The sequence below is a fragment of the Paramisgurnus dabryanus genome, chromosome 6 (genome assembly GCF_030506205.2).
Source record: "Paramisgurnus dabryanus chromosome 6, PD_genome_1.1, whole genome shotgun sequence".
In the NCBI taxonomy this organism is placed as follows: domain Eukaryota; kingdom Metazoa; phylum Chordata; class Actinopteri; order Cypriniformes; family Cobitidae; genus Paramisgurnus; species Paramisgurnus dabryanus.
Genome location: NC_133342.1, coordinates 41,590,119 through 41,662,207, shown reverse-complemented (window position 1 = coordinate 41,662,207; position 72,089 = coordinate 41,590,119). Strand labels below are relative to the sequence as shown.

The 72,089-nt window shown below is 38.6% G+C and overlaps 1 protein-coding gene across 1 annotated transcript; it reads right to left on the bottom strand.

The window, feature by feature from the left end:
- Positions 1-11,560: 11,560 nt before the first annotated feature.
- Positions 11,561-25,060, bottom strand: LOC135767320 (macrophage mannose receptor 1-like). Its single transcript, XM_065276961.1, has 4 exons — positions 24,737-25,060; positions 24,324-24,653; positions 17,698-17,786; positions 11,561-11,692 (listed from the first exon to the last, which is right to left on the bottom strand). The coding sequence occupies exons 1-4, from the start codon at positions 25,047-25,049 to the stop codon at positions 11,561-11,563; spliced, it is 864 nt and encodes a 287-aa protein (XP_065133033.1). The 5' UTR covers positions 25,050-25,060.
- Between the last annotated feature and the right edge of the window lie 47,029 nt (positions 25,061-72,089).

Below are 72,089 nucleotides of genomic sequence, written 5' to 3'. Positions count from 1 at the left end.
TTGAGTAAGTTTTGGCCCCGAGTTAGATGTTAATTAACACTAAACCAGTCTAAAAATCAGTCCAGTTTCCCCAGCTGTAAACCCATTGGCTGTTAAACTCTTTTTTTTCTTATAATAAATTGACATGTTGATAACACATTCAGTTTATGTGTTTATGAGTACACTTTCAGAATGCTCTGTTACATGAAGATCCATACTGTATGCATCTGAGAGTGTGAGTGGTGCGTTGCGCTGGGACGAGTGTCATAAGGGTGAGAGGGAAAAATCACAGTATACTCACTACAAAAATCTAGACTACACCACTGACCTTACTTAATGTGCAACTTTGTTTTTTTTATAAATGTTTATAATTTCTTTTTGTTATTAGAGTTTTATTTGTTACAACGAGACTTGAGACTTGACTTGGACTCGAGCCCAGAGACTTCAGACTTGACTTGGACTCAAGCTCAAAGACTTCAGACTTGACTTGGACTCGAGGTCAAAGACTTCAGACTTGACTCGGACTCGAGCTCAGAGACTTGTGAACATCTCTGGACCACAATAAAGCTGGTCATCTCCAAAAGCTTGAACTGTAGAGGGAAACATTAAGCCACTGCAAACGTAAGCTTGAAGAAACCTTCCTCACTGCTAGTGTTTTGTATAAATGTACAAAGTTATGTAGTTTTCTGGCACATTCCTTAAAATATGAATGTTTACTCTCAAATCTAAGGGTCCACAAACGGATGAGGGGGCCAAAGTGAAGAATGAGGTCAGTGTAGTAAAGAAAATAGTGATGTTTGGGCTTCAGTGAATGGTTAGGGAATAGGCTGTCTTAAATGCACATATTCTTCAGTGATTGTCTACAGGTAAGCAACCTGATTGTGGTGTATTTTGATAGCATAAATAAGTTTAACCATCTCCTTTACTTGTAGACACAGCTGCCAAACTTTGCTATCCATAGATCTCTTTATCCTACTGCCAACTACCAATGTCAAGAGTCGCAACATACACCAGTTCTGTGCTGCAGAGCTAAAAAGCCTTTTGCTAGAAAGCCTTTTGCCATCAGTCTTGACCTCACAAGGTTTGTTGAGGCCATCACTTCTTAAGTATTTAAAATGTGTAATTGATCAATTTAGTTGATCAAATGTTAAGTGTTTTTCTTGTTTCACTAGATGATTAATATACAATGCCAAGTCATAAGAAACAACTCCTTCAAATAGATCGTGGCCCAAACATGGAGGCAGCCCGGTACAAAAATGAAAATGTTTCAATGAATTGAAAGGCGAGTCAAACTTGACTCCCTGTGCGATGTCTTGGCCAGTGGTGCACAGCTGTTTTACATTTTCCTTGTGATCTTCGACCGCTCTTTTTGTGCCTAACTTTAGTGGTGTCTCCTGAAAATCATGTCTATTAATCAAGCAGTATCTGCAAAAATGGTTACTGCAACTGAAGTTTTCAGTAAAACCACCAATGCAGTGAGATGCAAGGTTATTGCCATAAATGGAAATTAAAGACGCCCTTTTGATGCCATAATCTGTATCAATCCCTGCATGTTCCAAATCTTTAAGGTCTGTGATAATACTTGAAAACACCTTCTCAAGTACAAACATCTTAAAGGATTAGTCCATTTTCTTAAAAGAAAATTCTAGATAATTTACTCACCACCATGTCATCCAAAATGTTGATGTCTTTCTTTGTTCAGTCGAGAAGAAATTATGTTTTTTGAGGAAAACATTGCAGGATTTTTCTAATTTTAATGAACTTTAATAGAGCACAACATTTAATCCTTAACTCAACACTTAACAGTTTTTATCAACGGAGTTTCAAAGGACTCTAAATGATCCCAAACGAGGCATAAGGGTCTTATCTAGCGAAGCGATTGTTATTTTTGACAATAAAAATAACAAATATACACTTTTAAAGCACAACTTCTCGTCATGTAGATCCGGTCGTGATGCGCCAGCTGACCCCACGCAATACGTCATGACATCAAGAGGTCACAGAGGACGAACGCGAAACTCCGCCCCAGTGTATACAAGTGGTTGAAAGAGGACTGTTCCTATGTTGTTGTATGTCGAATGATACTAATTAATGTCTTTGTGTCAGTTTGTTGTTTAAAATGGTTCGCAAATGTGCGTTTTATATATGTAACACGTGACCCCCTACGTCACTACGCATTTACGTTAGGTCGCGCTGGACCGGACCTTGACGAAAAGTTGTGGTTTAAAAGTACATATTTTTTATTTTTCTTGTCAAAAATGACAATCGTTTTGCTAGATAAGACCCTTATGCCTCGTTTGGGATCGTTTAGAGTACTTTGAAACTCCGTTGAAAAAAACTGTAAAGTGTTGAGTTAACCCTCAGAAACCAAAGCAATCGTCGACGATTGAAAACGGCACCTCTGATTCATATTTAAATAATTTAATAACCGTAAAACGTAGCTTCGTACCGTTTTTTCTGCTAATAGCCGAGGAGTTAGCCATCACGGGGATATATTTGGTGTCTTTCTAGCTTTTACAGAAGGTTTTCTATCCAGCCTGAAACTTGTCCCTCTTTTCGGAGTTGTTCAGCAATGCATCCAAACTCTTACATCCTAGATTTATCCACTTGATGTCCATAATTTATCAATTTTTCTGTCGGGTTTGCCGCTAGCTCAATGCTACAGTGTGCACTGATGCTTTCTGTTTGTGTGCGTCATCACGCATGTGTGCGTCATCACGCAATGTGTGCGTCATCACGCATGTGGCTTGAGGCTTGGCATCAATAAATGTCATGAAAACGCCTGGACTTTTTTTGTAAAAATGTAAATAGTTTTTGATCTGTATAATTTATAATGTTCATTTCTGTGCTCCAGGACTCCAAAGACATGAGACAACTGTTTTACAGAGGAAAAATGTTTAGCTTTTATTCTTTTGTGTGTGATTACAATAAATATATAAGTGATTCAATTTCCGTTTTATTTTTTTATTTGTCTTTATGGTCCCATAACTTATTTTACATTCATGTGACATCAATACAACACAAACATTCTGACAGTCCAACTTGTCCTGAAAAAAAAGATGTTTGTAGATTGTCTGTGCACAACAGGGTTGATGTTTTACAAGCTTTTTAAAAAAATAAAACCAGACGGACAATACATTGTGAAAATGACCTTAGGGCTCTTAGGGTTAAGTATTAAATGTTGGGCTCTATTAAAGTCCATTAAAATTAGAAAAATCCTGCAATGTTTTCCTCAAAAAAAATAATTTATTCTCGACTGAACAAAGAAAGACATCAACATTTTGGATGACATGGTGGTGAGTAAATTATCTAGATTTTTTTTAAGAAAATGGACTAATCCTTTAAAGATATTTTCTCTGAACAGAAGGACTAACTGTGTGGGATTTACTAGGGATCGGTTTTGTGGTTGTATTTCACCGAGACTCATGTATACTGCTAAGTTCTCCTGAGCCAAGTGGATTTGAAACTGCAAATGCATCCTGGTAAAGAATGTCCGACAATGAAAGAGTGCTTTATAAGAAGGAATTGTCTTTGACATTTTTTCCATCCATCACATCCTCCAAAACCTTATTGTCAGAGTTATGACATGTTGCTTGGTTACACTGCAATTTAACACTGGATTGTCTGAGGAGGGTTCGCAATGTCTCCTTGATATTAACATACCTACAAAAGCATTACTTGCCAAGCATCGTTTGCAGCGATTTTTGTGTGAGCATATCAGTGAACACCCCTGACCACTCGGTGAGTTTCACGTTTTTGTAAACGAAAGTTTAATGCATTTTAGAAAGGCTTGTTCCAGTGCACCTATGCAGCCATTGTAGAGGTGGGGGGTGATACAACAAACACCCGAAAATTCTCGGGCCAGCATTATATGCCCAAATTTCAATCAAAACCGTTATATTTCATCATAAACAATCTGAAAACAGGGCTTTAAGTGTAAAATACCGAACTTGTCCTTTAAGTTTTAAATTTAAAAAAGCTTTTCATTATTATGAGATACTTAGTTTCTTTTTGTTGTGAGAAATAGTGATGCAAAGTCCGGTTCAAAAAGCCAATTAACCGGTTCCTGACGTCATCAAGAAATGACATCACTACGCATTTATTGTATCAATGAAACATTAAAATAAAGTCGTTTGTGTCAACAAATTAAAACATTTAGGCCTAAATAAAAAGTTGTTTTTGTGAAGGCATAGCTGATTTATTGCCTTTCAAGTTAGTAATGTTTGTGGTCACAGTTTCAATCACGGATCGTAAATGCCAGATTCAACTGACCAGTTTTGACTAGCCTACAACTTGGATAAGATTCCCAAAATACACTGATGCACATTTGCAGATGTGTTCTACATATCCTAAGTATAAAGAATAAATAAACTTGTCTTTTAAACTCATTGGTTTTTCATAAACAACTAAAATATGATTTGCATGCACAATAAATTGTACTAAAACTAAAGCTTTTTATTAAAACAAGCATATCAAGAAACTAATAAAACAACAAGAAACTTCCCGAATCAGGCTCGTTCAAATCCTCGGTGAGACACACGGAGTGTCAGCAACTCATCCAGCAGAATTGTCGGCAATCCTTGCCTCGGCAATCATCGACAGACTTCGTTCGGTTCTTTTTGAGTCCGAAGTGCTATTTCGGCTATCCCAAATGTAACTTATTTACCATGACAGATGTCACAGGTCGGGGCGGACCACAGACACCCTTTATCCTGCCCCTAGCTCATGTACCACCTCGAAGAGTCCCGAGAGTACCCAAAGACCAGACAAACAAGTGAGTAAAAGTTCAAAACTCGTCTTTATTTAATTTAAAAGTAGTTTTCCTAGCTAAAATCCTTCTCGTCTGCCTCTCCTTCATCCAGGCAGATAAGGATAGGTGGGCGGCAGGCCCGGATTAAGAGGATTTTGGGCCCTGGGGCTATAGCAAACACCAAAGGCCCCCCTTCATCTGATTGCCAAGCCAGTCTTCTACCGCAATAGCCTACATATTTTTTATTGTTATTAATCAATGTATTTAATTAGTGTTTTTCTTTAACATTATTTATTATTAATTTTGCACACTAAAGAGTTCAGGCTATTTAACACAGTAACCCTCAACTGCACAGATTTTGGAAACATTTTATTGATAAAACATTTGTACTCTATGTAGTGCATTTACTCCAGATATGAACTCAAAAACATAAAGGTTGCCAAAAATCAGCAAAAACATTACTCCTACTTCAGTCATACTTCCTCAATAAGTACTTAACCATGAATAATTTAGGGATAGTTCAAAAACATCACCCTCATGTTGATAGCTTGAGGGTTATTAATAGCCTATATTTACACTGCATTTACAATTACATAAATGCTATGATTGTTATTTTAGAAGAGTTTTTTGAAGAGCTGATATACAAAGTGATTTTGGCTACACTACCTCTCAAGCATTGCAGAGCTTTAGGCTACTGATGCTCTTCTCATCTTGTTGTGTTTATGAGCGCTTTTAATTTTAAATGCTAGTGATAGTTGGATTGTAGATCGCGTATGGCGAAGACAATTCAGCGCAAATTCAAAAATATGAGAGAATACACTGTTACACAGAACTACAGAACACGCGCGCATAACGCACCGCACCATAGGGAAGGAGAGAGCTCGCACACAGAGAACCGATGTGTGTGTGGGAAAACACTACTAACCTTTCGTTAAGTTATGATAAAGTCTGTCAGCCGTCTTCTCTGTCAGTAACATCTGTTGACGTTTACGTGAAAATACAAGTACATTGAAAAATGACATGAAAACACCGCCAACTTTTAATTCTTTCACTCAGTGTCATGTGAGAGATGTACTGTCGAGGTGCCGCACACAGCATGAGACAGAGAGAGCGCGTGCGCACGAGAGAGGCGCCGCTGAGCCCTAGCAATAGTGAATGAAGCCGTTTTAAATATTAAAATAAAAATGTAAATGGTAATCATGAAAAATCTATTCGTGGCGCCCAGTGGTGATTCTGTGGCGGCGCGCCACAAATAATGTATGGGAAACACTGCGATTATCATCCAAATAGTGCTTAACTCATTAACTTCAGCTGCTTGCTTACCCTTTTCGACATATAAAACACGCGGATCGGGGACGAGGCAGGGGGGTGAAGCTTGTTTTCCCTTTTTTTGTGAACCACTATCACTTTTTTCATCATTTTTGAACTCCAGCGGAGATGGGTCTGTCTGCAAGAGAGGGGCGTAACTATTGCTCCAGCGAGCGTTTTATAGCGCTACAATGTTCATGAAAGCATAACGAAAAGAGGCGTTTCCCAACGTCATGGCGCAAATTGTGGAGTTAATTTGATTCTGCGGTGAATTATATCATTCAAGTCACATTTTCCAATAACGTCTTGTTATTTTATTATACACAAATCAACCACCTATGATTTGACAATCTCATTTCCTCCAGCCAATCACGGGCCCCCAAATCCCGCGGGCCCTGGGGCTTCAGCCCCACCTAGCCCTTATGTTAATCCGGCCCTGGTGGGCGGGTATGTCTCTCTTTTCCAATGGATCGACTCCAAACCAAGCAAAGGTAAGTATGTAGTGGGCCTTCCAGTCTGTTCCAACAGAGGTAAGTACGTGGCTCTTCCCAAAAGAGAGATCAACAAGAGAGGAACAACTCACATTCTCAAGGTAAGTATGTAGAAGGCCGTCCAGTCAGTTTCAACAGAGGTGAGTATGAGGCTCTTTCCCAACAGAGAGATCAATTCAATTCAATTTTATTTATATAGCGCTTTTCACAATTGTTAATTGTTTCAAAGCAGCTTTACATGAATAGATGTAGGGGAAAACACAGAATAATTTATAGATAATATAAGAATAAACCGTACAAGCGAGCGTAGTAATAACGTAATTTATACAGTAAAGTGCTAAGTTAACCCTCTGGGGTCTGACTATTTTAGGACACTGGCAGAGGTTCTGACATGCTCTTACATTTGGTCTTTTTTCAGTTGCTTTAAAACATAATAATGGGAAGTGTCTCATAACACTGCGTTAAGCACAATCTGTACTACAATATTATATGAGCTACATGTATGTACATGTTTGTATTTTTAAGAGAAAAATGTTTATGCGTGGTTTTTGAAAAAGCAAAATTTTTAAGTCACTGATATAAGGCTTGACAAACACACTTTGGGCAAGTTCTGTAATACTGTATGTGTACAGTATGCCCAGGGGAAAAAGTAGACTTCCATAATATAATTAAAGTGCTCTGCTCAAATACCAATTTTGTACTTACTAAAATTTATTTTTACAACTTTTTAGGATAATGTTAAGATGTAATCTCACTCCAAACTATTGGTAAAATTAAGGGCTCTGGGCGACCCCTCCACAACTTTAAAGGGCGTGTCCATGTTAATGTAATAATGGTTACTCCCCCAGTGGCAGGGGCGTCATTAAGCCATTTTTAGCCCCCAAATTCTTCTTAGTACCCCTAAAGCTTTTGCCATGTTAGCCCCATTAACTGTAAAGGAATTTGTGATCGCTTCAGTCCCCTTTAAATTTTATTTGAAAAAGGCAGCAGACTTCAGCTCTTTCACCTCTGTGACTTTCATCACGTTCAGCACATCTATGCAATACAGTGAAACACTCCAATAAGGTGGCTGAGCTAGAGGGGTGTCCAAATTGAATGCGCTACTTTCACTCCTCAAATAATTATTTTAAATAATTAATAATTAAATAATTACCTTATTAAAGCAGTGTATGATTAAAATAAAATTCAAAATCAAGGGATTCCTCCCTGTTTTAAAATATACAGCTGCAGAACATGCAAGCTGGTTGGACAGCTAATGTAATACTGATTCAGACGATATATCATTCCATATCCTACCGGGATAATATACTGATATACAGTGAGGAAATATTTGAACACCTGTAAGTGTTTTGTCTTGTGGTTTGTACTTTTATTTTCACACCCTGTTCTGTTCCGGCTTTTATTTTGAAATTCATCATGCCATGCTTCACTTCCCACTTCCTGTTTGTTGTGTATAAAGCCGCTTCAGATCTGTTCCATGACGGCTGATTATTACTTTGTATGTTTAGCCTGTTTGTTTGCCTACCTGTATACTTGTAACCTCTATCCTGTCCTCTATCTGCCTGTTTTTGACCCGTGCCTTTTATTTGGATATCGATTGTTTTTCTGCCTGCCCTGACATATTGCCAGTTATTGGATTACCTTTTGGATTGCCCCTTTTGGATGTGTTTGCTTGCCCTTTTGGGATTTACTTAATAAACCTCTTTGCACATGGATTCAACTCTCCTTCGCTTTCTTCAAGCATGTTACAACACCCTGCTATTTTGCAAGTTCTCCCACTTAGAAATCATTGAGGGGTCTGAAATTGTCACCGTAGGTGCATGTCCACTGTGAGAGACACAATCTAAAAAAATCCAGAAATCACAATGTTTGATTTTTTTTCAACTATTTATTTGTATGGTACAGCTGCAAATAAGTATTTGAACACCTGAGAAAGTCAGCATTAATATTTGGTACAGTAGCCTTTGTTTGCAATTACAGAGGTCAAACATTTCCTGTAGTTTTTCACCAGGTTTGCACACACTGCAGGAGGGATTTTGGCCCACTCCTCCACACCGATCTTCTCTAGATCAGTCAGGTTTTTGGCCTGTCGCTGAGAAACACGGAGTTTGAGCTCCCTCCAAAGATTCTCTATTGGGTTTAGGTCTGGAGACTTGCTAGGCCATGCCAGAACCTTGAAATGCTTCTTACAGAGCCACTCCTTGGTTATCCTGGCTGTGTGCTTCGGGTCATTGTCATGTAAGACGACCCAGCCTCGACCCATCTTCAATGCTCTAACTTAGGGAAGGAGGTTGTTCCCCAAAATCTCGCAATACATGGCCCAGTCATCCTCTCCTTAATACAGTGCAGTTGCCCTGTCCCATGTGCAGAAAAACACCCCCAAAGCATGATGCTACCACCCCATGCTTCACAGTAGGGATGGTGTTCTTGGGATGGTACTTATATCAGTTAGTAGTTGGACAGTCAGTACTAATTTTATGGGGTGGACACAGGGCTTGAAATTGCGACTGTTTTGGTCGCATATGCAACCGATATTGAATCTGTGCAACCTTAAAATATATTTGGGAGCATTTTTGCGACTGCCTATTGTGTTGTGGTGCGACTTGATTTAGATTGTGTATGCTGTGTGCTGTTCCAGGATCAGTGTTCTCTCCAACATTACATAACCAATCAAATTTCACCATTAAGTTCTTGGTTTTAAGAAAGAGCGCAGATTGGCTAAAATAAATGTCAATCATTCCTTGTTGCCGTGCTACGTTGGTACGCAAAGCGCGAAAAATGTGAAGAAAAAAACGAACCGCGAGCATGAAGAGAACGAGCCGACTACAGCCAATGTTACTACTGTAATGCAACTTAACCACCGGAAAATAAGGCTCGGAGAGAGTGGCTTAAAGATTACGAGTGGCCCCGCTATGAAAATGGCTCGATGTTACTGTGTTTACTGTAAATCCTGTGAAACGGAGGTTGCAGGTAAAACGGCGTTGGTGGCGGAATCCACACATTTTAAGCGCGAGACCTTGCTTAAACATGGCGAAAGTGCCAAAAACAAAAGAAGTGTCGTGACAAATAGGTTCATTATTGATGGAGACACCGACCTGTCTATCAAATAGTGTTTGATGATGTATGTGCGCATCCTGCTTGAGGGACATCCGACAAACATCCTTGTATTCCATGTTGAGGTAAAACACGACAATGCTTATGGTATGTTTTTAAAAACGTTGCCTATTTACTAGTAATAGCATCCTGGTAATGCAGTTATCTATACCAATATATATATAGTGTTTTACGTGTTTGCTAGATTTTCTATTGTAATCATAATCATGTTACCTGTATTGTTAAATTATTATTGCTGCTATATTATTTAAACAGCATTTGGGTATTATTTTAGGAATCTATGCAGCAAAAAAGACCACATTTCAAATCCTGGCCATAGGATGTGTAAAGCCCAGTTGTGGTGTTTAATTTTTAATAAAATAAATCTATTAACATATACATTGTAGTTGTGGTGCTTCATAATTTTTGGATGAGTGCGCCTACATTTTTGCTGGTGCTCCTAACTCTTTAAAGTTGGGAGCACCAAAGCTACCAAATAAAAAAGTAAATTTTTAGCCCTGTGGACATGTGTCTTTATGCAGCTAACGACCTCAAACAGGTGCATCTAATTAAGGCTAATAAATGGAGTGGAGGTGAACATTTTAAAGGCAGACTAACAGGTCTTTGAGGGTCAGAATTCTAGCTGATAGACAGGTGTTCAAATACTTATTTGCAGCTGTGTCATACAAATAAATAGTTACAAAATCATTTATTGTGATTTTTGGATATTTTTTTTTAGATTATGTCTCTCGCACTGGACATGCACCTACGATGACAATTTCAGACCCCTCTATGATTTCTAAGTGGGAGAACTTGCAAAATAGCAGGGTGTTCAAATACTTATTTCCTCACTGTATTACCAAAACTGAATATACCACCCAGGCCTATTTGGAATAACTTGACAGTATTCAAGCATATGTGTGAATCAGATATATTTATATGTGGCATAACAAGAGGATTCGTTGCCGCACATTGAATTGAATCCACAGTGAGGACAATTTATCATAAACATATTTTTTATGTCTTATGTATAGTGCAAAAGGGGCAAGCCTCTAAAAATACGATCAATGTGAGTAAACTTTTCAGCACATTAATTTCTTTAGTGTTCACATCAGACTAACCATTTACCTGTTTTATACCAATAATGAGAGACAGACAGCTGACAGACTCTTTTAGTAAACAGCCAACATTTATTTTCATTAGTTTTTTTTTGAAAAGAGAGAGAGAGAGACAGCAAGTACATTTAACTTGTTTTCATTGAACAAATAACTTTTGTCAAATTGCAACTCTAAATATAATAGTATACAATGGCTACTTTCATGCTATATATTTTACAAGGAGAAATAAAATGTAACTAATATTTTCCTTATTTTGCAATGCAAATTTTATTTTATTCTAACATATAAATCTACATTATGTTTATTTTTAAATTAATCCTCAAAATAAAAAAAATCATTTTAAGTGCCATAAAGCACCTATGTATTACCTGTGTAGCACCTGTGTAGAACCATATGTGGTGCTATATCGTCCTCGGATGGTTCTTCATAGGTGCCTTATAGGTTCTATATAGCACTAAAAATGATTCCCATATGATTAAGAGCTTTTAGTGCTATTTGGCACCAATTATTTTTAGTGTATATTACACACAGTACTGCACAGATATCTAAAATTCACCTGAAAATGGGAATAGCATTAACATTGTTCCTGCCGATTAAATAATGTAACAATTATAATGATAAACTTTAACTTATAGCTCCATTTAAAAGTCATCTTAAAACAATTCATATAAGAGAATATATGAACTCATGGTCACATATAACTCATGGTCACATCAATCTTTACAAAAAATCTAGGTATTAAAAACACAGTTTAAATATGAAATATTTGTGTTTTGTATTCTCTTGAGACTGTTCTAAAGTTTTACATTAAAAACCTCAGTTCAGGGTTGTATATCACATGGAGTACTTGAATTAACTCTCTGTTCATTCAGATGAAACACCTCTCCATCTTCATCCTTTCTCCAGTTTATCTGTGCGTTCTCCAGTCCAAGGCTCTTCAGCTTTATATTTATCTGAAGACCAGCAAGAAAAAAAGAAAAACTTGAATAATCATGACACAATAGGCTACACATCACATTTGAATAATAATAATGATAATGGATTTACGTGATTCAATAGTGTACATTGGTTCAACGTGATTGAAACAATTTCTCTTAAAATAAAAATAACATGTAAACTCTACTTATTTACTTATACTTTACACAGATGAATTCTAACAGAATCAGATCAGTTTAACAAGATTAATACATGTTAAATCAACTTGACTGATTCATTTATGGCTAATTGCTATCTACACAGACAAAAAAGATTTTTCACTTTATTTAAACCATTAATTTTGACTTAACACCATTGTAGCAGGTTTCTCACACAATCTCTAAAATAGTGTGTTAAAGTTACAATTAAACAATATATTTTTGACCAACAATTAAACCGTCATCAACTGAATCATCGCTATTTCTTAAGCTTAAATTGTGCTACACTTATTTGAAGAATCATCAACAGTAGAACTGATGTACACTTCATGAAAAGTGGGATTTTCGTCCCCGTAAGCCCCTGTAGGCTCCCGAAAATCTCCCTAATTTTCGGCAGCTTTCCTCAATTTACACGCAGCGAGCGTCGCGTTTGTCTGTGTCACAAATTGTCATAAACAAACCATGACGTAGGTGGAGAGCCCCGCGCGGGTGTGATGCCTCTAATTAGCATATGAATAGCAGCTAAACCTCTGCCGGCCAGGTAGAGCGTCTCTGGCCTAATTAGCATGTGAATAGCAGCAAAACTAGAGTAATGGCCCACTTGAATGTAATCACTCAGTATTGGCTGAAGCCACAACTTTTAAACAAGTTAAATCCCCGTGAATGGTTTGCAGATCACTTCAAGCCAATCACAAGGGATTTTTCTTGTTTAAAAGTAGTGGCTTCAGCCAATACTGAGTGAGTAAATGCAAGTCGGGCCGTTACTCTAAAGAGGGGGGTTATAGGGCACCCTGGCTCATTATAAATGTAAACCCCAATAATAATAATAATAATAAATAATTTATGTTATAATCATTTTTTTATATATTAATGTCATTGTGCTATGTACTACATTATTCACAACATCAAGGAATATAAGAGAAAACAAAGAGGTTTATTTATAAACACACAGCTGTTTATTCAAAGAAAGAGCTTTATTTATAAACACACAACTATGTACAAAGCAGCATAATGTCTCTAATATTGTCCTCCAAACACGTCAAAAAGTGCCTAAGACGTTCGGGAAAGATCCCTAAAAATCTTTTTCAAAGTGATCAAAGTGTTAAAAAAAACCTCAAAAACGTTGTAAAAAACTTTTTCACGCGTATATGGTGAGTTGCCCTGTACTTTGGTATCGCCTCTAATCTGGATTGCAGCGTGGCACAGAGCTCGGAGAGTTCCAGGCTGCGAGAGGGCGGTGGCCGCACAATCCATCCAGACACCCCGCCAACAATGCCGTCTTCCTCATCAGACATGAGATCTATGGTGGCGCACTTCCAAATGTCCATCTCATCCTCAGCCAGCACACTTCGTCTCGCTTCCAGCAACTGTAATACAATCAATAAAGACAATAAATGACCTGAAAAATACTCACATTGCCAAAAAACTGATCTAATATAATAAATCTTACCCTTTTTCTTCTGGATCGACTCTGAGCTAAACTTTTCGCATTTTCCGCCTGCGATGCGAGTTCAGGTTGTTTGTATCTGAAACTCCGGCGTACCGACTCATAATACGTCTTACAGGCAGCTGGAAAACAATTAAATGAGACTGGTATTAATAAAAAGAGTCACGGTACAATTAAACAAGAAATGAGGAAAAACATTAGAAGTTATACTTACAAACAATGTCGTCAGTCTCAGCAGTAAATCTGGACTTGCTGAAATAGCCCCAAGCAAATCGGAGGTCACGGCTTTGTTATGAGGCGACGTTAGTCTGTGAAAACAAAATGTGCGGGTTTAAGCTAGGATCTATTAACGTATCTATTTCCTTATACAAGAATAAAAACATATTCTTTAAATCATAACGTTACCTTTGCTCTGGTTCATAGCGCCTGCAGTGTGCCTCAGAGAAGCCTCCTAAAAATTACAAGACAAAAAACACCTCTTAGTTACAAAACACACAGATTGGGCTACTTAAAAAAATATGCTTATACATAAAATTATTCTTACCGCAATCTTGGGATTGTGCACCCGTCTTCTCTTCTTGGAGAGTTACAAACACCAAACCAAACGTCTGTTACGCTCGTCGACACTGCTGTGAGCCGTGGCCATGACCTCGCACGTGATTGGACGAAGGCGAGAAGCCTGTCGGGCTCCTCCAATCACATGCGAGGTTATTGATATAAGGAAAATCTTGTGAGACGTGCGCGCATGCGTATGATATAAACAACAAACGCGATGTGCCGGAAGCTCTGTGTGATATCAACACAGTGTGCTGTCAGTTGAAAGATGGAAGTCCCAAGACTGAAGAAACGACCTCGGCGCTTCTGTAAACATTGCAACACTGAACTGTGTCATACACAGTATTTTGACCACAGAAAGCGCTATTTCAAAAATGGAGTTTGGGAGAAAAAAATCCATAAGGGCTACGTCAGATAACGTACAGAGCCTGCTGCTATCCAGTCATGTACCCGCTGTGAGTGATGTCCCGTCATGTGTAAAGACCCGGAGGATAACTTTACTGGAGTTAGATAGATTGGTGAAAGTGAAATGCCCCCGAGGACCCAGAAAAATAAGTGATTGAAGAATTTGAAGAAACGCACCCAGCGAATTGCAGTTCAGACAACGGTGAGCATAATTACATATTTTTTATATAAGCTTGGCTTGCTTTACGTATGTTATCATTTTAAACAATACTAAAACATATCTCCTGTTGTGTGGTAAGCATGAAATTACATTTGGATATACTAGTATAAAGTTCAATACATGCTAATCCAGAGCTGAAATGGGAAAACCTAACAATTTTCACCCACATGATTGTTTTCCACTCTTAAATTTCTGTTAGTTAACTAATGAAAGCAACTAAAGTATAAACACACTTTATAAAGTATTAAAAAATCCTAAAATGAAGTTGAAGTGGATGAATTTCCCACAAAGTACTAAACTGGTTCATTGCACTTAAGCTAGCTGTTTGAGATGCACATGATCTTTTTCAGCTACAGTTTTCAAATCTTTTCATACTCAAATGGCCATATTGATGAGAAATGAGCATATTAATTATGTTCTTTTTAAATCTCAAATGACCATATTAACAATGGGCTTTTCAATCTCAAATGGCCACATTCATGATGGACTTTTCAATCTCAAATGGCCATATTAACGATGGGCTTTTCAATCTCTAATTGTCCAATTGTGGTGCTGGGTATGTGCATTGCATGTGTTTTAAATATGTCCTTTAAATTTTCATAGGATGACTATGTGGATGACGAGGGGGAAATCCTTGCTGAGGAGCAGAGTGAAGCCTATCCTCACATACAAGATGGGGAGGAGCATGGAAGTGATCAGGCCAGAAGTGAAAAACCAGAACACTTGTTGATGAAACTTTTGGCCATGATGAAATGGACTGGTATTCTCCGTGACGACTTCTTACAGTATGTGGTTTGTCCAAAATGTATGACAGTGTACATGCTTACTGAAACCTATGAGCTCAGACGGGATGGTACAAAGGTTTGCAGGACTTGTGATCACATCCCATTCTACAATCACCCACAGCAGAGGTCTGCATTAAGGAAGAAATGTGGCTCTGCCTTGCTAACCAAGACTACATATTTGAGCAGTGAAGAGTATGTCCATCCAATACGTTCTTACTGATACAAGAGTGTTGTGCAGTCTCTGGGAGGACTTGTTAAAAGACTTGGATTTGAAGAGAAATTAGATGAAAGGCGAAAGCGGGAAATGCCAAAGGGTGTGTAAGGAGATGTATATGATGGACAAGTATGGCAGGATTACCAGTATGTGAATTCAATAACTGTAGTCATGCCACTATGCACAGTATTTGAGCTGTGATGTAATTGCACAAGTTTCCTTGCTTCATTCCCTTCCAGACAGACATTTTGTTGTTTGACATGTTGTTTGATGTTGTTTGCATAGAATGCACAAATTGAGCCTGATTAAAACTCTGTTAAAACAATTAAAATTGTTGAAATAAATTGTTTTGTGTATCTTTTTTTTTTACCTAACATTGGTTATTGCTAATGACATACAGAGATATTAATATATACTGTTAGCCTGGACAAACTGAATCTACTTAAAGGGATAGTTTAAAAAAATTAGGGAAAAATATTTTGAAAGTATTGTGATAAATGATGAAGAAAATATTTTGATAAATGATTGTCATTAAACTTAAAGATGATTTTGAATTACTCTGTCCAACATCTCCGCTTAGTTAACTGAGTTGAAAGATTTGCTATTTTTAATTCATTTATACTTATAATTCTCTTAGTGTTATAAATGGTATTATTACACAAAACTCATGACTAAGTCAGTCATTGAATAAACTTGATTCTCCACTGAAACACACACAAAACTGCGAAAAATACAATACAATGTTCTGTTTATGTCAATAAACACTGATCACCTGAACGGTGACTTTCATTAACAAAAATGGTAATTTATCATTTAAAACTAAACAACATGAATAATATTAGAGCATAAACCTCTATGACATTTTAACAAATATTTAAGTAGTTAAAGTTCTTATTAGTTCTTAAAACTGTAAAAAAGCTTAAATAATCATAATATTCAGGGACAAAGGATTATGGGTATAATATATATGTCCAAAACTCAAAATATTAAGTAATGTTTACATCATTAAGACAATATCTGGGTTAACAGTGTAGCATACTTTGAAAATAAATCAATTTAAGCTACAATTTAAGAGTTTGTAATTTGGCTATACTGATACCAGAGATTTTATTAAAATCAAAGTTTAAAACCTCTCAGAATGTCACCTGAGTAAAACTCCCCCAGCTGCTACCCTGATTTGCATTTGTATAGCTCACAGCATGTTCATTTACATGTTAAAGCCTCCCCTAGAATTAGGGGAAGGGGGGACAACTTCAGAGCAAGACCCACGTCAACTTCTGACAACTTACGGCAGTTTTCGGTGTTGGCTGCAAATTGTCATGCGCAGTCGTATACTTGGAGTTTCACAACAATCTACAGTGCCACATTCTGACGAAAATTCCACTTTTCATGCAGTGTTAATACAACTTAAATTATTCCAGTTAGGACTACGTGTCAGGAAATGGGGTAACACAAAACACGAACCCAGATGCGGACGTAACAACAAAAGGAATTTATTAAATACACGGGGAAAAACAGGAAAAAACAAAACCCACGAGGGGGCAAAACAAGACACGGGAAACACAGCACTAAACTGACACTAAACGTAACAAACTAACAATCAACTCTTCAAAACATAAACAGATCAAGACTAGATATAATACAAAAACTCACAGGAACCGACAGGGCATGAGACAAGACGAACGTGCACAGAACAGCAAACACAAGGACAATAAATAGGGACAAAGTAAATTACATACACCTGGAAAATAATCACGAGTAAGGGATCGGGGAAAAAGTGACGAGACCGGGAAATGCGTGGTCAGAATAAACCAATACTACAACCACACATTTCCCACATAGAACATATGTACTGTCAGAACCCTGCCATGCTAAACTAGATCTAAATACCAACAGGATCCGGCAGGATTCTGACACTACGTGCATAATTTATGCTACTGTAGTTAGTTAGTAGATTTAACATGATAAAAAGTAAATCATGTAAGATTAACATGTCTCAATTAAGTAATGGAGTTAAACGTTTATTTGAGGCACTTGACTGAAGCAGTGACTTTCCACAATGATTCGGTCTTAATTAGATATAATATGAAATTATTGAGTGCTTTCCCTACGGTTTCATGAATGGCAGTAACTTTAAATGATGCTTTGGATGGGCATCCAACACATTAACATGAATCTGATGACAAGATGGAGACAAACCTCATAAAGAATGGAATCCTGTACCGAAGGATCTTTCAAATTTTGTTTCCCATCACTGGAGAAGTTCAGTCTGACAATCTGTCTATTAGCTACAGAAATACAAAGGAAAGTTAATATATAAGTGTATGTATGTATAAGCTTATGTTCACTCAACTAAATTTTTTGAAATTCATGTTAAAAACTCAATTTGTGTTGAGCCAATTAACTTTACTTGCTTTTGTTGGACAGTTAAAAAAAAAAAAAAATTTAACATATGTAACGAATAGTGCTGACAGGACACACCAATGAGTTTACTGCATGACTATTTGCACATGATTACTTAAAGGCACAAAAGAGGATGTTTTTCGCCGACCGAGAATCCAAAAACGGTTACTGAGTTTTTTAAATGAGCGCATGCGTAAGAACAGCCTCCCGCCTTCACAGCTCATTTCTAGGGAACGCCTTCCTAAACTCGTGCACGAACGAGTGTTTGTTTGCCACAGGCATATGCTGTGTCGCGTCAGTGAATTCATTGTGTGAAATGATATGATAATAAACACATAAGACGTTAAAACGTTAGATCAGTCGACGCTAACTTACTCCCATTTCAACTAGCATGTAGCAGACTGGTCACTGCCTTACAACTACAGTACAATAACAACGTCAATATACCTGAATAACAGTACAACAATAATTACATCCACAAAGAAAGAATAATCACTGTTACCTGTTGAGAAGATTTTTTGCGAACTGCGCGTCTGTCTTGACACCTCTCTGTTCATTCATTGCTCTCCAGCGTTTAAATGTTTCTCCATTAACGACTCTGGTTACATTAAGTTACGTTCTTCTGACAATTTTCTCCTAATCCCAGCGGCTTTAAAAAAGTCTTTCTTTTGCGTCCTACTTCGGGTTTTTTCTCTTCCATGGTGCAAATTCGAGGAGGAAAGCAGGATCGACAATGAAAACAAACCGAAACTTAAGACGGAGTTTCATGCGCTATGCGCATACGTCGCCTGTGTAAAGTTATTGGAGCGCGCACGTATCTCACAAGGATCATAATGGCAGTGATTGACAAGCCAGAGGGCCAATGATGATTGCGATGACCGCAAGAGCAATTGGCTGATGTTTTTAAGGCCTTATCTTGTGCACAGATGACGTATATTAATATTATTACTTTCAGTGCACCTAATAAATAGTCTTTTATCATTTAGTAAAGACAGTTTCAAGTAATATTGCAAAAATGTATAAAACAAACATCCTCTTTTCCACCTTTAATGAGTAAAGCTGCATACATACCAGAATGGTATGAACATGCTCATCCTGAACCTAAGTGAAACACTCACACTTCACAGCTATGGTAATCCACAAAAATGTATACATAACAAAAAATTCTGAATTTTAACAGTAAAGAACAACAAACAATAACATCCTAGTCAACACGTGAGATCACGCAATGATCACAGTGACATCACATTATTCTTATACGGTGATAATCAAACTGTGAGCTACAGTATATGTGAGCTCATTGTGATTTCAAAATGTTTGAGCAGATTAAGAGGAGGCAATCGGCACAAGTGGGTGTACACAAGTACAGTGACCTCACATTGTGACCATGAAATGAGCACACAGTAAGTGTACCGTGACCTCACATTGTGACAATAGTTTGAGTGAACTTACATTGCTCACAATGAGGTCATCCCACACTCACTGTGCACTCATACTGTACTGTAGTCATGATGTGAGGTCACAGTACACTCACTGTGTGCTCATAGCATGGTCATAATATAAGGGCACAACAAACTTATTCTGTCATAGCAGGAAATCACATATAGTAATGTGCAAGAGTCTTCGGACACCAGGCTACACTTAAGATTTGTTGTTATTGCAATTGTATAGTGATCATATATAATTATTTCTCAATCTCTTTATTAGAGTACAACCAGAAAATACATGAAATGTGTATGTAGTATTAAAAGCAGTATAAAAGTATGAAAAGTTGAAGTGTCAAGTATTTAGGATAAGCCCCCCTTCCACTTGAGCAATAGTAGGCAGCTGCAGGATCTCTTAAACCTAAATGAAATTAAATCCTAATTTCTAATACTAATCGAATGCCTTCAGGACTTCTCCGTCTCCTCAAAAAAGCTCAATATGTCTTTTGTGCCTAGAGAAGTCACACTAAATACTGACTTATGCCTGAAGAAGACATTTAGTTCTGAAAATGGTTTTGTTTTTAATTTTATGTACATATTTTCTGTATTTTCTGTTTGTATCTTAAACAAGAGTTTTAATGAATGGACATTAAAACTTTGCTAAAACAACAAAGCTGGTGATGGTGGCCTAAGACTTTTGTACAGTACTGTTTTGTCACTTTTCCATTGCATAGTACCCCATGGTTTGGTTTGGTTTGGGTCTGGTCAGCTTACTTTTGGGAGCTTTTCCATTGGGTGCAGTACGTAGTACCCAATGCCAATTTTAATTTTGTGATTCAATTACTGAGAAATAAATAAATATATGGGAATGTACAACGATGCTCTCACTTGTATGATGTCACAGCAGTAGGCAGCGCAAATATAACGACACACCTATAATCCCTCCCACTCCAAAGTGTTACTAAACTCAATGGAAAAGCTAACCAAGCCAAACTGAGGCGAGCTGACTGGATGTGACCCAAACCAAACCATGGGGTACTGTAATGCAATAGAAAAGCGCCACACATGTCTGGAAAACTTTGGCCTTCTTACCTATACTTTCTAAGAAATATTATAGGAATGATCATAAAATAAAATTTAGGACACTTTTTATTTGCCTGATATTATTGTCAATTAAATTCTAATACTAATCGAATGCCTTCAGGACTTCTCCGTCTCCTCAAAAAAGCTCAATATGTCTTTTGTGCCTAGAGAAGTCACACTAAATACTGACTTATGCCTGAAGAAGACATTTAGTTCTGAAAATGGTTTTGTTTTTAATTTTATGTACATATTTCCTGTATTTTCTGTTTGTATCTTAAACAAGAGTTTTAATGGATGGACATTAAAACTTTGCTAAAACAACAAAGCTGGTGATGGTGGCCTAAGACTTTTGTACAGTACTGTTTTGTCACTTTTCCATTGCATAGTACCCCATGGTTTGGTTTGGTTTGGGTCAGGTCAGCTTACTTTTGGGAGCTTTTCCATTGGGTGCAGTACGTAGTACCCGATACCAATTTTAATTTTGTGATTCAATTACTGAGAAATAAATAAATATATGGGAATGTACAACGATGCTCTCACTTGTATGATGTCACAGCAGTAGGCAGCGCAAATATAACGACACACCTATAATCCCTCCCACTCCAAAGTGTTACTAAACTCATTGGAAAAGCTAACCAAGCCAAACTGAGGCGAGCTGACTGGATGTGACCCAAACCAAACCATGGGGTACTGTAATGCAATAGAAAAGCGCCACACATGTCTGGAAAACTTTGGCCTTCTTACCTATACTTTCTAAGAAATATTATAGGAATGATCATAAAATAAAATTTAGGACACTTTTTATTTGCCTGATATTATTGTCAATTAAATTCTAATACTAATCGAATGCCTTCAGGACTTCTCCGTCTCCTCAAAAAAGCTCAATATGTGTTTTGTGCCTAGAGAAGTCACACTAAATACTGACTTATGCCTGAAGAAGACATTTAGTTCTGAAAATGGTTTTGTTTTTAATTTTATGTACATATTTCCTGTATTTTCTGTTTGTATCTTAAACTAGAGTTTTAATGGATGGACATTAAAACTTTGCTAAAACAACAAAGCTGGTGATGGTGGCCTAAGACTTTTGTACAGTACTGTTTTGTCACTTTTCCATTGCATAGTACCCCATGGTTTGGTTTGGTTTGGGTCAGGTCAGCTTACTTTTGGGAGCTTTTCCATTGGGTGCAGAACGTAGTACCCGATACTTTTTTCGTACCACCTCGGTTGGGGTTCCAAGCGACCTGAGCTGATACCAAACGTGACGCGAAAACACAGTAGATCACTGATTGGTCTAAGAGAGAATTGGCACTATCAGCGTCATTGCTATAATGTAAAAGATTAGCTTTACCTTTGTGCTAGCTTGTGCTGTCTCAAGTAAACATGTTGTCATCTGTGCTCTGCTATAAGTTCCCAAACTCCCTTTTAGCGATGAAAAACATCCACAGATTGAGAATCAGGAACACAATACCAGTTTTTTCCAGACTTGCAGTTTGTGGTGCAACATTCGCGACGGGCACGTCAGCATTATATGGTTAAATGCAACTTAAATTAGGCTCTGCGGAGCACCATCGAATGACGCTACGGGTCGGGTGTTTATACAGAAACTGTCATGTGAGACAGAGGTAGTGATAAATGCGATGTGCAAACATCTATTTGTGGTGGCCAATTTTAATTTTGTGATTCAATTACTGAGAAATAAATAAATATATGGGAATGTACAACGATGCTCTCACTTGTATGATGTCACAGCAGTAGGCAGCGCAAATATAACGACACACCTATAATCCCTCCCACTCCAAAGTGTTACTAAACTCAATGGAAAAGCTAACCAAGCCAAAGTGAGGCGAGCTGACTGGATGTGACCCAAACCAAACCATGGGGTACTGTAATGCAATAGAAAAGCGCCACACATGTCTGGAAAACTTTGGCCTTCTTACCTATAATTTCTAAGAAATATTATAGGAATGATCATAAAATAAAATTTAGGACACTTTTTATTTGCCTGATATTATTGTCAATTAAATGGTTTTAGAATTTAGCAATTAGGAAACTCACATTAGCTCTCTGAGTGACATCTGGAACTTTGTATAGCATGTGTTTTATGGGTAGTATGAGCTCCTAGTGAGTGTGCAGTATAGTTACACTTTTAGATCACTGTGACCCACACATTGTGACAACATTATGAGGATCTTGTGAGCTCACGGTGATTTCACTGTGAGATCAAACTTATCTTAATTAAACTGAGCAAGCAGTTAATCGATTTAACTTAGTTGAGTATTTTCAGCAAAGAAAATATAAATTTATGTCAAAGAGTTACTTGTTTAAGTCAGTTTATGCATTGAAATTGTGTTTTGAAAAAAAAAACTAAAACAAAAGTGTAGCATTAAACTAAACTGCTTAAGCACATCAAACAATACATTTTGTTTATTTTTGAAGTGTATATATGATTTGTGAATTCAGTTTAGAAGAGACACTTTTATATTTTGTGTATTTAAGTTAAAGTTGTTTTAATTATTATGTGTATTCATTGTAATTTTAACCCATGGGCGTCGAAAACAAATGAAAAGTGGGTGGGTCCCCACGTCAACCCCCCCCCTGCCACCCGAAAAGTACATTTACTGCAATAGATGCAATTTTCATGTTTCCTTTTAATTAGCCAGAACATTTGCGTTTATTAAATAAAAGACAGTATTGCGGTCGGAATTCTGGTAATAGCCCTTTAAATATTTTGCAAATAATGACAGATGTCATATTTCATTTATTTTGCTCTGTGACATTTTTTTTCTCTACTCTGCTGACAGTAAACAGTTTATTTTTTGTTTATTTTTTATTTTGAGGAAATAAAAGGTAAGAAAAACGAATGAAGGTAAACTGATACAATTTTTGTATACCTTTTTTATTTGTTATACCCAATCTCTCTCTCTCTTAGAGAAATATAAATGTGAGATTCTGGAAATTAGATCTATTTATTTAATGGTATACGTCGGGAAACATGTTGTCATAAGACTTTGAGCATGTGTACTTCCAAAATACAATCGGTATGACTTTATGAATCATTTGCAAATGTACCTCGCAAATAATGTTAATACGTAAAGACGTTCAACTCTGTGATATCGCAAAAAAAAGTAATTGCAGGCTTCTGTAAAAAACTTGAAAATTATCCAGCGATCGTGGCACCATAATCAAAATAAACTATTACTGTAGTAAAAATATTTTAATGAGTAGCCTACACTTTTAACATAGGTTTGAAAGGAACATGTGTCAATTGTCATTAAAAGCATATCCTTTTAACAGGAGTCTCCGCGCACAGCCGCAATTCTTCTGGCATCTCTCCCCCTCATCTCCTTCTTTTTTTCTTCGGTTATTTGAACTTGGGGCTCGAGTCCGACCTAAGGTTCGAGCTGCCTTTAAGAACAGCAGGCTAAGTTCGTTTACCATTAATTATTAAGACTAAATGGGCAGACAAACTCGTGAAACAGTGAAAGTAAAACAATCCGAAATATGGTTTTAAACGTCTATAGAAAATATACTACAAATAAAGCAGTTATTAATTTTCCTAATGCATGGTTGTTTGACCTTTACTTTCGCTTAAAACATTATACATTTCGCAAAGGAGGTTTTTCAGCACTTTGTTCGAACAGCACCCTCCGTGAATTTCCTTTTTAAAGCTGAAACGGGTCAGCGGTGTAAAAAAGCATAGGTTGGGGATCCCTGCTCTAGTGGAATGGATTTTGACTAACAGCGTTTTGATACGTGAACAGAAAAATGCGCTAAATTAGAGAAAAAGTGGGTGGGTCCATTATCATTGGTCTTTAAAAGTGGGTGGGTCCTGTCCCACCCACATAAAATGGTTCCGACGCCCATGTTTTAACCCATGACCTTTGTGCTGCTGAAAAGTTAATTTGTTAAACTCACCTCCATTGCAGATGAAATAGTGCTTTTGGTCACAGCTGTATCGAACCCATTTCCCAGAGTCAGTTGTTGACATAGCAACACAGTTACCATATTTCCCCAATGGATGTCCTGCTGCCCAGTTTTTAAAGGTGAGGTTCCACTGATCAGACCACTGCCAAGAGTCTGAGTACAGACCGATCCAGAAGCTAGGAGAATTTCCAAGAACTGCATGTAGCTGTTGCTGCTCTTGAGAGTTTTGGACAGTGGCCAGATCAGTGTAATGCTGTCTGCAGTAACTCTGAGCATCTGTCCAGTTTTTCAAATAATTTATTTTGACATATCCAGTACTTGCTATTGAAAGATGCCAAATAAAAACACATCTCAGCTCCTCTTAAATAAACTGAATGTTAAAAGCCAGTAAACTGACTACTTACCATTGTAACACGCAAAACGTCTGGAGTTTTCACACTCCCCATCGTACCAAGCATTATAGTAATTTAAAACACAATCTCCACTTCCATAGGGTTCTAATATGTCCCATGCATTGTACTGTGAAATGGTATCTTCTCCATTTGACCAAACCCAACGCTTCTGTGCTGCCTTCTGCAGTCCAATCCATACTGATCCTTTGTACCCATCCGTTTCATTCACTAAATCTATCATCCTGTTCACATCATCCATCGAGTCTACAGTAGCCAGATCAGTGTATCTCTCTCTACAGTAACTCTGAGCATCTGTCCATGTCATACTTATTTTTATGTACTGATAATTTCGCCAAAGACCAGAAGCACTGCACAGAAGTCCTGTTAAAATGAACATGTTTAAATATATTCATGTACACACATATACTTGTGCAAACAGATTTAAATAATGGCACCAACCTGACAGCAGAAGCAGCACAAACAAACTCATGTTCATAACTGCTGTTACAGTTCCTCGCTGATGTTTCACCATCACTGGTACGAGCAACCAACTATTCAAGCAAAGACAATGTGACAAAGATTGCTCATAAATTTATTATTTGTTCTAATGTTAATGTTAACTTGATTTTAACAATATCTAAAATTTATACAAACTAGTTTTTTGTGTCGTAACCCTATAAGGATCAAACAGGTCAAAAACAATTGAAACAATAATCAGGCCTGTTTCGTGTAGAACTTTTTTATGGTGGGACAAGTGACCGGGCCAGTAGAAAAAAATAGCGTTAAGCCCTGCAATAATTAATTACTGTTAATTTTATCACCTATTTTTTATTTAGTCTTAGTCTTGTGCCAAATGTCCTTGTTAGTTTTAGTCATATTTAGACATTAAAGGTGTAGCGGAGGATTTTCTCGAATTTTTGAAAAGAACCGCCCTCTCTACTTTTTTAAAAATGCAATTTGCGCAACACTCCTGATTGACAACTAGGAGGACCAATAGTCTTGATGATCCACCCGGAAAAAGAAAATCCATAACATATCTTTTTTGGTTAACTAAAAGTCTCATCATTTTAGTCTAGTTTTAGTCAAAAGAAAGCTCAATATGTCTTAGTAAAGTTTTAGTTACATTTGTTTAGTCTTTTTTTAATTAAATTATTTCTGAGATTATTTCTGATAACCATTTCAGTCAAATAGTGTTTCACATATCTCAAATATTGGTTAATTGTCATAGTCACCTGACAAAATACACATCTTGCTCAATGTAGTTATGTGTTGCAGCTACAGGGTGGCAGCAACAGCCACAGGCTTGTAGCAACAGTAGCATGAGACCTGTACTAACTTGAGCAACAACGCAAACTCATTCAGTGTATTTTGAAGGCATAACATAACTGTAAACATTTTAGTCCCGTCTATTTTCGTCAACAATAATGCATGTTATTTAGTTTTAGTCAGCATTTTTGGACATCTGTGCAGTCTTGTCATCGTCTCGTCTTTAGCCCAGAATACACTGCAGGACTTTTGCCCTCCTATAAGATAAATACCTTATCACACTGTGCGACATGGATCGTTTAAACTCGTGTACGACAGGCATGTAGAATGCACGATGATGACACGGAAGCTTCGGCGGCTGCATCACACGTTAGTACAACGTCACAAGTATGTGCTTGTGGAAAACAAATTCCAGCGCGCAGGTCGTAGCAGCAAACACACTGTGCGGTGATCATGCCGAATTTCTGACACTGCCAGAAAACTATCTTTGGATGCAAGACCAAGAAAACGGCTGTCTTTGAACCGGTCTCATTGTACGACATAGGACCACCGATGGAGAGCCACGATCACAGAAATCGCGATGATTGTTTTACGATGGCAATCTTTCGCCTGGGACAGCCAATAATCGTGCAGTGTATCCCGGGCTTTAGTCATGGAAAAAAGGTTGTTGACGAATGTCAGGGTATTATAATGTTGTTATGTGTTACAACATCCACCCGCAAGGGGGCCTTAGAGAGCTATAGAAGGGTGAGTAAATCTAGACGAGCAAGTGTGTATTCAGACTGAGCACATGTTCAATGTTGTGTTATAACTGTGTGTTCCACAAGCCTCAATAAATGAACCGAACTGCGTAATGCAGGCATGAAAACTCCTCACCTTTCAGCGAAATTCGCCGTTTTGAAGCCAAAATGGGTCACCTATGTGATTCGTGCAGATCCGAAGAGAAAATATATATGTATAGGTAGGGATGGGTACCGAAACCCGTTATTAAACTTGCCCCGGGGCTAAATTATTAAAGACCGTAGTATCAGTAAGATCTGACGCTATCGGTTCTGCTTTCGGTCCTGGAGAAAAAGATAAAAATAAATGTTCTATGTATTCTTGAATAATAATGTTTTCGTGCACATTTTGTCTCACCAAACATTTCTAATTTGAGATAATATTAAGATGTTTGTCTGTGAGATCTGCGAGATCTCTCATGCGCGCCGCGGAGGCTGTCTGTCACACTCACACACACACAACAACGAGCGCGGTGCATGCATACGCATAACAGCACGAAAACTCCCGCTTAATAACAAGACTGACAATGGCGGATAGAGCAAAACGTTCAAAAGTGCGGTTATACTTTACTAGAGTTGATGCAGACAACGCTCGTTGTCATACAGGTAAGTGCAACAAGATGTTTGCATGTAAGGGCGGAAACACAAGCAATCTGTCAAAGCATCTTTTAAAAGTACATTACGTGCAGACAGAAACTGTGTCCCAATTCAAGGGTTAGCACTCGGTCTGTCAAGGTGGCAGCCTGAGAAGTCCGCGAAGAGAACTGAAATGAGACGGTCTAATCCTCGGAGGACCCATAATTTGCGTCACCTGCTGCACGCGCCCACCGCACCTGTCAGGCATACTGTATGCTAACATCATGTTGAATCAACGTTGTTGACGTCATTTAAAATAAATGTACAATATCCCTAATTGGTTACCTTATGTTGAAATTCTGTTGACTTCTTTTGGGAGAAATGACGTTATGCATTCAACATATTTTCTACTTGTTTTAAAATCCCAAATAAAGAAAATTCAGTATGTAAACATTTATTTGGCTAAATGCACAGCACTTCAAGTTAGTTTACAAAATAGCCTACAGATAAATATCCTATTTAAAGTATTTTTTCTGCAGCTTTCACGCTGGTGCATTAACAAATATATGTATATTATTTAGAAATGATATCCAAAAATGTATTTGTAATAATGAAATGCAGACACATAATTAACTTAATCATGTGAACATAGGTTCATGATCAAATGTTAACATTGGCCAAAGTACCGATAAGAATACCGTTAAAGTACCAGACCGTTAAGCAGTATCAGTAAGAGTAGTAATACCGTTAAAATCTTAACGATACCCATCCCTATATATAGGGGAATGGGTTAGCGTGGCCAAACCACTGACTTCACTATTGTACATATCACGCGCAGACGTGAATGCATCTTGAATTGTTTTGTCACTTTCAGAGCCCGTGCGTGAATATAGCCCCTATGTGTTTATTAAACATGCACAGACTTTACCCGCCACTTAGGCTATGTGAGCGCTATTCACTTCACCAATCACAACCTGTCATGGTTCTGCCAGCTTGTCTTGTGTTTAATCTAGTCTTGTGGCAGAATCATGACATCCCCATGTTCCCGGTGTCTTGTCACTTTTACCTCGCTCCCTTGTCACCCACATTGTTTAATTCATGTCACCTGTTGTCTTCATTAGTTCTCCCCTATTTAAGGTCCTTGTGTTTGTTAGTCTGTGCCTGTTCATTGTTGTTTCATGTGTGTTTCCATGCCTTGTTCCATGCCTTGTTAGATCAGTGTGAGTACTTTGTCTGTTTAGTCTAGTTTTCCAGTGTTTTTGTGTTTTATTATCCTGGTTATGTTATTTTGCCCCCTCGTGGGTTGTTTATTTGTGTTTTCTATTATAATAAATTCCTATTTTTGATATCTCCATGTCTTGCGTTTGGGTTCTGTTAAACGTATCGTGACAGAATGAACAGGCCCACTGAACCCAGCAGACACACAAACCTTACAATAGACTATGATAGTTTTCGAGGATCCAGGTTGGCAATCTGCAGAACACCCTCCTCAAGAGGAGTCGCCATGTCTGTTTGTGCTCCTAATTGCCAGATGGCGGCCGCTACCAGAGCTTCTCATTCCAGCCTGCTTTTCACGATTATGGAGGATATGGCCATTGGGGTTGTGGCCTTAAACGATTCGAGGCCCTCCTCTCCTATATAAGAAAGCTTCACTCCACCTGTCTCGCTTCTCGGAAAACGGTAGAGGAGGGTTTCGTGGGACTCACCGTATGAGGGGTCCTCGTCTGAGTTTGCTGTGCCTGCCACAGTCCTCACCTCTCCTGCCGCAGCTTCTGCGCCTCGACCGAGGAGGAAGAAGAAGAGGAGGTGGTTGCTACCACAGCCGGCAAAGCCTCTGCCACAGCCCGCTGCAGAGTCCCTTGACTCGACTTCCCAGCCCGCTGTTACGCCTCCTGTCTTGTCTTCGCTGCTGGATGCAGCGTTCCCTGTCTTGTCTTTGCTGCCGGATGCAGTGTTCCCTGTCTCGTCTTCGCTGTTGCCCGCAGCGCCTCCAGTCATAGTCCCCGTCTCGTCTCCGCTGCTGGTTGCAGCACCTCCTGTCTCACCAGATTCATCAGCCGGTTACTTCCCCGCACTGTCGTCTGGTTCGTCTGCCAGGTCCTCTACCAAGTCTGCCCCCCTCACCAAGCCCGCCTGTACTTTTCATCCACAGACCTCACCCAAGACCCCGTACACTCCCAGTCCCAGCCTGTCTGGACAGCCCCCTGTGAACTTTTTCTTTCCCCCGACCCCCCTCCCTTGTTTGTTGTTTTTGTTGTGCCACCCTAACCCTCTTGTTATCTGTCATTGTTTACCATTGTTGTTATTTGTTATGTTAAATCTAGTCATGTCTTGTATGCGGTCAGTGTTGTCCCGTGTTTAGTGTTCCCCTGGGGAGTGTCTTGTATACGCCCCTTAAGGGGGGGGGGGTTATGTCATGGTTCTGCCAGATTATCTTATGTTTAATCTAGTCTTGTGGCAGAATCATGACATGCCCATGTTCTGTGTGAGATCACGTGGTCTGAGTATTGGTTTTCCTAGACCACGTGTTCCCGGTGTCTTGCCACTTTTACCTCGCTCCCTTGTCACCCTCATTGTTTAATTCATGTCACCTGTTGCCTTCATTAGTTCTCCCCTATTTAAGGTCCTTGTGTTTGTTAGTCTGTGCCTGTTCATTGTTGTTTCATGTGTGTTTCCATATCTTAATCCTAGAGTTGAGGTACTCAAACTTGGACTCGAGTCCAATTTTGAATGAACTCGGACTTGTCACGCACTCGGGTGAATTTGTACTCGGACTTGACACGGACTTGGACATTTTGGACTCGGAAAATATCCCGAGTACAGTCGAGTCCGCGTCATTTTTACAATAAAACCAGCATAAACTTGAGATGAGAAAAAAAAACGTCATTAATGTCTCTCTGTCTCCCCCTCCTGTTATTTTACTGCAACACACTGACAGGCAGCAGCCAGTCGCATCATACGTGCAGACAACACACACATCACACACATCAATGCGTGGCTAACACAATGTCCTCAAAGTCAGCAATAATTTGTTTTGCTTACGAAAATCATAAAGAATTTATTTGCAAGACATCTGGTAAAAAGAAGCACTCTGCGGATTGCAAATTTAGCAAAACAACTATTACGGATGTTTCTGGCACGATTTCAAATCTCTACCGGCATGTTCAAAGAAAACATAATGAAAGGTAAGTTGCTTATTTTAACTTTTATACCAACTTAAATCCAAATAACATTGCTAGGGCTGGGTGATACCGATTTGACGATAAATATATAGTGTGCGCGCGTGCGTATTGTGTGCGCGCGTGCGTATTGCGCGCGCAAACTTAAACCGTGCAGACAGAAATGAGGCTGCCTCAATGTGCATCCCCAGTAATGAATCATCAATGGTTTTACACTTGTACGGTCAAATAAATTCACACAAATCATGTCAAAATGTAAGTCTGGCCGAGTATTCAAGTCGGTTATGTACATTTTTATGTACACAGCCCGTTATGTAGCCTACTAATATGTCTTAATGTAAACATTTGGGAAAATCGTCAATATCATTTCAATTAATCTGTTATTAATCAAACAAATCACTCACTTATGACTTACTTTATTCAATTTAATGAGAATCACTGTGCATGTCATACAGTAAAGTTTGTTTTATTTTACATTTAATTGCTTTAGCCTATTTAATTTCTGTTCTTACTTGAACACCTAATTATAAAACATAACATAATTGTACAAAGTGTTAAATGTAATTCTTAATCTGGGAAATAACAAACTCTGCTGATTGAGATGTTTTTTTACATTTTAGTATGGAAATGAACATATCACCACAGAAAAGCAGGGACTGTAAATATAGTAATTTTTAATTTAAAATCATTTGCTCTTAATGTAATTATTTTCATTGTTACTTAATGTGATCTGAATTGCAATAACTAGTTAAGTAGCTTAAACAAGTTTGAAAAAAATAGGCACATTAGACAAATACCTTTGTTTTACATTTACCTTTTGATTTGGAATTAGCAAGAATTGCTAAAATTTTCTCTATTTTGTCCCAGGATAAGAGAGTACCAAAGACAGCAGCAGCCAGCAGATGCTACACAGCCCAGTATAGCAGGATTTGCTAGACCGGAAGTGACCAAACAAGCAGTGCCGCTTTATGATGCAAGTTCTTCAAGACAACGAGAAATTAATAATGCCATCATTAAGGATCTGCTTATTGGTTGCACTTTACCTCTGTCAATTGTTGAAAATCAGCATTTCAGACATTTCTTGAAAGTAATGGACAACAGATACACACCCATTGCAAGAAAAACAATCACTGAAAAACACATTCCTTCGTTGGTTGATCAGGTGAAAGATTAAATTAAAAGGAAGCTCCAGACCCAATCATCTGTGTCCATAACTGCTGACATATGGTCTGATCGAACCATGCGGTCCTTCTTCGGTGTTACAGCTCATGGATTAAACCAAGATGGAAATCAGCTGGAGTCCTTTCTTTTAGACTGTAGGAGGTTTTGTGGCAGACACAGTAGAGACAACATAGCCATGGCATTTGATGAGATCATTGATGAATATAAAATAGCAAGTAAAGTCAGGTACATTATTACTGATAATGCAGCCAATATGAAGTGTGCATTCAAAGTCAAGCTACCACAGGAAGAGCAGCACAGTGATGGCAGTGATGCAGAAGAGGAAAACTTAGATGATGAGAGTCTTTGGGAGGATGTGACCTGGGAAGATGAGACTCTCATGGTAGGAACAAGACAAAGGTTGTCATGTTTTGCACATACTCTGCAATTAGTTGTGCATGATGGAATGAAAGAAGCCAAGGCCTTTTCTTCAGCACTTGCCAAAATGTCCAAATTAACCTCATTACTTCACACAAGTACTACATTTAAAGAGCGGTTTGAGGCTACATTTGGGACAGATAGGTCAATTCCTGCAGCTACATCCACACGCTGGAACAGTACATTCAAGCAGCTACAGGCCCTTACAGCACTTGACAACAGGGATCTCACACAAATGTGCAGTTCAGACTTTTCACATGTTCTTTTTTCAGTTCGTGAATGGAATCAACTGAAGGATTTAGGTTCTGTTCTCCTTCCTTTTGCAGAAGCAACAGACCTTACAGAGGGTGAGAAAATGGTCACTATTAGCATGGTTGTCCCCACTGTACTTGATTTAAACACTCATCTGCTCCACATATCAGAGTCAAGAAGTCATTACCGGCCACTTGCCACAGCCCTTCGGCAATCACTTTTAAAGAGATTCTCTGGGATCTTTGTGAAAACAAAAATGGGTGAGAAAAATGGGAAAGAGGACTAGTTCAACAATAATGTCTATTTCTTGGCTACAATGCTTGATCCTCAGTTTGGCCTTAACTGGGTTGATCTAGATGTAACCAACAGTGAGAGTCCAGATTTGGTGAAGAAATTTAGAGAGGATCTGAAAAGAACACTTATAGGTAAAGCAGTTTATTTGCTTTAATAAACTCAACATTATTTGTCTGCATTTATTCTGAAGCAAACTTTTTATTTGTCTATCAAATACCCTGTATACTGCAGAGTGCAGAGCATAAAAATATACAGTAGGCATACAATAATGGTCCATAGGTCCCTAAATCAAAATAATGCATTTTGTGTATGTTTCATATTTTTCAGATACTTTGACATCAGAAGTTGAGGCCACAGCAGATGGAGACATGCTGCATTCTGGGGCTGATGCTGATGAAACCACAGATTCTCCTCCTGGCAAATGCCCGCGACTTCTAGCTCGCTATCGAGCCCACAAGCACCTGAGCCACACAGCTAAGGATACATGCATTTCATTTCAGATACACAAGTACTTTGATGCCATTCAAGACACAGAGACAAATACAGCACTTGAATTTTGGTCGACAAACAGGGAGAAATTTCCACAGCTTAACTCTCTCGCTGTAAAAGTGCTGTCTATACCAGCATCCTCTGCACCAGTAGAGCGTGTCTTTAGCAAAGGTGGAGTCATTGTGAAACCACATCGTGCACGCTTAACTCATAAAATGGTCACAGCGCTTGTATTTCTGAAAAGCAATATGACCCTGGTTAAGTGCTTGATTGATTGTGCACTATAGTAGTACACTGCATGTTCATTGTTCATTACAACTCATGTTACAAGACCAGAGAGTTGTGTTCAGAAAGGAGTAGTTTGTTGTTGATTAGGCACAGTAATAAAGCTTTAAGTTTGTTATGAGCTGATAGATTTAAACTGTACTCTAGGTATTTCCTATTTAAATGTGTGGGAGAGGCATTAAATAATTGAAATGTCAGCTTTAAAACAGGTTCATTTGTATTTTCATGCACTTGTAATATAATATAAAATAAAAGTTTAAAACATCTACATAAAACATTCTAAATATAGCTCTATATCCCTTCTTTTCTTTGAAATCATTTTGATAGGAAACTAGTTGACATAAAATAAAAATGTTCAATGGCAATGACAAGATGCAATAGAGGTATTTTTATTACATTTTTATATTACCATTGGTTTAATGGGTTGAAAGGTTAAAGCAGTAATAGAAAGTAACAATTTACAATACAAATAATTTTCTGGAGTCGGGCGGACTCGACTTGGACTCGGCCTTTAAGAACTCGGACTTGATGTTTAAGGACTTGGTCTTGACTCGTACTCGACAAAGGTGGACTCGGACCCAACTCTACTTGTTCCATGCCTTGTTAGATCAGTGTGAGTACTTTGTCTGTTTAGTCTAGTTTTCCAGTGTTTTGTGTTTTATTATCCTGGTTATGTTATTTTGCCCCCTCGTGGGTTGTTTATTTGTGTTTTCTGTTATAATAAATTCCTATTTTTGATATCTCCATGTCTTGCGTTTGGGTTCTGTTAAACGTATCATGACACAACCAGCATTACAGCAATTTAATCATTCAATCTCTGCCTTCGAAGCAGCAACAAGTTCAGATGCCAGAAAGCAAACCTGAAGTAAGATACAAACGAACCATCTTGCTGACAGTATTGTATCTAACAGGATAGCACACTCATTGCAGAGAACTGAACAAAACTGAATTGGTTATCCCGCCACTTTGTGGTAGTAAAATAGTTTTGCGAATTCTTAACACTCGATGAGCATAGTATTATGATTACAAATATTTTCTTTTTTTGTGTGTTTATATAAAACTTAACCTCTTGAAAAGCACCCCCATTCTGGCCTGAAACCATGAAAATACCTACTTTCACTAAAAGGGCTGTTTTTACTAAACCATTTATAGTATAAGCATAACTGTGGTATCATTAGATAGAAGACACTTTGAGCTTCGTTTTCCATGTTTCAAAATTATTTTAAGATTAAAAAAAAAAAAGTTAGAGAGGCTGAAGTACATTGTAATAAAATTTTTTTTGCATATTATCTTTTTTAACACTAAAAATCTTAATGATAAATATATGTGTGAAACCTATAAATGCAATGAGGCCAAAGCCACAAGTCTAAAGAAGTTATATTTCACGTTTGAAGTCAATAGACCCAAAAATGAGGTTCTTGCAAGAGTTTTTGTAAGACTAGTGCCTTTTCTAAGTGCCAGTCAGCCACAAAATAAAAGTCTTTTGTTTACATGCATACACGTTCGTTCTTTTTATTGTTTATCCTTATATAAGCGTATAAAATGCCGTATCCACACCAGGAAATAAAGCTTCACACAAAGATCGTTGAATTCGTGTTCTAATTGGATACACGTTCTGTCTATCAATATTTTCCATGAAGTCATTGGAGGAACCCGCGAGTCAGATGACGTCACGATATTAGACAGCGCTGTTTGGATATTATGTATTATACTCCCGCCTACTTGTACAATCAAGTTCGAGCGCTGGTTTTGAACGCGAGTGTGCTCTCATATACAAGTGTTACGATGTAAATAGTCCTCAGATTGTATATTATAATCTATTACAAGACGTGCATCTGAAATCTGATGTAAACAATGGAAAATATATCCATATTTCACGGATTATACGCATTTGTGGACAAAACTGGTCATTGGATGTACTTTGTTGGAGAGTTTTTATGGGTTATTCACACATCTGAAACAGACTGGATTCGATTCGCGTTCCTTATACCAGCACAAAGGTAAGGAGTCAGTTTATATTATGCATGTTGTTATCTGGACTTCTGTAATAAAATACTATATTTATGATACTAGAGCAATTTTATCTCAAAACGGACACCATACACTGACGCTAAACCCTTAGACCTTTTAAACGATGTATAGTAGTGTTATTATTATTGTTGTTTGTACACAGTAGGCTATTTATATATTGTTAGCAGCATTAAAAAAAACTGACGTCCTTCCGTCCGCGAGCTAGTGCGCGTCGAGAGGTTGGATATGTATATCAGTTATGTTTTCATTACACTATGATGATATTAAATGACAACTGTTTAATAGTGTGATAATTAGTGATGGAACGTCAGATTAATTTCCGCGAACGGCTCTTTTCGGACAGTTTGGCTCATTGAACCGGTTCAAAAAGCCGATTCACCGGTTCCTGACGTCATCAAGAAATGACATCACTACGCATTTACTATATCAATAAAACATTTAAATAAAGTCGTTTGTATCAACACATTAAAACTACAATATGATTTGCATGCACAATAAATCGTACCAAAACTAAAGCTTTTTAATTAAACAAGCATATCAAGAAACTAATAAAAAAAGAAACTTCGAGCATCAGGCTCATTCAAATCCTCGGTGATTCACACGCAGTGTCAGCAACTCATCCGTCAGAATCGTCGGCAATCCTCACCTCGGCAATCATTGACAAACCTTTTGAGTCCGACGTGCTATTTCGGCTGTGCATCATCAACCCGGAACCTATGCCCAAAACAAAAGTTTGATTCAGTTCGATTTGTGAACCGGATCGACTGGTTACTTCCTGAGAACCGGCTCAAAAGAATGATTCGTTCAAGAACCTACCATCACCAGTGATAATGTATGCCAGTAATATCCTCATGGATTAAAGTTCCCTGTCGCATGACAGATGTCTGTTAATTTAAAAAATCCTAAATTCACTTTTCATAAAGACAGCGGTATTCCCCTTTCTAAGTGGGATGTGATCAGAGCCTCGAGTGGAGCGAAAGCACGTTCCTCTCTCCACTGTAAGTGTTCTGTAATCACTTCGCTCTGGATCCACGTACTTTTATGTCATCCGCTTGTTGGTTCCAGCACCTCTACACAAAGTCGACACATGATAATGATCACCGACACCAGTCATCCAATCACAGACCCCCTCAAGTGTACATTAAATTGGGTGATATAATACAATTTCATATTTTCTTTTGCATGTTTCTTTTGAAACTACGGACTTCTATAAAACAAATGAGACTTTACTACAAACTTTTAATGATTGAATCATACTGAGAACATGTTTGTCTTCCATTCTACAATGTTTGTTCATGCTAGGAATAAAACTTTTTAAGATATGAATGTCCAAACATGGCCTCCAAGATTTCTATTTAAATCTCTGGTTTTGGGCCATTTCATTCTTTATGGAAACGGCCATTTCCCTCTTCGCGCACCATTCTCACCTTTTTCACCCCTGACCAGTTTGCATGCCTGCAAAAGAAGATAAAGAGTGTGGCACATGTGGTACAGTGTTGTGTTATATCTGTGTGTTCCACAAGCCTCAATAAATGAACCGAACTGGTTAATGTCTCCGAGTGAATATATGCAAGACAACAAACATATTTAGTCTCGTCTCGTCTGACAAAATTAACACTATAATTAATCCCCCAAAATAAAGATCACTAAACCACACTGAAACCCTTATCTTGTTAAAAGCACAGCTTCTGTGATTCTGTGAATGTGTTAAACTTGCTGTTACAGTCACTTTCTCCCTGCCTGTTTCCCTTTGTTTTCCCTGTCATCACTTGGACTCAATTTCCCATGATCCTCCAAGGTCCCTCACCTGTATCTTGTCTTCAATCATCCTCACCTGCTAGCAAGCACCTTCATCAGTTCCAGTATACATGTGTAACGCTCCGCTCAACATGATTTTTACGAAGTTCCGTAGGATATTCACAGAATATTTTGCTCATTTTTCCGTGGCATTCTCACGGATTGGTTACTCAACTGCTTTTTCCTTATTTCAAAACATTGTCGCTTTGGTAAGGATTATATTTGGTGTTTGCGTTAGTATTTCACTTTAAGTATTGGTTTATACTATTTTTTTCTTATGTATTCTTTTATATTTTCTAAACTTTAAACAATTGTCGCCTGGCGTTGGGGTTAGAGTTGGGTTTGGGTAGGAATGTCATTTTATGTAAATATAACCCTAAACTGAAGCAGCAATGGTAAGAAAATTGGACAAAATAGTTGAGTAACCAATCCGTGAGAATGCCACGGAAAAGAAAGTGAGATCAGGTTGCTCTGCTATTGTTATGTGTCACGGAGTGTACAAATATTATAAAGGGGAAGATGCTCGCCTTTAAAACAGTAAAATAACATACCAGAATATAAAGACACAGACACCAATAACATTTAACTTGCGCAAGTGTATTATACAAAAGAAACAATTATATACAATAACAAAATATATACAATATAAACAACAAATCCCAACTAAAACCGTGAATGTGCGTGTATGTATGTGCGTGAAAGTATCAAGTTCACTCTATGTACAGGTGCAGATCAGCCTCAACGGTGAAGATTGCAACCAGCAGCAAAATCCAAAGGTGAATAATCCAATCAAACAATATACAGTCCCCTCCAAAAGTAGTGGAACAGTAAGGACTATTCCTTAATTTTTTCTGTAGAATCAAAACATTTGGGTTTGACATCCAAAAATTTATATGAGACAAAAGATCAACATTTCAGCTTTAATTTACAGGCATTTACATCTGGATCTGATACAAAACTTAGAAGATATAACCTTTTGTTTGAACCCACCCATTTCTCATGTGACCAAAAGTATTGGAACAGATGAACTTAAAATAGATTTAAGTGAATAAGACTTAATATTTAGTTGAAAATCCTTTGCTTGCAATGACTGCATCAAGCCTGTGACCCATTGACATCACCAAACTTTAGCATTCTTCTTTTATAATGCTTTTCCTGGCTTCCACTGCAGCCTCTTTCAGTTGTTGTTTGTTTTGGGGAGTTACTCCCTTAAGTCTCTTTTTTAGCAGGTAAAATGCATGCTATATAGGGTTTAAGTCTGGAGATTAACTTGGGCAGTCTAAAACCTTCCACTTTTTGCCCCTGATGAACTCCTTTGTTGCTTTGGCACTGTTTTGGGTCATTATCTTGCTGCATGATGAAGGATCTCCCAATCAGTTTGGTTGCATTTTTCTGTAAATTGGCAGACAAAATGTTTCTGTAAACTTCGGAGTTCATTTTGCTGCTGCCATCATGTGTTACATCATCAATGAAGATGAATGAGCCCGTCCCAGAAGAAGCCATGCAAGCCCAAGCCATGACATTACCTCCACCGTGTTTCACAGATGAGCTTGTATGTTTGGGGTCATGAGCAGATACTTTTTTTCTCCAAACTTTCCATCACTTTGGTAGAGGTTAAAGCAACACCAAAAAGTTTTTTTTTACCTTAAAATAACGTTTCCAAAAAAGTTTCAGTGGTTCATCCACTCAAAACAGGGTGAATGGCACTTTCACATTCGCTTTGCAGCCCTCTATCGGCCAAAACCGCACTAAAGAAGTTTCCTACCGTCGGGTAGTGGTCCTGTAGTTCGGGTGAAAACTACAAAAACTTGCTTTACGGCAGACCTACAATCCAATCCGAGCCAGCTATGCTGCAGTATTTACGACAGTGCTAATGAACAATTACGCGTCTAACCTGTAAGGGGAGCAAAGAGCAATAACTCTTTAGTGTTGCTTTAATCTTTGTCTCATCAGTCCATAAAACTTTGCCCCAGAATGTTTGAGGCTTGTCTCTGTTGTTTTTGGCAAATTCCAGCCTGGCCTTCTTATTCTTCTTGCTAATGAAAGGTTTGCATCTTCTGGTGTAGCCTCTGTACTTTTGTTCATGAAGTCTTCTGCGGACAGTAGATTGTGATACCTTCACTCCTGCCCTCTGGAGGTTGTTGCTGATGTCACTAACAGTTGTTTTAGGGTATTTCTTTACAGCTCTCACAATGTTTCTTTCGTCAACAGCTGATGTTTTTCTTGGTCTACCCATTCGAGGTCTGTTACTTAGAAACCACTGGTGTACTTTCTTCTTCAGGACATTCCAAATGGTTTTACTTGCTATGGTTAATGTTTGTGCAATGGCTCTGATTGATTTTCCATCTTCTCTCAGCTTCACAATTGGTTGTTTTTCACCTATAGACAGCTCTCTGGGTTTCATTTTGGTTACACATCTAACTATAAATGAAGTCTGCACAGGGCAAAACCCAAATCTGAAACTGAGTGCAGACATTTAGTGCTATTTATTGTTTGAATAATCAATGTAATAGGACACACCAGGGCAACAAAACACACCTGTCAGTCACATATTCCAATACTTTTGGTCACATGAGAAATGGGTGGGTTCAAACAAAAGGTTATATTTTCTAAGTTGTGTATCAGATCCAGATGTAAATGCCTGGAAATAAAAGCTGAAAGATTGATCTTTTGTCTCATATACATTTTTGGATGTCAAACCCAAATGTTTTCAGTCTACAGAAAAAATAAAGGAATAGTCCTCACTGTTCCAATACTTTTGGGGGGGACTGTATTCCTCAGGGATAGAAAATCCTCAAAATAACAGCAATCGCCTGCCAACCATGAATCATGTCTCTCTCGCGATAGCAAAAGATGGGACAAAACACCATGGAAGGGACAAAAAACGGTACAGGTGGAGATAATAAAGACATTTACCAGCACTCTAACATTCACAAAGTATAAATAGCTATGCTACATATACCCCTTTCCCAGATAGCGGCATCTGAGGAGAACATCCGTACCAGGATTTCAGGTTAACCACATTATAATTTTCTGTTTAAAGTGGATTGCCCCACAAAGAGTGTAATTTATTGGCCCCTTTTTTTATTACTGTAGCTGGACCCTCCCATTTGGGCGCTAGCTTAGCAGAGAATTTGTTAGCAGCAGGGGAAAGAGGGCGAGTTCTTATCCAGATCACCCAGCTGAAATTGCGCATCTTTCTGTCTGGTATTATACTATCTGGCTTGTCTGGATGTTTGAATGTCCACTCCTTTTTTTTACTTCCTCTGCCATGAGGTTTTGCCTTTCGATCAGGTTGTACGAGGCTTGGTTGGGAGCAGGTGGGCGGTGGATTAGATGTTCCAACGGACCATATATCTGCCTGCCCAGCATGAGTTCTGCTGGTGTTTTTCCTGTGGTCTCTTGGTGGGCAGCGTTGATGGCGTACCGAAACTCGGGTAACCAATGATCCCAGGCTTAATGATGTTGTCCAATATATGATGCAATCACAGTTTTCAACGTCCTGTTAATTCTTTCGGTTAAGTTTGTTTGTGGGTGATAGCTGGTTGTGAGGTTTTGCAGAGTTCCCCAGGTTTTGCAGAGCTCTGACAACATGCTGGAGGTAAATTGGGCACCCCTGTTGGAGATGAGGTATTTGGGAACCCCATCAGGTGAATTTGTCTTTCCTGAGAATTTTCACAACTCTCTGTGTTTTGCTGTTTCTGAGGGAACCAATTTGACCCATATTGTGTAGTAATTGACCAAAACCAGAGGATAAGCATTTTGTTTTTTGTTTAGTGGAAAGGGCACCCTGAAATCAATGCCCAGTGTGTGTCCTGGCTCCGTTACCTGGGTGTGCTGTAGGAAACCACTGGGTTTGGTGTTGTCTGGTTTGTACTTCTGACAGACCTCACACTCCTTGTCAAACTGCCATACATCCCTTTCGGACAGTCGGCCACCACACAACCTCCAACAGCCTCAGCAGAGTTTTCAGCCTCCCAACATGTACGCCCAGAGGGTTGTCATGGCAATAATGGAGAAAATCCGATGTAAGGGATTGTGGTAATACCAATTGAAACTTTTCTCCTATGTTCTTTAAAGGTACCCGGCAAAACAACACCCCCTAGAGGCTGTGTGGCAAGTCTTAAGAACATTTGGCTGCTTCCACTTTTTCCTTCTCATGTGCTCTAGATAATGCATCTGGACCCAGATTGAGACAGCCCTTCCTATGATGAAACTGGAAGTTGAACTGCTGGAACCACAGTGTCAACCGTGTCAGACGTGAGGAAGTTTTGGGGCAGTTGAATGCCCAGGCCAAAGCCACATGATCTATATAGATGTCAAAGTGCCTCGCTTCAAGGTAATGTCTCAATTTTTCCACTGCCCAGACCACCGCTAGACACTCCTTTTCAGAGGTTGAGTAATTTAACTCTGCTCCTCTTAAGGTCCGTGATGCAAAAGCTACGACCTTTTCACCTTCAGATGTTTGCTGGCTGAGTATAGCTCCCAAGCCTACATCACTGGCATCGGTATGCACTTGAAACGTCAGGTTAAGGTCAGGCTGCACCAATACAGTGTGACAATGGAAAACACGCTGGAAGCAGATGCAGGAAAAATGTAAACACAGGTTTATTTGGAAGCTGGTGGTTTATTAAGGACTACGGTGGTAAGCGGGTGATGGTGGTTGTAGTTGTCGTTGGTGGAGTAGGTCTGTAGTGAAATAATCCAAAGAGGGAAGACCAGAACATCCAACATGAAGAAAACACAATAATAATCCACATGCTGTACAAACAACCCAGAACGATACAGAGACTGAACAATGAAAAAGGATCTGGCAGGGAACAGACAGCAGAGTGAGTATATATGGAGAGCATGTAATGACGAGCAGCTGGAGTGAGGCAATCAACACAGATGAAGGGAATCGGGATAACGAGCATATGACATCACAGGTGAGTAAACACCATACACGAGACACCGAGGAAACAACGTGTTTGCCTACCGTGACATACAGGTGGGTGTTGTAATGCCTCCTTGACTTTGTCCATGCTTGCTTGACATTCAGGGTCCACTCCCACTGCTCCTTTTTAGATGGTTCAAAGGAGCAGTGATGTCAGTGAAGTGTGCAATGAACTTATGATACCAGCCTGCCAACCCCAGGAACCTTTGAAGTGCTTTGAGGTCATTGGGTGGTGGAAAGTCAGCAACAGCTTTGGTCTTCTCCAGGTCAACCTCTACTACTCTCTCACTGATGATATTCCCCAAGAACTTCAGCTGACACTTGAAGAAATAATTTTTCTTCATGTTGAGGGAGAGATTAGCCTCAATAAGTCTGTGAAATATAACATTCAAGTGTTGTACATGTTGCTCCAGAGATGATGAGTATATGATTATGTCGTCGATGTAGACAAAACAGAATCTTCCTCTCAGCTCAGCTCAGCTCTCTCCATCAGCCTCTGGAAAGTAGCAGCGACGTTTCGAAGACCAAATTGGAAGGACAAGAAATGGAATAGCCCTTTGGTTGTAATAAAGGCTGTCTTCTCCTTGCTTGCTTCCTCCATTTCCACCTGTCAGTATCCTGACTGCAAATTCAATGTGCTAAAACATGAGGTGCCTTCCATGGATTCCAGAATGTCGTGGATGAGTGGCATTGGATATGCATCGGGTATGGTCTTGCTGGCTTGGGGACGAGTAAGACTGGGGATGACCAGGGAGAGAAACATGGCTCGATGATGTGGTCTTTGAGCATCTGGTCCAACTGCACTTTAATTATCTTCTTCTTGAAGGGTGAGACTCTGTATGCTCTTGATTTCAGTGGTATTACGTCTGTTAAGGAGATTTTATGTTGAATGATGGATGTTTTTCCCAGGATGCTGGATGTGGTTTTGGGCCAGGTAGTGACAAGCCTCTGCATTTCCTCCATATTGTCCGTGTCCCATCCTGATGTGATGGTTGGAGGCAACGGGTTTAATGATGTGGGAGGTAAAGCGTAATATAGTGTTAAGGTTGGTCTAGTATGAAAAGCATATCCAGGGATGGACTGGGGCTAAAAAGCAGCCCTGGACTTTCTCCCAAATAGGCCCATCATCCGGCCATTCGCTCCTAGCCGTGCACAACAGACACTATGATGTCCTGATACTATGCCACAATACTGTCAGACTATCAGACAAGGTTATTTAAAGGTGACATAGAATGATTGAACGGGGTATTTTTCCCTGCTTCTGTGATGTGACATGTAGACAAAAAAAATTTTGTTTGGGTCTGTAATGCCTTAGAAGCTTCCTAAAAACCTCTCTCAGATAGCTCTATTAGGGTGGGGGATTTTAAACAAGTGGTTTTGCACCTATTTGGCTCCCCCAACTGGCTTAACTTGCAATCTCATTACTGATTGGCTGACTTTGCTGCCACTCAAAAAATGTAGCCAATTATTTTAAAGTGGAGGGGCAGTGATAAGCATCAGTTTTTCAGATTGGGCCGTTTTCTGGTTTCTATGATGTTCAGCATGTCTAGCACTTTTTGTATGTTTATGAATGTGGGTAGACTACCATTATTCAACAAAGACAAGGTAAAAATGGTTTTTCATTCTCTGTCCCCTTTAATATTTAATATGTCATATTACACTTTGATGTATATTAAGGCTGTGAAATAATGAAAATGGCAATGCCCTATTTTTTTGTCTGTAAAGCTTTCACAAACAACCACCAGGTCTTTGCCAATTCTACAATCCTAAACACAAATATGAAAGACAAGGAAAAACTGCACTCTGATGGAAAACAGACAGAAAGTGCAAGCTAGGATTTTTTGGTTAAACTAATATTTGGTCAATTATTTAGCCCCCTTTCTTGTATATTAGCATGTTTAGAGTGGTAGCAATGCATGCCTGATATTTTCCCATTTAATTCAATACCTTAGTCTTCATTGTAGCAGAAAATGTGAGCTCACTACAACCTCTCATATACAATGAAAGAAATGAAAACCAATGCAATATGATGAATATCCACCCACCGAGTACAGGCTGTTTTTAAATGGGGTTGTTTAAATGTTTTTTTGCTTTTGTGTGTTTGTGATTTTGGTTAAATGACAGTTGTAGGTTACAGTTTGACAAGAGTTCACAGTTTGACAAAAGCACAATGTTTTGTTTTATTGCGACTGTATACAAATATAAGCAAACACTTTGCAGTTTGAATGATGTCCCACTCCCATATGGACAAAATGACAGTATGTATTGTTTTTATGTTTCCACTGTTCAATCGCGCCTGCGCCTCTCTCTCACACAGACACACGCACACACACACACATATCACGTCTCTCTCTCTAGTAGTTGCGTATTACGTTAATTTTCATGCGAGTTTTATTTGTTTTTATATTGTGTATATTATATTATAATGTCACTGGTCCTGCTACTACTGGCACTTACAGGACCTCTTGCTGATGTGAAGTTAACTTGCTGTCTGTCGACTCCTCTTCCTCATTTTTTTTTACACGTAGCAGCATATAATAATCGTATAAGTGCCCCTGCTGTTGGCTGTTCATATTGCTTTATTAGACTTTTTTTGTCGACGGCCGGGTGACGGCCCTCCGTTGAACGGCCGTTCTGGACTTTTCCAGAACGCACAGATTGCCAATCCGTCCCTGGGCATATCAGAAGAGAGAAAGGGATGGTAGTTATACCCACTCTCTGTCCTCAGGCAGTATCGGTTCTGTCCGGAGGGGCCTGATCTCCAAGAAGTTCTTACACTGTTCAATGAAATTGAGCACATTGCTGTATCACTGGAGTCACCAAAGCGGGAAACTCTAAGCGGATGGGAGGTTGAGCACAGAAGTGTACAGTGGTGGACAGTAACGAAGTAAATGTAATTCGTTACTGTACTTAAGTAGTTTTTCCGTGTATCTGTACTTTACTCAAGTAATTTTATTTTGGGAGACTTTAACTTTACTACATTTTAAAGTCAAATATCTTACTTTTTACTCTCCTACATTTAGAAAAATTGGTTGTTCCTTTTTATTTATCAGTGGATAAAAAAACTTAACTGGGTAAACTAAAGCTGCACAAAAAAACCTAAGATGCACACGTGATCAAACCACCAATCAGGGTACAGCATGCGCTTCTTTTTGAACTTTTTTGGTTGCCATGCTGGTTCACGCGACGCGAGTGCAGCTGCCAGCCAGCGTATCGTTTGGAGAATGAAACTGCATTGAAAAACAACGGTTATTAAGTCCTTGAATAAAAGAACGAGTCCTTTGTGTCTTCTCTGCCTGCCTTGAAACTGTGCTATTTCTTTTTACAAGAATTCTCCTTCAAATTTAAGGAAACGCGTAGAGGTAAGCCATTTTTATTCTGGTTATATATTTTAATGAGCAATCTTAACAGTAGCTTGCAGAAAACTTTTTTATTGTGTAGTTAAAATATACAACGTTATCATGAATGAATTTTAAGCAAGTTAGCTATGCAGGCTGGAGCTATTTTTAGCTGTAAAGTTAGCTGTATAATTAGCTGTTTCACTTAAGTTCATTGTATTTGAAGCTCAGTGCTCTGTTATTGTGAAATGACAAGCAATCACTATCAACACTGTTGTGAAATATAAATGACAGACATTTTGACTAGCCATGCAGTGTATGATGCTTAAACAGGCAGGTGGATTTGAGTGCTACTTATTGACTGATATTGATATTTTCAAAAGTTTTGCTTCCAAAATATATTAATAGATTTATTTATGTATTACAATATACATATGACATGGTAAAGCACATGAAATGTTTCTGAAATTATGTTCTGTAAGGCTTATTGTATTTGTCAAAGGAAGGGAGACTTATTTCTAGATATGTATATAATATTTTGAATCTTTTCTTTTGCAGAGAAAGCATTGTAGCCAACATTAAAGGTATGTTGCTGTAACATCATTAAGAAAAGGAAACCTGGAAAGTGAGGAGGCTCCATCAACCTCCTGATAGTAAAAGAAAACTCCTGTGAACCTGTGCTTAATTCAAGTTTTTACTGCATCTAAACTGTTAAATTATTTAAAGGGGACATTCCACAAGACGTTTTTAAGATATTAAATAAATCTTTGTTGTCCCAAGAGTACATATGTGAAGTTTTAGCTCAAAATACCCTATAGATAATTTATTGTGGCATGTTAAAATAGGCACTTTATGGGGCTTAGCAAAAATGCACCGTTTTTGTGTGTATCCCTTTAAATCCAAACGAGCCGCTCAGGTGGGCGGAGTCTCAAGCGCTCGCGCTGTAGAGAAGACAGAGCATCGAGGAATATTCTCTCACAAAAGAAGTTAGTGAGCAATGTTAAGCATTATATAATTTAACAAGTTTAAAAAGTCAATCATCTGTTTTATGTATACTAAATACATGTTTATCAGCAGATGGGGAACATTGTGGAATAAAAAATAAAGACTTTTAGGCAGGGGCGTTTCTAGACATGAAGCTCTACTGGGGCACAGGCCCCCCAATACTTTTTCTATCATTTGTTTCTTGAAAAACTGCTGCGTGCAAGAAGTGTGCACAATACACTATACGGGCCATTCTACTGAATTCGTGCAAATTGCTGTCCCGGAACAAAAAAACTAATTTAAAAAGCATTAACGTAGGAAAATTTTTGATAATAAAAAAATATAAGCAAATAGCAATCAAAACCCAAAGTAATATTTGAGGTAGCTGCAGGCTTTATATATAAAATATCATCATTTATATGGTGGTTTCAATTGAGAGGTGGTTGTCCCAAACCCCAAGGTCTGAATTTCACCATAGAAAAATAAATATGAAATAATTTTTTAATAATTTTTAATAATTTTTTAAAGAAGTATAATTTTGAATACTTTTGTTAATTAAAACCAAAAATATATTTATTGGATATTTTCAGTAAAAATCATGAATAATCATGTAAAAAAACACTGTCCCGCATTTTCACGTCACTACCGAAACATTGCATAGTTTGGTCAATAATATAATACTGCTTTAAGCCACTCCCCTCAATTTTGAACCAGAAACTTTGTCTGTGCCTCACTCCCTCGTGGTGGCATGGTGATTAGATCAGTCCCATGGTTTTGAAGTAAATGTGATCAAAAGTTTGGAAATCAGTGTGTGACATTTATCAATGTCACTACCGATCACACATTTTTAATGATTAATTATTTTTTTTTAATTTTTTCTACTGGTCATTTAGGTTTTACTCATGTTTCAATGTCGAGAACTGTGCTGGCTAACTACGTACTAATTAGCATCTTAGCAGTAGGATCAAAGTTAGCTTAAATTGTCACTACCGAAACAGTCACAACCGAAACATTTGTTGACTTTTCGGTTGTGACGTGATTGTTTCGGTAGTGACAAAATGACACTTGTTTCTTTATTTTAATAAATAAATAGAAACTATCAAGTGCATATATATTCTTTTTCAGTACAAATAATTTGTCAGTCATATTTCTGTAATGTTGTATGTGATTTGACTAGGACTACAAACTAAGATAAAATGAACTAGGCCAGATTAATTTAATTAATTCATAGTAGCTAGACTCATTATTGAGATAAATGAAGGCTATATGATTCTACCTCTGGTCTCATGGAAAACTTTCTGCGCTAATTTAGCGGGACTTTGACTGATTGCTTTATATAGTTGATATAACAGATAGCACATAGTATCATAGTAAATTGACATGTCATTGTTAAGTGTAGACAGGTCAGGCTCACACTAATAATGTAAATGTAAATATCTTTGGTTAATTTGTAGAGATAGCTACAGAGAGAGAGGAATTGCCAATATGCATAGACGGAAAGATGAAAGTAGAGCGGACAGACTGAGAAAATACAGACAAAGATTGAGGGAGGACCCAGAAAGGTACCAAGAATACTTAAAAAAGGAAAGAGAACGAAATCAGAAACGCAGGGAAGAAGGGATGCTGAAAAGTATCAAAGAATTATCTGACAGGGAGGAAAGAAATGTCAGAAAAAAATGGAGGAAAAGACAGGACAAACACAGGAAGATGGTTAAAAGACAGTTCTTGTCGTGATTTCGGTCTTATTGGCCGCTTTGTCTTTGTTTCACCATGTGTTGTGTTGTGTTTATGTTTTGACAGCTCCACACGTGCGCGCCTTCCACCTGGTTACCTCATTATCTCCGACTCTTCTCACCGGCGTCCCACACCTGATCCTTATTTATTGCCCATCCGGTTTGATTTAAATTACCCTCGTTTCCTCTGTTCCTTGCAAGTTCGTCTTTGTATGTTCATGCCCGCTAGCCTGAATAGAACAACGGGTGAGACGGGCCGGCCGGGAGGGGGAAGTGCCAGAAGGGTGCCCAGCGGGTCGATTGTGGGTTCCGAATGCGCTTCGCTCCGAGGTCATCCGGTGGGGTCACGAGTCCAAGTTTGTTTGCCATCCGGGGGTTCGGAGAACGTTGGCTACCGTACGTCAGCGTTTTTGGTGGCCCTCTATGGGTCCCGATGTCAGACAGTGTGTGTTAGCCTGTCAGGTTTGTGCCCGTAATAAGGCCTCTCATCAAGCCCCTATTGGTCTGCTTAAACCACTACCCATTCCCTCTCGTCCTTGGTCACATATCGCCATCGATTTTGTAACCAATTTGCCTAGTTCTAAGGGAAACACTGTAGTTTTGACTATTGTCGACCGTTTCTCCAAGGCGGCTCACTTTGTCCCTTTGCCCAAGTTGCCCACTGCCAAGGAAACTGCCCAGGTTATGATCGAACACGTCTTTCGCTTACATGGTCTGCCCACAGACGTTGTTTCAGATAGGGGTCCTGAGTTTATTTCTCGTTTCTGGCAAGAATTTTGTATACAAATAGGCTCCACAGCTAGCTTGTCTTCAGGGTATCATCCTCAGACCAACGGGCAATGTGAACGGGCTAACCAAGATTTAGGTAGAGCTCTCCGCTGTCTGACATCGCAATATCCGAGCTCCTGGTGCCAACAGTTACCCTGGGTTGAATACGCCCATAATTCTCTCCCTGTTTCTTCCCTTAACATGTCCCCTTTTGAGGCGTCCATGGGGTTTCAGCCCCCTTTATTCCCATCTCAAGAACCCGATGCGGTGGTTCCGTCTGCGCTGGCTTTTGTCCGTCGTTGCAAACGCACCTGGAGGAAAGCTAGATTTACATTACGTCAGATTTCCAGACGAACCAAAGCCGCGGCCGACCGTCACCGTAGAACTGCGCCCCGTTTTATCTGTGGGCAGAAAGTATGGCTTTCGTCCAAGGATTTACCTCTCCGTGAGCCTTCTCGCAAGTTGGCTCCACGATTCCTTGGGCCATACAGCATTGTTAAGGTCATTAATCCCGTGACGGTCAGGCTCAGATTGCCCCCAGCACTCGGTCGGGTTCATCCAGTTTTTCACGTGTCTAAACTGAAGCCTGTATATTTTTCCCACCTTAACCCTGTTCCCTCTGCCCCCACCCCTCAGCTTATAGATGGTGCCCCTGTGTATTCGGTTAAGTCGTTACTGGATATGCGTCGCCGGGGTAGGGGATTTCAATATCTCGTTGACTGGGAAGGATATGGTCCGGAGGAGAGGTGTTGGGTACCGGCCCGGGACATCCTGGACCCTGGGCTGATAGAGGATCTCCGCCGGCGACGGGGTGAGCCCCCTCATGGACCGCCCGGTGGCGGTCGTGGGGGGGGAGTCCTGTCGTGATTTCGGTCTTATTGGCCGCTTTGTCTTTGTTTCACCATGTGTTGTGTTGTGTTTATGTTTTGACAGCTCCACACGTGCGCGCCTTCCACCTGGTTACCTCATTATCTCCGACTCTTCTCACCGGCGTCCCACACCTGATCCTTATTTATTGCCCATCCGGTTTGATTTAAATTCCCCTCGTTTCCTCTGTTCCTTGCAAGTTCGTCTTTGTATGTTCATGCCCGCTAGCCTGGCTAGTTCTAGTCCTGTCGTGTCGAGTACCTGTGTGTAGTTTTGTCTGGACTGTTTACCGTGCTCACTGCTGCCTTATCTTTTCAGATTCCCCGCCCCGCTGTCAGTCTCTCCCGAGTGGTGTGTCCCCGCCAAGCCTCTGTTAACACTCTGTCCGTGGATTCTCTGAGCGCCCGTCTACATCTAGCGCTGTCCAGCTGCAGTGCGCTCTGCGCGCAATCCTGCATAAGACTCGGACTCCTGCTGTGTGCTGTCCAGCACATCCTCTGCTGAAGACTCGGACCGCCTCTCTCTCTCGCTGTGCCCCGCCTGGAACTCTCTCTCTGCCCTGTGTCGGGTTGTTTCGAGTGTGGACGGAGGGTGGATGTCCTACAGCCCTGCTGGGTTTCTCTCTTCGAGTGCTTGCCTGTACCTGACGACACAGAGTGTTTTTCCACACACATTCACATTTTTCATGAAGACATAGAGTGTTATTCTCCTATACATACCTGCCATTGTGTAACTCATTAAAAACCTCTGCATTGGGATTCCTGACTTTTGTGGTTCCTGACAGTTCTGTGTGTATAGTTCTTTTTAGAGATCGACCCATATGGATTCGATTTTTGTTTCATTAGCCTTAGCCGATGACCGATACAGGCTGCCGATTTTCTTGAGCCGATACTTGGAGCCGATACTGCTTTTGCTCACTCAGTTTACATTAAAAATGTCTCATTTTAAAAAAGTAACATTTATTGAACTTAAAAAAAACTATATATAACAAATACTAAAAAAAAGGTGATGGTTCTATGGAACCATGAACTGCACTCTCCACAATGATGAGGAACTATCAGCAAAGGATATTGATTTCTAGCACTTTACTACTACAAATATATATAAATAAAAAAGTATATAGAAATAAAAACCCGCTTTGTCCAGTTATGATCAGCTGTTAGGCCGAGCTTTCAATGTTGTCAAGGAAAGGTTGTTTGTTTTTAGTCACATGACCTGCAATCGCTTGTGGCTTCCAGCACTCTGTCTGTAAATAATGCCAGTATTAATGTCGGTGAACACAGCAGCCACATATTGGCCAATATACACATAAACACATAAAATATACACGATACACATAAAACTCGCAAAAATCTGCTATCTTGCATCCCTTTAAGGTCTGAACTCTCCGCCATCTCTTCAGCGTTATGTCCGTGCAAAGTGCTTTTATATGGTGTTGCTTTAGATATTTTTTGTGCTGTATGTTTTGACTTCATAATGCCAATAATTTTTTTACTAACTAATTACTTTTTTTTACACAAAATATGGACAATCCAATATGGATGTCACTACCGAAACATTACTGTCACGACCGAAACAAATAATGTTCTAGAAAAATAAAATAAGTTTTGTTATCAGAAAAGATTACATAATTTTATTTAGTTAGATAAAAATTTAAACTAATGAATCCTTGAATTTCAAATCTGTATCAGTGCATGTATGGCAATTACAGAGAAATATTGCTTTCAAAATGCATTTCATTTGATAAACCACTCTTATGGTTTTGTTAAAATTATATTTCCAATCAATATAACCATGAAACTGTCTTTAAAAAAAAATAAAAAATATATTTAGAAGGTTAATGTACAGAAAATCAGAATAGGCTATTAAAAACCTAGTTTTTATATCAAATGTTGTTGTGTTTCGGTAGTGACACATTTTGGGAAAGAGAAAACATTTCGAAACTGTATAAAAACATGCTAAGAAACTAAAGTGTCCAATCAGTAGATTAGTGTTCCTTAGATGTTCTACTATGTGTATGACTACAAAGCTTGCAGGAAAAAACACACTTTTTTCAAGAAGTTTTGAAGTGTCAATTTGCACCAATTCGGTAGAATGGCCCATACACATTTCCCTTGCTTAACCCACTATTCCTACACTGCAAGTACTGAGAAAGGCAAACATGTATGTAAACATATTTATTAAATTATCCTCAACATATTTAACATGAACATTAATAACATGTTGTATGCATAAATAACATGCATGTATAAAAAATAAAAGCAGAGAGAAAAAATTCTACTGCATTTTTGCATTCTTCTACATTACATTCTACAAAATTATAATAACAAATAATTAAATATTTTTCAAGATTTACAAAATTTCAACTTGGCTGCAAGTTAAAATAAAGAAAAAAAAACAAGGTATTCTCCCATTTTGCAGCTAAATCCAAACTTAGTTTTTGAGCATTAAACTGTACCGCCTATTCTTCATTTTGGCAAAACGGTCAATCACCTGACTCTGACTCAATTTACAAAGTTCTTCCCTTTCAACCGACAAGACAGCAAGATGGTGAAGCCTGTCTTGTCCCATTGTGCACCTCAGCCATGTGTGGAGCCGTCTCAGCACACTGAATGACCGTTCACAACTACAGCTATTGACTGGAATTGTCAGAGAGATCTGAATAACCTGTGTCAAGCTTGGGAACATAACTTTATCCAGCAAGTTGAAAACACATTGTATATCTTTAATGGAAAGGCTTTCCTTTTTGTGAGCCAGATAGTTTTTAGCCACTAAAACCTCCTCTGTTCTTAGATCCACATTGTAATGATCTGCAAGGCCTCTGAGATGCTACACACAAAGAAAGCTATCTGATCCAGGATTACAGGCCTGAAGACCTTTCAAAATTTGTTCATTAAGAGATGAAAAACGTTGATCCATCTCACCAACCATTCTGTCAAGGCAGGGTAGATACAGGTTCCTTTTCAGCTTCTCTGCATCACTGAGGTCACTTACTGTTCCACAACTAGAGTCCACTACATAAACCTCCGTGCGTTTCTCCTTCTGCCTTTGTCTAGTAGCAGTACATGGCTCTGGAATCTGATTAGCTGCACAATGGTCCTGACAGTGTCATACAGCATAGCAGCTTTCTCATCTGTGCGCATCTGCCTTAAAGTGTCACACACAGCTCCTTTGTACTCAGCAGCTTTAGCAAGGTCTATTGTTTCACTCTGCAAATATATGTGCAGATTCTGAGTTACAGAAAGAAAATTTTTGAACATCATCAGTAGGTAAATTGTGGAAAATCTGCTAAGTTTGGCATGGAGCCCTACTGCCATGGAGTTGTTGATGCTGGAAAGACACTGAAGAACTGCAGGGAGATTCTTTAAGATAGCATTTACAGACCGCAGCTGACTTGACCATCGGGTCTTTGAAAGCTGCACAAGTTCAGATGGCTGTAACCCCAGTTGATTTTGAACATCTTTGAATTTTTGATGATTTACAAGTGAAACACTAAAAAATGAGTTCACACTCTGAAGCAGGTCAAAGAGATCCTTGGCCTCTGGTATGGCCTGACAAGTATGACATAAAACTAGGTTAAGTTGATGTGCATAGCAATGCACATAAACGGCCTCTGGATGGTTTGCCTTAAATCTGGCTTGTACGCCACCAACAGCCCCAATCATAACTGCCGCGCCATCATATGACTGTGCTACACACTTAAGCTTATCTAGACCATGAAACACTAGCTCCTCTTCTATAGCAGTAGTAATGCATTCTGCATCAAATTCCTTAAGAGTTTTCATTGCAAGCAAGCACTCCTTCCCTACACTTTCTGCAACATAGCGGACACATATGGCCAACTGCTCAGTATTCCCATCTCTGGCTTCATCTGCCATAACTGAAAACATCCCTGCCTCTTTTACCTCCCTTACAATATTTGCTGTAACCTCTTCAGCACAACTTTCAATTATCTCATTTTGAGATGCAGGTGATAAATAAGTACTGTTTGAACGGGCTGAATAGGACTGCAAAAACGGGTCAAACTGTTTTAAGAGATTCAGACACTCCAGAAAATTCCCCTGGTTGTGGCTGGAGCTTCCTTCTTCATGACCACGGAAGGGAATATTTTGCTTGGCCAGGAATTGTGTCACAGCAACAATACGGGTAAGGTACTCCCGTCTGTCTTTTATTTCAGATTCATTTGCTGAGTGCAACTGTTCAATTACTGTGCCATGAGCAGCACTGGATTTAAAGCTATGCCATGAAAGCATGCTTGCTTTATGGGCAGGTGCTTTCTCGTGCTCTCTAAAGAGATCTAGAGCTTTTTTCCAATTTGTTAAGCCATTCCAATTTGTTAAGCCAGTGCTAACAAAGGTGTCATGTTTCACATTTTTACCAAACATCCTACATGAAAAACAAAAAGCTGCATCTTTAGATATAGAATATTCCAGCCAGGGAAAACTTTCAAACCACTTCGAATTAAAAGATCGCTTTTTTAACCCATAGTTGTGCTGAGGATATTGGGACAATTTAGCCTGTTTTGGGCCACAATGTTTTTCTCCAAGGTCACTAATTTTACCCTCTTTATTGTGACCTGTAGTTTTTGCCCTTGCCCCTATTCTAATGTTCTCTGCTGCCACTGTGCTAATCTCTCCCTCATTGTCGTCTTCGTGGTTCTCCTGTCTTTCGTCTGTCTCTTGCCTGTCCTTCTGCACTCTCTCGCTTAGGTCTACTTCAGACTGTTCATCCAGCTCCATCTTTCTTCCTTCACTTTCACCTACAGCTGAAAATGCATCATGATCTGAGAAAAACCTCTGTAAAGTCTATAAACGGCATTATTCAACTGCTACTGGATAGAATAAATGTTACCACATCTGTCTCTTATGATCATTAAGCATGGTTTAACTATAGCATGGACAGATGTTTTGGTTTTATTTGTAAAAAAAAAATTAAAAACACAAAATGTACCATTGTCTTTCTATTGTAACCATAAATAATAGTTTATTTTCATATTGTAAGTGATGTGCATGGCAATTTATGCCTTTAATTTATTCCAAATTGAGTTTAATCCTATGCTGTAAAAAACTGTTTTTATTAATTCTTTCCCTTGCATAGAAGAGATAACTTGTAAATAAGAGAAAACAGTTCCCTGCCAATTTCTGGCTTTCCGAAATACTGCTATTATCCACCAGGTGGCGCACTTCCGCAACGTATACAACCCGGAAGTAGCGCCTCACGTGAAAGAACTCCGTTGCTGAGTCCCAATTCGCATACTATCCGTCCTAAATAGTATTCGAAACTAGAAATAGTACGTCCCAAATCGTAGTATGTTGAAATGAGTATCCCAAAGATACCCGGATGGTCTACTATTTCCGGTTAGAATTCGAAGTGCAGATCAATGCACACTCTAACGGCTAATATTGCACACAACTCATTGCGTGCGGGAGGGAGGAGCTTAACCACACTGACCCTTTGCTTATTTGTAGTAATACTGTGGCTGTAGAAATGTTAACTTTATTAGTCCAGCGAAAGAAACATGGTTCCTACACTTTTACTGTAGTAAAAGCATGGTTCATTTTTATCAGGGTATTTTTGAGTTATATGTAAGTATAAAATACGTTAAACAATAGTTAAACTTTTTAATATTTGGACTTTAAAATAAGTAGCTTTTGTTACACACATTGCACATGAACGTTAGAACCAGCCGCCTCACAAACGACCTGCGTTTGGTTCTAATGACGCTCTGCTTCACTCCTCAACTTGGTAGAACACATTGTAAAATGTATTGTGAAAAAAAACGATGAGAAATAAAGATGGGAATAGTAAATACAATTATATTTGACATGAGTTACAAGAATGAATGAAATATTGTTAACAGTCGTGGTGTGCGTAACTAGGCAACCACGTTTTCGTTCACGTTGCATGACGTCATCGAAGTACGTCCCAGAATGTGCATACTCTTTTGCTACACACTCAAAAGTATGTACATTTTCCTCACAAAAACAGTACATACTTTTAGGTAGTAGTATAAGTAGGCAAATTGGGACTCAGCACGTGTATGTTTTAAAGATCGCTATGCATCTGATCTATCAAAAGTCTTCGCAAAAATGGAATTATCTCAGCTTTTTGCTCAAAATTGGGTGTTTTTGAAGAAACCTACCCATATTTGAGAGGTGATAAAAAGAGAACTTATGAAGGTAGGATGAAACGGTTTTATTTGTTTGAAAGCCGAGGGTCTGTTCTTTCATTTGATATATTGTTTGTTTATATACTTAAAGAAGAACATTTTTGTAAGGCATTAAACTTTTGTGAAAATCATGAAAAGTGCTGGTGCTGGTTGGCAACTTTTTTTTAAACGCTGGCAGGGAAAGAGTTAATACACACTGTTATATAAAAAACACTAAAATACACGTGTATATTCACCTGAGCTGTATTTTGCCTACCCAGCTCTAGTTAAATAAGAACTTACTTTTGAGGATGTAGTTTTTTATGAAGTCTTACCTCCCTCAAACTCATCATCTTCACCTTCTGCTTTCCTCTCCCTGCTTTTCACAAAAAACTTTCTGATGTCCATCTACAGGAGCCAATAAAAAGTCAAAACAAGATTCTCAATATAATTTAGAAACGTACATTAGTTTCATTATGCTTTATCCTACCGTCAGTCGACTGCTATCACATGAACTTCAGTGTACGCCAGAGGCGATTCTAGGGTTAGTGCTTTAGGGGTGCTGAGCACCCAATGAGCTCCGCTGCCACCACCCACTCTTTTTTCCTACAGAAACCAATAATATGTCTATTGTAAAATAACTATCATTTTAACATTGGTTCAACTAACTCCAAAATCCAGATTTTTTTGGAGACCTTTCAGGCATGAAAACGGGTCAGGGGTGAAAAAGATGAGAAGAAAATTACCCCTCTAGGGTCCGGGAGAATGCTCCCCCTAAGATTTTTTTTAAATTACATATTTTAAAGCATCAATATGATGAGTTTTGAGATTCATTTTTTTGCTAACCTTTTTATTTCTAATTAGTGGCGAGCTAGCAGTTTTTTGCCATTAATGCCATATTATAGTATCAGGACAAAAGGTGGGCTACAGCAGCAGTGGGTATGGTTTTATGTGGATATACAGTGTGTCGTTTTAAGCCTTTGTCAAAATGACAAATCTCCTAATTTATAACTTTTATGCCTACAACATATGGTAGGTTAATTTATAGTTTAATTTGCAGCTTTTCTTTTAACAGTCCTTTAATTGAACCATTACCTTTACTATATGTCTAAAACAAAACACTTGTGACTCCTGCACTAAGGGTTAAAAACGTTATCCCCTTCATATTAATCTACATGTGATCAACTAAAAAATTAGTTATTGTCTAGTTTGATAGTCAGACAGTTAGTGATTTGACACATAACTTACCAGTACTGGTGGTATAGTGATATGTAGTTTGTTTTCACTCTGTTCCAAACGCCATGTTTTCATGACGACTGACCAGAAAAGACGCACGTGATGTCATGTTTACATGACTCCCGATTGTTAAAATAAGTCTCAAATTAACGATAAATCATATAATAAACTTTAACAATGGAGACACACGTACTGTATGCAACTACCCACTGAGACGCACAAAACTGCATGCGTCTTGCGGAAGAACATTGTAACCGGCACTACTTCTCTCCGTTTAAGTCTATGGACGAGTCACCCAGGTACTGTACTACTCCGCAGCGCGCGGGTACCCGCCGGACTAAAATAATCCGAAAATAAACACTTATTATACGTGTACCATGGTGATTCAGTATAAGACAAAAACACGGCTTGAAAGATTGCTTCGTGATGTACTCGCTCAATATAAACATAACGTAAACATTTTGTAAGATTTGAACAAAAAAGTTGCATCACAACACTTTTAACTGATTCTCACTCTGCGTGTGTTTCGCGCTCGGGCTAAGCGATGCAGGTACAGAGAAGTTAAAGAAGAGGATGACACCATTTGCTAAGCGGGGAGGTTTTCTTTTTCTACCTTAACATATACATTTTAAACCACAAACTACCGAATATGTTTTGGACATTATTTAACCTTGTCAAAGACGAACGAACATTTTAGAATAAATACATTTCTTGCTCCAAGTTTTAGGGGTGCTGAGCTTCTTTTTAGGGGTGCTGAAGCACCCCTAAAAAGGGGCTAGCCTCGCCCATGGTGTACGCGGCTGCATGATGCATTTGGGAAACACACAGACGTGCGCGGTGCCGCGGTCATGGATCTACGTGCATACGTCATTATGTAACTTTGCAGTTAGAGTGCGATTGCATCTTTTACAAGCGTAAATTAGATTACTGCGTCTGCGTTGCACCATATACACTGTTTTGCCGCGATTGTTAATGTAAATAAAAACCATAAAAAATAAAGTTTATTATTAAAACTGAAATTTAGGATTAATACTGGGGCACAGCAGATTTACACTGGGGCACGTGCCCCAGTAAAAGTGGTCTAGCGACGCCCCTGCTTTTAGGTATCATAGTGTTTTAAACAGGCACAATGATTTTCAGCATCAATAAATTACACTTCCACAAACACTCAGAAGTTTTCTTTTTGACCAAACCACACGAGCACATTTAAATGATCTGTAATAAAACAACACGTTTAATGCTTAAACTTTAGAGAAACAGATCAAATGACATGTTTAAGTTTATTGTGTACACATATTGAACACATTCGCGTTTCTGTCAGTCTCTCACTCTCTATCTTGTAACTCTTCATATTCATTTGAAACTTGAGAGAAACATTAAACAACATATTTATGCTTATTGTGTATGATAGTGAATACGCGTTGTTCTCTCATCTGTCTCGTGCAGTGCATTAATCCGCGTGTTCATTCATATAAACTTCACAGAAACATATTAAACAACATACCATTGTACGGTCGCGTTGCTCTCTCTCTCTCTCTCTCTCTCTCTCGTTCGTTCGCTCACTCGCTCTCACTCACTCACTCGCTCTCTCTCTTGCACTAAGTTAAGGTTAATCCTTTAGAGCGTTAATTCAATCTTTAGAAAGATTATTTAAACTACAAGTTATAAGATTGTAGGCTCCTGTTTGTGTTTGAGGGAATACAAACGCGTTGTGCTGTCAGTCATTCTTTCTCTCTGTCTATCGCACTCGTGAGGCCGTTCATGGTTGGATAGCGCAGTTGAAGGGGCGGTATCATTATTATCAGATCCCCTACCTACGTCATGCGGGGAGCGAAATCCAAATGACCTATATATTCACATGCTTGCAGAGAGAGCCTTACCAAAACAAAGTTACAGGGTTGCTATTTTTCATGTTTTCTGGGTTGGTAGAAGCACTGGGGACCTGATTATAGCACTTAAACATGGAAAAAGTCTGATTTTCATGGAATGTCCCCTTTAACAAATAAATCTTAAAATGAGACTTACTGCTCTCAAATCCTGTTATTTTATTTGGTGCTAAAGGATTTTTTTGCTTTAAGGTTTTAGGCTTATGATAATTTTTATAGACATCACAATGTCTGTTTAATTAATGTCAATAGATTGGTGAGCTAAGAGAGTTTTTTTAACATAATTTGAGTTTGTGACAAAAATAATACGGTCATAATAAATCACAGTACTTTTGTACTTAAGTACATTTTGAGGCAGACACTTTTGTACTTTTACTCAAGTAAAAATTTAAAGCAAGTAATTCTACTTTTACTTGAGTAATATTTTACCCTGGGTATCTTTACTTTTACTCAAGTACATTATTTGTGTAATTCGTCCTCCACTGGAAGTGTAGTGAAATCAATAGCATTTTTGTTAATGGGTGTAGGTGGAAATATGTTGGCTCTGGTGGAAACCGGGGTTTTAATCTGAGGGACTGATGTAATATGAGAGGTGGCTGGAGTGAATGCTTGCAATCTGGTGAGTGTGGGAGTGCTTGTGACTCAAAGTTTTTGACTTTCCCACTTTGCATCTCTGAGTCATTCTCTGAGACGGATGCCTTTTGGGTCATACTTTTTTTATATATATACCTTAAATAGTTATATTTCTGATCATTTCATATGATAGTGGATTAGTCAAACCTTTAAGCAGAGGCGCACCTTGTCAACAGGCAAGGCAGGCAACTGCTTGGAGCCCCGAGCCACTAGGGGGCCCCCGAGTTTGTTTCTCGGATGGCCAGCTACACCCGGTAGATGAACAACATGACTGCATATCAAAATTCAGATTGGATGGAATGTTGATTGACATTGGCTTTGCCCAGTCAAAATCCAAACCAGGTGGATAACTTGCCAGTTTTGAAAATGAACGTAGCGAATGGGTGACATTGTATCGTTCAGTCGTAAATAATGTCGCAGTTGATCCGTATGGATCACAACCCACGGTTTGGCTCGCATGTGATTGCCAGATTAATACGCAAATTTAAATAGGAAAAGTTTATCATTTGCACGTGTTTCAAAGGCTTGCAAATGATAACACTCAAGTGATTTAAAACAATTTAACCGCATATAAAAGGCGCTAAAGTGAGCAGCCATCTGTACCCATATGTGGTTTAATGTGCCCGGTCCAGCTCCAGTCAGGCACGTGCCCAAGTGTAAATCTTCTGGTGTAAATCTCAAGTTTAAATTTTAACAGTTAACTAGTGCAATCCTTTACAAAGACAATCGCGGCAAAAACGGATCTATATGCAATGTAGTTACCCAATTTACGCTTGTAAAAGCGACGAAGCAGTCGCAATGACGCGTGCACGCACGTAGTCATGTCCGCGTGCGTCTTTGCGTTCATTCGCCCACAACCGCATTCAAAAGACGCCACGCGAGTGAGTTAGCTTATGAAAACATGACGAGACTAAAGGAAGTTTCTAAATAACAATGCTAATTTTATTTTGACTCGATCATTATTGGCTTCTGTAGATATACATCAGAAATGTTTTGTGCAAAGCAGGGAAAGGGAAGCAGAAAGGAGAGATGATGAGTTCATTAAGGGAGGTAAGACAAATTACATCCCCACCCTGTCAGGTCTCAAACATTATCAAACAAATCTCAGGAAAACCTTTTGTCAAGTCTGTAGAATTGCATTGTTGCTGAGAAAATCAACAGATGTATGTGTTATACTGTTCTGTATTTTCAGATATGAAATTAATATTTAGTTTACTAATATTTAACTCTAGGACACTAACTTACATAACAGTTAGCAGTAACTATGACTGAGATTATTTAGTAGCAGTCATAAAATGACTGGTTTCTTAAAATATTCTTGTAAAAATATTCTTGTAAAAATAAGTCATTAATCATTGCTATCATTGTATAATGTAGAAAATATTTCTCTGCTGTCATTATTTCCAAACATGTTATCCCATTTATGCATCCAAACATGTTAATAATGTTAGGTATGATGAGGATTATATGTATCTTTCGCAGTAACTATTGCACTGTAGAATAGTGGCAAAGGATATTATATAGAAGTATTGCACACTTCTTGTACACAGGGAATTTTCTGCTTGGGGCCCCCATAGACCCTAGAATCGCCTCTGCCTTTAAGAAAATACATTTTCCCACCTCAGGCATGAAATGCTAATCAATATTGAGTGTTTTTTCTTACTGAAAGTTGATTTGGAGTTCAACCCCGTCACAGACAACTTGGACCCTGTTTAAATATGATTTAAAAAGATTTTCAAGTAAATTCTTGTAGAAGCTTTTCAATGAGATGTCCCTTGTTTGATATCATTTATTGCATGTAGAATTTTATTTTTAAATACTCACCATTTGAATACCAAATCAGGTCATGAAAACTGTATCTAACATTGGTCTTCATATCTTATCACAAAATATGCATTAACATCAGAATTGAATCAGGCTTTCATATTTTTTCAGACTGTCCTGTAAATTCTGCACACAGCAAAACAAACATTGACCTAATTTTTCGTCTTATCACAAAAATATTAATAAAAACTATCAAATAACAGCGTTGAACTCAGCATAACGGGGTTGAAAATGATAACAGGGTTGAAGTGATGATCATTATTTAATATAGCATGGATTTCTTACCTGTAAAATTAATGATATCACATTCAATAAAACTTTTATTTTATTAAAGTTGGCAAACACACACAAACCTTTTTTTAACATTTTTAACATTTTCAAGTATGTAACATTAAATCAAAAGCAATTAAATCAATCTTTCCATTTGGTCCAAAACATCCCTTATAAATTCAACATAGGCTATGGAAAACTACCTTGCTGGGATCTCATTTTAATTAAAACTTGTTCTTAACACTGAACTTTGAACTGGACTGTGAGATGTCCAACAATTCATTCTTTATTCAGAAAGCCTGGTCCAAACATCCTTTTGAATTTCCATGTGCCGTTTTGTCACTGGCTTAGGAGGTGGGATGAGCTCAAGCACATCATCAAAAACATACCAAAGCACATCCTCACGAGAAGGCCAAAAGAACCTGTTTGGCCCGACACGGTGCATGCATTTTACTTGCACGTGCGTTTCATCCATCGCAAGTATTATTCCTGGGAACAAATCTTTATCATATGCGAGCACACACCACTGCCCTAGCACCTCTGGGTCTTCCCAATGGATTCGTGTCTGCTTCTGTGACACAGCATCTGGCACGTTTTTAACAAAGCCGAAATATTCTGTGTTCCAACACTCACATTGTAACTGCTTCTGCGTCGAGCACATACAGCTGACATCACGAGAGAGTATCTCTCCTGGAGCAAGAGTTACCACCTGATGTATCCTCATGGTTGCTGGGACTGCTGGTAGGTTTGATGGCATCCTCTCAAGTGCCTGCTCAACAGTATCACCATTGACAAAGAACAACTTGATCGATGTGTTGGTCTCTAAAAGGGCCTCGAAGAGCTCATGTGCATCTTGGATGTCCCGGCCATGGCTTATTAGCATGTCAGCAGTCCTCTTCAAAGCTGCTCCAACACCATCTGGTGCTCCTTTGCCATGGCTGGCCTCAAAAAAATTCCATGTCCCTGCCTTAATGCCTCTTTTCGCCAGCTCAGTGCTAAAAAGGAAAAAATTGCCCTTCTGCTTGTACTGGGTACAAGGCCCATCACTAAAGAAGTGTATCACAAAAACCTCTGGGTGTGTTGCCTGCACATAATCCAATATAGGGTTCAGATGCTCCCAAATAGCTGCTGGGCTTTTGTGCTTTGATGGAGATATTGTGCTGAAGCAGGTTGATTGTTTTCTACCGCCTACACAAAGAATCCCTGTATGTAGTGTCGCCTGTTGATGAGATGATCCAAAGTGCACTGCTTGTATTTCAGAACTGTACTTGCAGGTGAAGTTCTCCTAAAAATCTATGTGAATTAGACATTCATCAGTAGCCATGCTCTTTCTCAGCTCACGGTAGTAGGCATACTGTTGCCTAATATTGAATGAATGTTTCTTGAACTTGCTCAGGTGTGTGTGGAACTGCTCAGCAAGTTGCTCTTGGGTTCCCTCAACAATTTGTTTAACAGATATCTTTACTTTTGGCCCCTCCTGATCATCCATTTTTGCCTTCTCTTCTGTCCCCCATGGAGTATAGGACACTTTTTTTACACTGTCGTACATACTAGAGAGGGGAACTGTTTTATCTTTACAGTTCTCACATGCCCCATACATACAATCCTTGCGAGTGGTATCACAGGACACAGTTTTAGTAAGTCTCTCAAGATCTGAGGTCTCGATCAACTTCAGCTGATTAAGCTTTTCTGCTAGAAAGCTTAAATTTTCATGCAGTTTGCACTGGCATGTCTCACGATCAGACAAAGAGGGGTGCACAACCCAAAAGGGATGTAGGCGGCAAAATGAAGAGTATGAGATCCTCACATCATTCTCTGCTAGAAATTTTCTGTGGATGTTTCTCATTGTGTCTACAAGAAACCTTTTTTGCATCTTTACTTTGTTTCTAGTAATGGTTTGTTTTCTTCCTGTAGTTATTCGACTGACATCATCTCTGTTAAAGAAACTCTTTATGTTCTTCTGAATAGATGTATCTGCAAACCTGTTCACAGTCTTTCTGGTAAAACTGGTCAGGCTTTTGTTCTTCAAAAGGTTTCTGCGTTTCTTTGAAAACCCCAATGCCTGTTCTGACCATCTCTGCAGCCTATACTTTTTGACAATCTTTCCCACAGTAACCTTGACTAAGATTTGCTTATCTCTTTCATTTCTGGCATTCTGGTATTTTCTCTTGATGTCAGAAATGAGTGCTTCATGAAGTAGTAATGTTTTTCTAATTCTGCTGTTCACAGGACACTTTTTCACCAGTTCACGGACTTTGGATCTTGGAGATTCATTTTGTTTTTCTGATCGCTGGAGCCTCTTTTTGTACTTTTCTTTAAGTTTCCTCTCCTTTGTGAGTGCATGTTGGAGTTGTGCTATCTGTTTGTGCAGTTTGTATCTTGCTCTTCGGGATTGTTTCTTTCCCTCTAAATGTTGCCTGAAACAATTTTTATTTATTTATTATTTATTATAAATAAATACAATTATTATTTTTAAAATTAAATTATTAAATTAAATCATCAAATTAAATAATTACCAAAACTGCAGCCAACATTTAAAATCTCACATTGACAAACCCCTATATACACTTACAGATATAGTAAACACTTACTCTAACACACACTAACTTACACTCAACTTCATCTAAAACCCCATTCACACAGACCTCTGGTCCCAGAAAATACCCGTAAAATTGCCAGACAAGCGTCTGTGTGAACAAAAACTCGTTCCGTTAATCTTCTGGGATCGTTGCCGGAAAGAGGACCTAGTAAGATACACGGGTAACCCTCTGTGTGAACAGAAAGCCGCAATCATGCCGTGAAGGGCGTGTCGAAGTGAGGACGCGCGCGTCATTGTAATGACGTAGATATCGAGCGACGTTTTGCCCGGGGGGTTTAAATGTAGAATTACATTTGTAGTGAAACAATAGACGATAACAACGACGACGACAACATGTCTGCAAATTGGAGTGAAATTGAGACCAGGGAGCTTCTCAGTATCCGCGCGGAGGCAGAGATCGTTCGCCAGATTAATGGCACGGTACGCGATGCGCTGGTGTACGAACGCATAAAGGAAAAGATGCACGAGCGTGGCTTTATGAGAGCGAAATCGCAAGTTATCAGCACGCTCAAGACGCTGCGCAAAAAATTTCACCAGGTACACGACAGTAACAGCAAGAGCGGCAGCGTGAGACTAGACTGGCCTTTCTATGATCTGTGCTACAGTATCTGGGGAACCAGCCACTCGGCAAACCCAGTTGCGTTGCTCGGAAGCATGGAGTCTTCGATTAACAGTGGCGAAGAAGAGGTTACACCAGAGCTGGCATGTTCCGGTGTAATTGCATCATCATCATCTTCATCACCATCGGCGTCTACGTTTGCTTCCAGCCCAGTACTATCGCCCAACATCGAAAACCGTTCAGGTGAGCAACATAACCATTAGGTGTCCTATGTTGTAATATTAACATTCTTAAACGAGAAATAAACAAACTTTGATCAAGTATTTTTGTTTTCACGCATTAAATAACTTGTGGGCGTTTAAAATAGTCCACATGGTTTGTGTGTTTCAGGTTTGACTGGCATGTATTACGTGTGTTTTCCTGACTAAACAAGTCAATAACAATAATACCTGCTTATGTCTTTTCAGAATGCCATCAACCGCCTCCTGCTAAGAAAGGCCAAAAAGCCACTTTCCAGAAACGAGCTTATTGTTAAAGAGGTCAAGGACCTTTTTTTGGAGATGGACAGAGACTTTGAGGAGAGACAAAGCCTTCGCTTGGCAGAGCAACGAGAGTATGAAGAGCGACTGAGGAGGGAGGCACATCAAGCCAGGGAAGCAGAACTAGCAACCCAGATGTCGATGATGCGAGAGATACAAGACTCACAAAACCGCTTCTTAAGCGAACTTCTTCACCGTATGCCATCATCATCCCCATCACCCACACCCTCACCATCACCCACACCATACTATGTGGCACCTCGCCGTACTAGTTTGATGTATCCAAGTACAAGTACTTTGGAGGACATGGACAACACAGCGTTTAGGCCGGTGTCGTCTCGGTCCTACCTACAACTGGAGTAGATGGACATTAAGAAACATTTTATTTTTGGACTGTTGTACTCTGAGTGTGTGGTGTGCAATCTTTGTATATAAATACCATAACGGCACTCAACTGCTGCTTTAACAGTGTGCAAACATTGAAGAGTTTGTTGTTTTTAAAAATTTGTTCCAAACGTGTGTGTGTGTGTGTGTGGTAAATTTATTTGTAGTAATGCTATTGTAATTTGACTTATTTGAGCACCACATTGCTCTTACCCACTGCGCAAAGTGACGTCGGAATTACGTCTTTTTCATGTAATTTTTGGACGTCCGAATCCGGTCCATAAAAGGGGTTGTTTTGTAACGCCAGGCGACGTCTTTTTTTCGACGTGTTCTGCACGTCTAAAAATGTTGACAACCGTAGGACCGCCGTGTAAGGAAAAGAGACATGAAAAAAGCGAAAAGACATGATTGCCTCTGCACTTCACCCATCCACCGCACCGAAACCTTTCAGACATTTCATGCCGGCCGTGGGATTCGAACCCCCGATCTCCGTGTTACAAACAAGTCTCGCTAACCACTCGGCCACGTGGCCATACTTTCAAGTTGTAAATAAGGCATTCTTATTGCATTCATATCATGAACAATTTAATATGAGAATATTTTCATGTTAATTGTTAGTATGGTCATATACTTTTAATATAACGAACTACACATTTAATTACATATTTTGAATGGTACATTTAGATGAATTTTGTATGTAATTCAAGAAAGCAGAAAAAAACAGTATTGTTATAATAATATAGACTATTCGTATGTATTAATCATGTTGGTACAATAATGATGATATTTGTAAATAAACACATTTTTATAGGCCTAATCATGTAATATAGACATAGACCTGTCATAGACGTCCAAATGACGTCCAAAAATTACCCAGTTTAAACGTCAAATGTGGCCCATAAATATGACGTCCAAATGACGTCCAAAAAATTACCCAGTTTAAACGTCCAATGTTGCCCGTCAATATGACGTCCAAATAGGGTCATGGTGGGACGTCCAAATAGTGGACCTAGTTTGGACGTCGAATACATGTCCAGAATTGGTCATGGACCGACGGACCCAATATAGACATGATCTGCACGTCTATCCGACGTCCTGTGTTTAGTGGGTAACTACTTTTAGTACTTTTTATTTTTAGTCTATAAATATCTATGTACATATTTAATTCCGAGAAAGGCTTGTTTAAAAATATTTTATTAAAATTGTATAAATAAAGCAAGTTGTACACCCATTTAACTTGTTGTCAGTTCATTGTGAAATAAGATTAAATCATTAGGGGATCATAGAAACTTAAGAAAACAAAGTAAAATCGGTACTATATATATATATATATATATATATATATATATATATATATATATATATATATATATATATAACCATGAGTTTGCATTAGAAAACTACAAATCTACTGCTACCAATGCAGCTGACATGTGACAGTCATGGCGCTGACACTTAAATAAGGTGTATTAAATTATTTTGCCTTTACATGATTTTCTGTTCTTAACTGTTTTGTTCCTCACGTTAAAAAAAAATCAACTTCGTATCAATTTATTTTTTAACAAAACAATTGATGCACTTGATCAGGAGGTAGATTGCTTTAAAACAGCTCATATTTCCAAAGTGCAAAGTAGTACACTTCCATAGTGTACTTAAAGTGCTCTATTTTTGCACACTATTTTTGTACGTAATATACTAAAAAAAATCATCTTTAGTACTTAAGATGTTCTGTAGATCACACTTATTTGTGCTATTTCGAGATGCCATGAATATGAAATAAAGAGCACTTTTAATATACTATCTCTAATAACATTAAGTTAACAGTTGTATTAAACTTCAACTCAACTTTCATACTAAGATGGTTTCAAGTTTACTACAAGTGGTACCTCAATACATTTTTTGCACATTTTAGTTCATATTTCAGGTGTCTCAAAAGTAGCACAGTGAAGTACACTTCAACAAGAATCTTTGGTATATTAAGTACAAAATAACTGCGCAAAAATAGAGCATGTTAAGTATACTTTGGAAGTGTACTTGTTTTTCACCTGGGTTCAAGAGCATTGTTTAGGAAAGTAGGCGCTTACAGAAAGACTAGGATTACTGGTCACACTGTATAAACAAGAATTATTTTTCTCTAATGTAATCTCCACAGTATGCTTATACAATAAAGGGTTTTCAAACCTATTTGATTTCAAGTGGCCCAGAAAGAGTTTACCTCCGATAATAAAATACAATACTGTTGTGAATTTTGATACAAAGTTATGATACTAATACATGAGTAAGGTACATTTCAAATAAGGCATCTTAAACATCCATTTCATTTAGTGTCTGGTATAAGTTTAGTCCAAGTACACTTCACAAAATAAAATATAATATGCTGCCATTGTTTATGGCAATTAGGGTGCTTCAGCCAATTATACATAAATTCTGTGTCATATATAGTTACCAACTTAAAGAACAACAAAAATATATGTTCTCAAACATGTTTATTCTGTACATCAATCCTACCACACACGTATAAACAGTAAAAAAGTAAACAACGGAAAGCTTAAGGATAACACTGGCTTAAGGATAACACTGCTTCAACATGCCATATAAACATGGTACCAAGATTACAGGAGAGTCATTAGAGCTGCACGAATAGCTTGTGAATTAGGTCCTCCAACCCCCTGAAACATATCTTGTTCTGGCTCTTGCAAAACATCTGTAATGTTCCAGTCAGGCAAGAAATGTTCTTTGTTTATCTCGCAAATATTGTGCAAAACACAACACACAGCAACAACATCCGACATCAAAACAGTGTCGACATCATTGCGCTTTAGCAAGCACCTCCAACAACCTTTAAGGCGACCAAAGGCATTCTCCACAACCATCCGTGCTGAACTCAGTTGATAGTTATAATGACGTTGTTGAGAGGTTAGCGTATTGTGGTTTGTGAAACCCTTCATAAGCCAGTTCTTGAGAGGGTATGCAGCATCACCAATTAAATGGACAGGAACGTCGAGTCCGTTCACTGACATGGAGTTCTATAAAAAAAGAAAAACAATGCAATCTTGTTACAGCTGTTAATGTCTTACATGATTTCAGGTACATCTATATAAATGTAAACCTAGAACCCCAAATCAGGCATAAGTTGCACGGTTATATTGCCACCATTAGCAAGCAATACATTGCATAGGTAAAAATAAACTGTTTTGTATGTTATGACAAACATCATTACACTTGAATTGCTCAAATTGAAGTGAATCAAAACATTTAATTCAAGTTATCCAAAGAGAAGAATGTCTATTGATTTAAATAATATTTTGGGTTTGGATCCACTTCGATTGTTAATAATTGTGTATTTTTTTTCTCTCTGCTAGATACCCGATAATATCCATGCCAAAACATTTTGAATGGTTTCTATTGCAGAGACACAAGTAATAAATTATAACATATAAAACGTAAAAGTAAAACAAACTTATCATACCTCATGAGGAAACAGGTATCCGCCTTGTTCTTCTGCCATTTTGAAGATGGGAGAATTGGATAAAACACGAGCATCATGCGTGCGACCAGGCCAGCCCACATATAAATTATATCTGTAAAACTAGTTCAAAACATATTGCGTTAAAATGTGTACACAAACAAAACATTGAGCAACTTTCTGTTATGATCATGACGAATTATGAAATGTATTCTTACCAGAAATTGTGGTCCACAACAGCCTGAAGTACAATCGAATGCCATCCCTTGCGATTATAATACGCCGTCGCATCTTCTTGTGGAGCAATAATAGGGATGTGGCTGCCATCTATTGCATGTCGCGGTGACCTCGTACACCAGTGTACAAACAGTGGACAGTCCGACACCAAAAAGACAACTGATCGTACGGTACTCGCCAGGGGTTGCATACCACCACAAAACAATAGCCAATCGATGGCGTGGTGGTATGGGTTTCTCCAGTTGGTAGACTTACGTGTCAGGCTTTGCTCAACTTGTTGCAAAACAAATTCAAAGGTGTTCATTGACATGTGAAAATGCTGTTGCCACTGGTCGTCATTAAAGTTCTCCAAAATATTTGACCAAAACACAGGCCCCTGAGGTCTTGGTAAAACCCACAATTTTCTCTTGGAAACACTCTTTTCCGTGAGCCTCGTTGCAAGAGTTGTAGCTTTAAGCATCCGATGGCGCCTCCGTGCTCTGCGTGTCTCTGCATTATATAACTTTCTGCTGTCCGCTATTTTTTGTTGGAGCTCATTCGTTATCGAATTGGCACGTTGAAAAGAAGTCAAAATCGAAAAAAACACTCTGCTTTGAGCAAGAAACATATTGTAAACAAACAACAGAGTTTCCACATCTAACGCGTGACTCGCTGCCATGTTGTTTAAACTGTAACTGTATCCGGTTCCGCGCATGTTTCCGTTTAGGGCGGGACGTTTCTGACTCGTACATTATACGTCACACCCTAATGTCACGTGTCTATACGGGAATTATCCGGGATGTGTATGAACGCTTACACCGATTCCGGAAAAAGACTGTGTGAACAAACCAAAATCAAACTAATTCTGGGAAATACCCAGACACGTTTTACGTGTATTTTACGGAATCTCTGTGTGAAAAGGGCTTAACTAAATTACACTTCATCTAATCTAAATTAACTTCTTACAACTGACCTCGAGGACCCAGATCTAGGTTACTCTGCATTTTGATTATCTGGACTTTGTGGAGGTGTGTAGCTATTTCTCAAAGCTTCCCTCTTCTTCTGTCTTTTTTTAGCATCCCTCCACATCTTTCGCTTATGTCGTTTAGCTCTGTCACTCAGATTGCTTATTTTTTTCTTTTTCCCTGCCTCTGAGTCTCTTTTCCACCTTTCACGCTCACTCCTAAGATATGTTTCCCTCCTCTCTGAGTCTGCATCTCTTCTTGCTCTGTACTGTCTTTGCCTCTCTGCTGCTGTTTTTGCCATTGGGATGTCTGAAAATATTGAACATAAAATACCATATTCTATTATTTCTAACAGTTCACATCACAATACAACAAGTCTACAATTGAGTTATCTACTAAAAAGTGTCAAACATTCAACCCCGTCACAACGATTCAACCCTGTTATAATAAAAAATGTGACGGGGTTGAATGTGACGGGGTTGAAGTTTTTGGCTAACAGTAGCTGTAACTCCATGCTTAGCTAAGACAGTAGCATCACATGGCATTTAGGAAATCATACAAGTTTAATGTTTTGCAAAACTATTATTTAATTCTTCTTAAACCGTTGTTTACTATCATTAAGTCATACAACAGAGTTGAAATGTTGAGCCTGACAATCTTAATCTGACAGTGAAAAACATGAAATATATGTAAGAAAAGATTCTGACACTTACCTTTCTTTGCAGCATGTTCTTAAAGAGACTTGTGTGATGTCACTTCCTGGGTGTGATGCCACAGGGATTGATCCATTATTTTTATAGGGGGGTAAATAGTATGGCGTGACGGGGTTGAAAACAAACTGGAGGACGTGTATAAATATTGCAATTTCATATATAATTAATGCATTTTTATATACATATGTATATTTTAGTTAAAGTAGATACACATATGATTATATTAGCAGCAACTTTTTTGTATTAATTGCAGTTTTTATTTGTTTGATATTCAATGAAAATGTAATGATGGTTAGTGAGGACATGCAAGCATGCTTGTTGTCTACTACTTAGGTAACCCATATCTATAAATTAAAATAAAATAAAAGCATTTTTGTTGCATTATAATGCAAAGTGGTTCTATTAATTGACAGTGTTAAAATGCATTTTGTGATTTCCTTTAATTGAAAATCTTTGAAGTAAGTTTGGGGGACTTGAAGGGCACCCAATTCAGAGAATCACCCCTCTCCTTAGGAAACCTAACCTAGCCTCTCCAGGGACTTCTGGAAAAAAATCTGCCAACCCCTCTAAGCTTGCGTCCACAGCCTCCCTTAAACTAGTTTATTGTACTGTCAATAGACTGTATAAAGTCATGTTTTAAAGACTGTACCTGTGTGCTAAGGGCCAATAAATCCACCTTAACATGTTCAATATTTGTTTGCATTGGTTGTACCACATTGATATTTAACATGCCACAATCATCATTATCACCATC

What these genes read in the sequence shown, in the direction of transcription:
- LOC135767320 (XM_065276961.1), bottom strand. Translation starts at nt 25,049, where the DNA reads ATGACATGGACAGATGCTCAGAGTTACTGTAGAGAGAGATACACTGAT. An exon ending in ACGTTTTGCGTGTTACAATG is followed by an intron (nt 24,654 to 24,736) that starts GTAAGTAGTCAG and finishes ATCTTTCAATAG; the next exon opens with CAAGTACTGGATATGTCAAA. An exon ending in CTATTTCATCTGCAATGGAG is followed by an intron (nt 17,787 to 24,323) that starts GTGAGTTTAACA and finishes GTATTTCTGTAG; the next exon opens with CTAATAGACAGATTGTCAGA.